Source organism: Primulina eburnea, chromosome 10, assembly GCF_022965805.1.
Source record: "Primulina eburnea isolate SZY01 chromosome 10, ASM2296580v1, whole genome shotgun sequence".
Taxonomy (NCBI): Eukaryota; Viridiplantae; Streptophyta; class Magnoliopsida; order Lamiales; family Gesneriaceae; genus Primulina; species Primulina eburnea.
The window spans coordinates 15,775,543-15,847,631 of NC_133110.1; the positions used below are offsets into that span (position 1 = coordinate 15,775,543).

The window sequence follows — 72,089 nt, forward strand, 5'->3', positions numbered from 1 at the left end:
CTACGTCACCTCTTCTTCTCTTTTGGAAGGATCCACTGGAAGACTTTGATTTATACAACTCTTTGTATAAACCCAATCCGGAAGGGTAGCACCCAACTAGAACTCCTAGCACTCAAGATTGCAGGCAGCACCTCATAATCAGCATATTATTTAATGTATCATATGCAAAGACTGCAGGAACATTGTTTTACGTCTTTGTGTGAAGACTCACTCAACTAATATTTGAAGTTCAACTCTTTTTTATATGTGTGAGTGATTGTGTGTGAGAAATTTATCCTTTACAATGTACATCTCAAATTTATCCTCACACAAGGGTTTGTGCTCTCAACTAGCTGATTTCTTCATGCTAATTGCCCATACTTTGAATCATCTTCAAAAGTTGATGTTTGATCTTCAAGATGGTGTATTTATAAGCCCCAACAATGATATATACGTTAGACACAAGAATATGACTGTTTGGAAAATTTTGTACTGTTTCTGAAATTGCAACTGTCAAATTCTCCTTGCTGGACATTTTCCCAAGTGGTCAACTCTGGTCAACTGGTTCAGTTCTGGTCAGGCTCAGTTCAATTTCAGTTGGTAAGCTGCTAGTTCAGTTCAATTTCAGCTGGTCAGCAGCTGGTTCAGTTCAGTTGGTCAGCTGCTTGTTCAGTTCAGTTTCAGCTGGTGTGCTAAAATTAGCCTAGCTGATTTTCGTTTGTGCAAAACTAGTAGCTTCATTGTCATTTATCAGCATCTTAAGCTTAGATTCAGAATTTGACTTCTGAAGATGATTTGTCGATCATCGTCTTATCTTTCCAACGCATACTGAATCGCTTCACCTCAATAATTGAGTTGAGATATATGACCAAAATACCGCAACTGCTCATACCCAACTGATTGCTATTTTCGTGCAATCAGTTCAGTAATCCAGCGATCAGTTAGACCTTGATAACATCCGAATTTTACCAACTGACATGAAATACAACTTGTTCCAAATTGAGTTTGTTGATCACTAAAGTTGGCAGATGGTCATTTGAATCATCCAGCTAAGATATATAATCAAAATACTGAAGCTCGACAGAAATTCAGTTTGTGCGGAATTCAGTTTCAGTTTGCTTCTTATTTTAATAACTCCACACTTGATTAAATATGTTAGAAACACAATAACAAGTTTTGTTAACATCAAAATCAAGATTGCGAACATCAAATGTTCCAAAACTATCAGAACTTGATCAAGCGGACAGCAGAGATAGGAGTCAAATCCAAGATAGGATGAAGACTTCTCCAAGCCGCTAGAAAAACTATGCTGATAAGTGATTAAAGGAGCTAGAGTATGCAGTAGATGACCACGTGTTTGTGAAGATAGCACATGTGAATGGTGTTATGAGATTTGGTAAGAAAGGCAAATTCAGTCCGAGGTTCATAGAACCGTTTGAGGTTTTGGAGAGGATTTAAACATTAGTTTATAGAGTGGCGCTGACAGTGTTGCTGGCTGGAGTGCATAATGTGTTCCATATCTGGATGCTGAGAAAGTACATGTCGAATCCTTTACATGTGCTGAATTATGAACCTCTGTGTTGACTCTGAATATGTCATGCGAGGAAAGGCCTACACAAATTTTGGATATGCAGAAAGAAGGATCCAGAATAAGGTCATTCATTTGGTCAAAGTCAAGTGGCTAAATCATTTGGAGAAGGAAGCTACTTGAGAAACTGAGACATAATGAAGAATCACTACCCGGAGTTATTAGGTTATTCTTAATTTCGAGGACGAAATTTCATTGAAGGAAGGGAGGAATTGTAATGTTCAAAATGCGATAACATAATCCAACTGCATGTAAATATAGGAAAATGGAAAATGCTTAATTAAATCATTTTAATGACATCAATTAAAGGTGGTAGGCATGTTTACATGTCAAAACTATGGTTTTCTATTCGAATGCATAAAAATGTGTTTTAAGGGTTATTCGACACACGACCAGGGGAACGGAGACCGGAGACTGTAAAGGGAAAATATTTTTATTAAATGATTATTTTTAATTATTTATATATGGAATATTTAATAGGTTATTTTCGAAAACGGTGTTTTTTAGATTTTTTTACATGCCGAGTTTTTTTTAAAACCGGTAATCGATTTTTGAAGAAAACATGAACTTTTTAGAGGCTTGGGTAATATTTTTCAAAATTTTCCTAAACAAGATATTTTTCCTATATTTATAATGGGCCTATTATATCAAGGTTATATGGCATAACTTTCTACCCAATTGTTAATATCAAAATATGGAGTTTCTAAACCACAAAACACTTCATATCACAAACTCAAAGCATTAGAAACCTAGGGTGTCTCTCCCCCCACACAAACCCACACCACATGTTTTTGAAGCAATTCACGTGGACTTTGAAAGAAAAACAAAGCAAGGATTCTCCATCTCTCTTGCAACGTCCCTTCGCATTTAGAATCTTTTATTCGTGCGTGAACCACGCAAATGCATTCCTTATTCCTTATTTTCTCATCATCCATACCATATTATGTGTGAATATACATGTTTGCATAAGAAATATGATACCCTCTCATTTATTTTCGTTTTTTTAAATAAAAAAAACTCATGGAAAACCTTGATGTTCTTGCATGATTCTTGATGTATATTGATGCACAAAGGGGCTACCAGGTTAGAGCTATTAGAAGGCTCGATTTTCAGAGGGTTTAGGGACCTCTTGATGCATGGTTAAGGGATGGAGAAGGAAGATGAAAGGGACTGTATGTTTTGGGGACAATATGGGCTGGGGCTTACGTTTTTTATTTAAAGAAAAACAAGAGGGCCGTGAAGGGAGCTGTTCAAGCAAGGGGCAGGGCTCGTGAGGGTCCTAACCATGAACCATGGTGGTCCAAGTGAGTATGGTGCAAGGGCTAGGAGGGCAGCACATGGTTGGTCGTGCAAGGCAAGGTCGCATACAAGGAATTGATTGAACCATGCACGTCCTCGTGCATGGGCTGTAGAGGTTTTTCCAGTAGGGTCCTAAGGATTTAGTTTCGGTCCTATGAAGGTTTCATAGGGTGTGGACTTGTTGGTTAAGGGCTAGGATCGAAGAACGTAGGATGGTTAGGGCTAGGGTTTTGTATGGAAGGGTGCAGAAATTTAGTAGCTTACTATGTGGTTTCCGAGGTTTCTAAATGGTTGGATTTGGGTTGAAAAGGGGATGGTTAGGTGTTAGTAAGTGTGGTTAAATTTTGGTAAAGTTTGGTTAAGTTTCGAGTTGATTCGAGTTAAAACCGGGAATTCGGTTCAAGTTCTAAAATGATTTGTGAAAGTTAGTCAACAAGCTTAAGTTTACGTCTACGAAATGTTCATGGGTGTATTTTAAGGTGTTATGGTAAGTTTGGATGGATTCGGGTCGAAGTTTAAGGTCAAGGGGTAAAATGGGAAAGTTAGGGTTTCAGAGGCAAAACGATCATTTTATATCTGAAATATGTTAAGAGACCTGCAGTGTCCTGAATGATATAATGAATGTTAAAATGTTTATTTTGAAAGGTTATGGAGTTTTTGATGGAAAATGATAATTGCTAAAAGACATGTTGCGTGCTTGGTTTAAAAAAATGATATTTATACATGTATTTTATTAGCCGATGGAAATGCTGAAAATGTTTTGAATGAAGTGACTTAATTGTGATGGTAAAGAAATGAGGGACTAAGCCGTAGTGGAACCTGATTGAGGGAATAAACCCTGTGAGAATACTCGAATTTTCCATAGATCGAGGCTTATTAACAGAAAAGTGGTTACTGGTGTCCTTGCTGACCATAGGCCAAGGTACAAAACAGAAAAGTGGATATTGTTGTCCCGATGTCTGGTACCATGGTTACAGCTGAGATTGATGAATCACCGAAATATGAAAAGATGATCACAATTAACGAACGGATTTCACCCAAAAGGAAATGTATATGTATATGTATATGATGAAATGGAAAGTATATGATGAAAGAAAAGATTTAAGTTTATGCATGTCATGATAAAGTTATTTTATTAAAAGTATTTTCACTATTGCATGTGGATGTACACGTATTACTTGTTGCTATGGTTAAGGCTTGCTGAGTCAATAGACTTTCTAAGTGTGTATGACGCATGTGAGAATTTTGATGTTAAGACAGGACGGTTGGATGACTGAACTGGCTGAGCGGATGGTGCGCTAAACCGGAGGACCTTTGATAGTTTTTCCGCAAAGTTATGATTTTATATTACTTTAAAGATTTTGATGACTTTTGGAAGTAAGAGTGGTTTTTGAGAAGATTATGACGTTTATGTTATTTTTGATAAATGCTAGTTTTAGGTTTTTTTTTTATGTTTACGATTTTATGATTTTCACTGCACTTTTGAGATTTTTGACTAAATAAATGTTGAGCTTATTTTTATGGTGGTTCGGCCAGAGCCTTAGTATTTTTTTTAAAAAAATTCTAGTATAGTTTAAAGAAAACGAGTTAATTGTTTATACAAAATTGTTTTCAATTACAATTTGTCATAGAGTTTAACCTCGTCATAAAGTGAACTAAAACATTTACCAACTTTTGAACAGCCAAGAAGATTATTCTCTAAATTAATAATTTAGTTTATTCAATTATCAAATGTCGTTTCTTTTACGTTCAACTTGTTCACCTTGACCTTTTCTTATTAACCATGCAGCGCCTCAGTGGAACTCCATTAATACGGATTCCTTGAATATCAATGGCATTTTTGTAAATAGACTAGTAAGTATTTCGTCTTAAAATATGATAAGATAAATAATTGTTTGTATAGTAGTGTCAAAATCCGACACGACACTGTTCAATCCGAAAAAAATCAGGTTTGGGTTTGGGGTTTTCGGGTTTGGGACAGATCGGGTTGGACCCGACAGCTGACCCGAAAAAAATGATCGGGTTGGGTTTGGTTGACCCGAAAATTTTAATTTTTTTTAAAAAAATATGATTAATAAATATTGCCTGCATTTTTATATATTGCATGTCTGAAAATATTTATTTTAAATTTATATCATAAATTTTCATAATTTAATATTTATTTTGAACATTTTTTTTAAACAATTTTTTATTTGATTTAGTAAATATACTTTATTTTTCTACAATTATACTTTCAAATTTAAGTCATATATTTGAGGGAGATTTTATTATTATGTGTTTAAATTAAAATATTGGTATTATTTTTTTTGAATTTTATTTTTAAAAAAATTTCAAAATCAGGTTATACGGGTTGATCGGGTTCAGGTTCGGGTTGAAAGTTTTCGGGTTGGCTCGGGTTCGGGTTAGGAAATTTTTGAATAGTACTATTGCTCAACCCGACCCAACCCACCCGAATTAACACCACTATGTTTGCACATGAGAAACTTCAGCGTTTTTATTAAACAAAGTGTTTTGAGTACAATATGGATTTCTTTATAAAGGGTTTGTCTGCAACTCATTTAAATCACAATTGATTATGTTCATAATATTGAAGTCTATCAAAATAGCAACTACAGGGCATCGTTACATCGTAGTTTTGATCATTTGTGTTTTTGCAATACATGTTGTAGCTGAAACGAAAGAGGATAATGGTATGTCACATCCACCACCATATCATTCACCTCCACTACTTTTTGAATATCAATCTCCACCACCATCATCATCTCCATCACTTTCACCATCTTATGAAAATCAATCTCCTCCATCACCATCATCGTCACCACCACCACCTTATGAAAATTAATCTCCATCACCACTACCATCTCAAAGACCTCCACCACCTTATGAAAACAAATCTCCACCACCACCATCTCCTTCATATCCACAGTCTTATGAAGATCAATCTCCTCATTCACCACCACCAACTCTATCACATCCACTACATTCTAAGAACGAATCTCCTCCACCATCACTTGATAAAGATCAATCTTTTTCACCACCACCACCATCTCAAACACCTCCACTATTTAATGAAAACCTATCTCCACCACCACCATATCTTTCACATCCACCATCTTATGAATATCAATCTACTCCACCACCGCTACCACCAACTCCATCACCTCCACAAACTTCTGAAAACAGTTTTCCTCCACCACCATATTATAAAAATCAATCTCCATCACCACCACTACCATCTCCTTCAACTACACCATCTTATGAAGATCAATAACTACCACTGCCATCTCCATCACATCCACCACCTTCTGAAAACAAATATCCTCTGTCACCATCGTCGTCACCGACACAACTTTATGAAGATCAATCTTCCCTACCACCACCACCATCTCAAACACCTCCATCACCTTATGAAAACCAATCTCCACCACCATCACCTTCTTCACCACCGCCACCTTATGAAAATAAATATCCCCATCCACCACCACCATATGCATCACCTTCACCACTTTATGAAAATAAATCTCCTCCACCACCATCACCGTCACCACCACCAGTTTATGAAGATCAATTTCCCTCACCACCTTCTGGAAAAAAAATATATATCCACCATTGTTATCTCCTTATCTCCACCGCCTTATGAATATCAATCTCCTCCTCCTCCTCCACCACCACATAATGAAATCCAATATCCACCACCACCACCAACTCATTCACCTCCACAGCCTTATGAAGATCAACCGCCTTCATTGCGACATCTCCATCATCTCCACCACCTTATGAAAACCAATCTCCACCACCACCATATCCTTCACCTCCACATTTTTATGAATCTCAATCCCCTCTTCCAACACCACCATCATTATCAACTCCACCACATTTTGAAAACGAATTTCCCCTACCAAAACCTTATGAAGATCAATCTCCCTCACCACCACCACTAAATGAAAACCAATCTCCATCATCACCATTTTTTCAAGTCCACCATCTTATGAAAACCAAAATCTTCCACCATTAATATATTCATTACCTCCACAATCTTATGAAAATAATTCTCTTCGTTATGAGAACAAATCTCCACCACCACCAATTCTTTCACCTTCACCACTTTATGAAGATCAATCTTCTCTTCCACCACCACCACCATCCCCATCACCTTCTAAAAACGAATCTCCTCCACCACTACCTTATGAATATCAATCTACTATTTCACCACCACTATCACAACCACCTCATAATGTAAACCAATATTCACCACTAAATCCTTCACCACCACAATCTAATGAAGATCAATATCCTCCAACACCACCTCAATCTCCATCATCTTTTGAAAACGAATCTCTACCCCCTAATGAAAACCAATATCGACCACTATCAACTCCATCACCTTATGAAAACCAATATACTCAACCACCATCTATGTCACCACCACCACGTTATGAATATCAATCTCTTACACCAACATCATCGTCACCTCCACCACCTTATGAAAATCAATCTCCACCACCACCAACTACTTCACCTCCAAAACCTTACGAAGTTCAAACTTCTACTCCACCACCATCTCATTCGCCTCCACTGTCATACGAAGATCAATATTCTCTACCGCCACCAACATCTCAATAACATCTACCACCTTCTGAAAACGAATATCCTTTGTCACAATCGTCATCACAGTCACCACCTTATGATAACCAATCTCCACTACCACCAACTCCTTCATCTTCACCACCTTATGAAGTTCAATATCCTCCGCCGCCACCACCTCAATCTCCATCACCTCCACCACCTTCTGAAAATGAATCTCTTCCACCATTAGCATCATCACCTAATGAAAACCAAGCTTCATCATCATCATCTTCATCACCTCCACTAATTATGAAAACCAATATCTTCCACCAACATCGTCGTCACCGCCACCACCTTATGGAGATCAATCTCCTTCACCAACATCGTTGTTATCTCCACAACCTTATGAAAATCAATCTCCATCTCCAACTCCTTCACCTCCACCATCTTATGAAGTTCAATATCATTCTCCACCATCACCATCCCCATCCCCATCACCTCAACCAACTTATATAAATGAAAATTTAACAACACCACCTTATGAAAATCAATCTCCTACACCACCATCATCATCATTATCTCAACCACTTTATAAAAAATCAATCCAACCACCAACAACTCGTTCACCTCCACAACTTTATGAAGATCAATATCCTCCACTACCACCACCTTCATCAACTACACCACTTTTTGAAAACGAATCTCCTCCACCACCACCTTATAAAGATCAATCTCCTTCTCCAACATCATCACCACATAATGAAAACCATTCTCCACCACCAACATCTCCTTCACCACCACCGCCTAATCAATATCAACATATTTCACCACAATTAATTTTATCACCTCCATCACTTAATGAAAACAAATCTCCTCCACCATCATCGTCATCACTGCCATCACCTTATGAAGATCAATCTCCCCCACCACCACCTTCACCACAACAACCATATCAATCCACTCCACCACTTTATGAAAACCAATCTCCACCCCCACCTTATCGATCTCATTCACCTCCATCATCTAATGAAGATCAATCTCCTCAGCCATCATCCTCATCACCTCCACCACTTTATGAAAATAAATCTCCAACACCACCATCTTCATCACCTCTACCACTTTCTGAAAATGAATCTCCACCACCAACTTATGAAGATCAGTATCTCAAACCACCACTACCTAATACAAATCAATTCCACCACCACTATCTCATTCACCTCCACTGCTTTATGAAGATCAATATCCATCACCACCACCACTTAATGAAAACCAATCTCCTTCATCACCATCGTTGTTGCCGTCATCATCACCATTATCGCCTCCATATTATGAAGATCAATATCCTTCACTACCACCACCATTTTCTTTACCCCCGTCGCCTAATGCAAATGATTCTCCTTAACCACCACCGTCTTCACCATCACCAGTTTATGAAGATCAATCTCCCTCACCACCATCACCTCTATCTCTACCACCGCTAACATCTCAACCACATAATGTAAACCAATATTATCACCATCTCATTCACCTCTATCGCCTCATGAAGATCAACCTCCTCCACCACCACCACCACCACCACCTTATGAAAACAAATCTCCTCTGCCACCATTGTCGTTATCGCCACTGCCACCACCTTATGAATGTAGATCTCATCCACTACCACCAACATCTACTTCACCTTCACTGTTTTATGAATATCAATTTTCTCCGCCACCACTACCATATTCATCACATTCATCACCTTCTGAAAACAAATCTTCTCCACTTTATACTTTACCAACAACGTCTTATGAAGATCATTCTCTACCACCACCACTTTATGAAAATAAATCTCTTCCACGAAAATCGTCACTATCACCTTATGAAGATCAACCTCCACCACCACCACAATATCACACACTTCCACCACCTTATGAAAACCAATCTCCGCCACCACCATATTTTTCATCTCCACTGCATTATGAATATCAATCTCTTCCACCACCATCTCAAACAACTCCACCACCTCATGAAAACAAATCTCCACCACCATCATATCCTTCACTTCCACTACCTTATGAAGATCATTATCATCCACCACTACCATATTTATCACCTCCACCACGTTATGAAAATCAATCTCCTCAACAACTATCGTCATCACCGCTGCTACCTTATGAAAATCAATCTCCACCACCACCACCACCTCCATCATCCCCACCACTTTCTAAAAATAGTTCTCTTCCATCAAAATCATCGTCAAAACCACCACCTTATGAAAATCAATTTCTCCCACCGCCACCACCAACACCATCTCCAAAACCTACGCCACATTATGAAATTCAATCTCCACCACCACCATCTCTTTTACCTCCAATGTCTTATGAATCTCAATCATCTCTACTACCACCAACACCAACTTCATCACCTCTACCACTTTTTGTGAATGAATCTACTTTATCACCAACTATTGAAGATAAATCCCTCCCACCACAACTATATCAAACACCTCCACCACATAATGAAAATAAATCTCCACCACCGCTTTCTCCTTCACCTCCATCACCTTATGAAGATCTATCTTCTCTACCACCACTATCTCCATCACCTCTAACACCTCATGAAAATCAATCTACTCTACCAACACTTCTAACACCGACTCCACCTTATGAAGATCAATCGCCTCCTCCACCACCACCATCTCTCCACCACCACAATTATCTCATTTACCTCTGTCACCTTACGAATGCCAATCTCCTCCACCATTACCAATATCTCCACCATCTGCACCACCTTTTCGAAACGAATCTCCTCCAACACCATCACCTTCACCACCACTACATTATGAAAATCAATATTCTCCACCACTATTGCAGTCTCTGTCACCAACTTATGTACCGTCATTACCACCAACTTATGATGATCAATCTCCCCTACCACCACAATCTCATTTACCATCACCACCACTTTCATCACCACCTCATTGTGAATACCAATATCCACGAACATCATCTCATTCACCTCCACCACCATCAATTCATGAATACCAATCTCCTCCACCACAAACACAATCACCTCCACCACTTTTTGTATATCAATCCACATGCCCACCTCCCTATGTATCCAAGCCAACACCTCTATATCGGTCACCCCCATCTCTTTATATTTACAAGTCTCCACCACCTTCATCTGCATCGCCGCCACCCCCTCATGTGTACAAATCACCCCAACGACCATTTATTTAACATCACCTTCTTATATTTCCAAGTCACCCCCACCATTTTATATCTATAAGTCTCCACCTCCTCCATTTCGATCAGCCCCGTCTCTTTTTATTTACAAGTCTCCACCACCTCCATCTAAATCACTGTCATCTCCTCATGTCCATAAATCTCTCATACCATTATCATTTCCTCCACCACATTACATCTATAAGTCTTCATCTCCATCATCTTTATGGCTCCCACCTCCTTATACTTACAAATCTCCACCACCTTCATCCACATCGCCATCGCCTCTTTACTTTTACAAATTAGCCACATATCTTTATATTTCTAAATCAACTCCACCACCTTACATCTTTAAAAATCCACCTCCTACATTTCGATCACCCCTATTTCTTTTCATTAACAAGTCCCCGCCACATCCATCTAAATTACTGTCATCCCCTTAGGTATATAAATCTCACCTACCATATTCATCGCCCCCACCACCTTACATCTATAAGTATCCATCTCTTGTATCTCGATCACCCATACCTCATTATATTTACAAGTCTCCACCACCTCTATTTGTATCGACACTAGCTCTTTACGTTTAAAAATCACTGCCACCTCTTTATATTTCCAAGTCAACCCCACCATCTTATATCCATAAGCCTTAACCTCCTCCATTTCAATCACCCTCATCTTTTTATATTTACAAGTCTTCATCATCTTTATATAAATCAAAGCCACCTCCTCTTGTTTACAACTTACCCACACAACATTTATATTCACCTCCCTCATCTTATTAATATAAATCACCACCACTACCATCGCATTCACATCCTCCACATATACAAATCGTCGTAACTAACACCTCCACCAAATTATTACTACAAATATCAACCTCCACGATTTCGTTATAAAATTTTCCCATTGTAATCTAATTTTGATTCGTCAACTTCACATATATTAATTTAGTCAATTTGTCTCATTCATATGTGTTAAACTTCTCATTGTTTTCATGTTGTCCCATGCATCTGGGTCTTATAAAGATTTGAAAAAAAATAAATTTTGGTGTCGAGATTTATCATTTTCATGTTATTATCATATATTCACATTCAATGTTATATTATTTCATTTTTCATTAATCTTTCACGTATATTGTGTAAAATATTTAATTTTGTAATAATATATATATATATATATATATATATATATATATATATATATATAAATATAAATATAAATATATATATATATATATATATATGTTAGGAAATAAATATGTACTTCTGCTTATAGTATATATTTAAAGGCGTGCATATTTATTGTGTTTATCAGTTCAATTCTTTCTTTCATTGTGTTTTTATTTAAAACTCGTGGATCTACCCTTCGTATGTGTGTGTATTATCAACTCAAAAAACTTGAATATTTTAATTATTATTTTTTTTTTGTGGATTATATTGTGAAATTTATGATTTTGTTGAGTAATTATTTTAAATTAAACACGATTTTTGATTGGTATAATGTATATTTAAATTGATTATATCAATATGACTAAATAAACTACATAAATAATAATTTCTCTACATATCTTCCTCAATATTTTTTTATTTGTTTTTCAATTCTTGAATTTTTATAGTTCATACCTTACTATGAATAATAAAAAATTGTAATTCCTATTTAAAAAACAACATGATAAAAAATAGACAATAAGTTACTTTATATCATTTGTTAGATTCATCGCTTCAAAAGTTACCAAAGGTAGTCCTGGACTAACTTGGGTTTATCGTTGACGATCCTGAGATCAAGATCTCTAAGTAATAATTGAAGTCCTTATGTCATTTTACCTCAAGCTCCTTTTTCTAAAACTTTTAATTGAAAAATAAGTTATAAGCTCATGCGCATACACACTAAAACACAAAAAAAAACGTGAAAAGCTAAGGTTTGGCCTCCAAATAGCCTCTTACACTTCTACACACATACATTAAATATTTTGAGGTGGTTTTTTCACAAGTTTTTTGGTAAGGAAAACGTCTAGAAATCGTCCTTTGTCCATCATCTACATTCCCTCGCGTCGGTATTTGTTTATTCAAACGTTTAAATACAAAGGCATGTTCTAAACCGTTTTTTATGCGTCAATATTTTTTTATATTGTTATTTTGATAAATACGCATGAAAAAAGTTTCCTTACATGAAAGATTTGAATCAAAATCGTTTATATACATGCTGAAACTTTCTGCACAAGTTTCTTCAAGTTTCCATGAGTTTTTTATGCGTAGGCTTCGTGTGGCTCGTCCGGGCTGTTGTTGATGCATATGGGAACGTATTAGGATGTGTTGTTTATCTGTCCTTGTAAGGTTGGAATTGGGCTGGTCGCGCATAGGAAGTGAGGAGCACAGCTGCTGCTGCACGCGCATTGGGGGCTACTATTTTGGTTTCGGCCGTGAGGTTCTATGCTAGGAACGGGTTGGGGCTCTTGGCTAGGGTTTGAACCAAATCTTAGGGTGTTAAGGTGTGCCTAGTCTCAGTCAGTTATGGTCTGATTGGGTAAGGTAGTCGCTGGAAGCATGAAGAGCAGCCGCGCTCTTGGAACTCACAATGGCAGTGTCACGAATGGTGCTATGGCTTTTCATGTGACCTGAGGTTGTAAGATCTGTATCAGTGGCTTGGTTAGGGTCTAAGGTTACGTTATAGGTCTTAGTTAAGGGCTGGTTCGAGCCGTGGTTTGTTTGGAGCCGTAAGGAACCCGAACATGTCAAAATTGGGCCAAATAGAGCATATAATGAGTTTCGAGTTGCATGGCTTGCGTGGGATAGTGTGGGCTGTTCCATAGGTGGTCCTAAAGGGATGGGCAGTAGGTTAGGATGTTGGTTAAGGATGAATCGAGTCTCAAGTCATTTGGTAAGTCGTAAGTCGTTTTATTTGATTCGGGAATCGTACAGGTAAGATGCGCTTGACTAATTGACCTAGTCAAGTTGACATGTTGAGTCTTCATTCAACATCATATATCATCAAACGTAATTAACAGAATTAAGAAATGGCAAAAGTTGGGATTTCGCCGTGATTATTTGATGTTATATTAAGAACCAAGAACTGGAAAAAACTATTATGCCCAACGAATAAACTCAAATAAATGAATTAACATCGAAATTAAAGACCCGATCGACCACATATCATTACAATTTCATGATTATGAACAAGATAAACACTTGAAATGAAAACGATAAAGCTTTTCTTTTGTTTAAAAATAAGGAAAAAATAATATGGCCCGTTTTGAGTTGTAAGTTTTAAGTTTGGGAAGCATATTTGGGGGTCGATCCAACGAGGTCCACGACGTTATTAAATAAATATAACGTGGAAAAATATTATTTTTTAAGGTATGTATGAAACGTCTGCTAATCTTTTTCTTAAAAAGTGCTAGAATTTTTTTAAAAAACCTCACTTAGCATCGGCCGGACCATAAAATATTTTTGACATGGTTTTAAAGATAAACATCCAACTGCCATTTACAAATACAAAGGAAAATATTTTAAAGCATAAAATCGACAAACATTTTACCAACCTAAAACATTATTTGAAAAGTATAGCACATACTATAACCTCTCAAAAATCTCTTATAACATAAATAAAAGACGTAAAATATCTTTAACATTACTTAAAATCATAAATAATAACTAGTTCAGAAAACTAGCGTCGGTCCTCGGGTTATGTGCACATTCACTCCAGTCAAGTCAACCATCAAGACCTCCAATATCATATTCATAATCAATATCACCTGCATCAATCACACCTAGTGAGTCTAAAGACTCAACACGTCATATTCTTGATAACGAGTAATACGTAATACAGTTAACATATAACAGTGAAAAATACTTGTACTTAAAATATCGTTTTCATGAAGATGCATTAACATAAACATTTTCGTAAACATTTTCATGATGCATAAAACTTTTAAATAAAAACATTTTCATATATGCATAAAAATTTTCATATAAAGATAAACATGTTCATATTCATATCATGTTCATATCAACATAATCATATTCATATTCGTATTCATGTTCGTGTATGTTGAATTCAGATCGTTGATTGTGACTTTCATATACGTGTTGGGCGATGAATTCATCTACATGTAACCACAGTACTGGGCGGCGGGGGACACCAGCAACACTCTCACCGGTCAACTGGGCCCTGGCCTTACGTATTAACATATCATCATATACATATATATATCTGTATCTAAGGAAATATGATCGTCGGGCTCCCACTGGGACCATAACCCTCACGATATCTCCAACATATCATCGTGTTAGTCACAATCCCTTCACGTCCTTCAACATGTTATCATCACTTAATAAAAACATGCATATAATATCATTTTTATTTTGAAACCAAGCATGCAACATGTCTTTTAAATGTCCATATTTAAATCATAAAAATCATATACATTTAAAATAATGTTTTAGCATATTAAATCATAAAACATTAAACATATTAACGTCTTAAAAATCCATAAAAATTTAAAATTGACATATAAACATATAAACATCCATAATCCTTGAAAATAATCATATTAGCATATAAAACAACATTTAGAGCACTGCCATGACGTTTACTAATTTTTAGGTGTAAAAAGACTGTTTTACCCTTAGACGTAAAATTTTCCATTTTTGACATTTTCTTAATTTCATTGATTCTAACATGTCCCAAATAATTATTTAAGCCTACATGAATTTTCTCATATTTTTATTTAGCGTAAAACGAGGACTTTTAAATAAATATTTAAATGTGACGTATTAATGCATTTTTTAATCTCGAATTAAACCAAACCTTAATAGAAAATTACCAACTTAAAAACTTAGACTTATAATAATTATTTAAGATTAAACTTAATTTTTCATAATTTTATAAAGCTTAAAACTAGGTGTTTCAATTAACTCGTTAATTACGTTTCGTGCGCCGATTAAATCCCGAATAATTCCAAAACTCGTTATTTTGATCCCAAATTTTTAACATAACCTTTTTATGATTTATTCTACCCTTCCAAGTTATGGGCCACACCCGTGGACCCCTGGATTCAAATTTAGTCTTATTTTTTTTTACCCTTTAACCAATCAACCCGAGCCATCTCCTATTTTAGTCGAGCAACGCCCGAGCCACCTCGAGCCAAACCCGAGCCAACCCATCTAGGAACCCTCTTGGACCATTAGAACCCATTGAACCTGAACCTAAGCTCCAAAACCGAGCTGAACTTAAGCTGCAGAAACTGCCAACAAACCCACTTAGACTACCCTTGAGCCAACTTGAATTTTCATCGAGCCATGCTCGAACCATCATGATCCAACCCCGACCCAGACCCTCTAGGCACCCCCCTGGACCCTTAAAACCAACACACTCAAACCCAAGCTTGAAAACCGCAGCCACACACTAGTAGCATGCCATGGCCGAGAGTTTCACTTGACAAAGGACTCTTCGAACTTGCTAGGATTCCAACCAATCGAGCTAGCCCCTGACCCTAACCCTACCCTCTTAGGACACTAATGACTCGACCTAGCCCAGCCCAGAAGCCCCAGGCCGAGCCATCCCTTCCCTGCACCAGCTGTTGTACGTGCGAAGCTTTCATGGGCTTCACGGGTTGGAGTCCTAGCTTGCTAGGACTCCTCCCCAGCCTCTTGTCTCGAGTCCTAGCGTGGCTAGGACTCTTCCCTTGACCTCTCACAGACCCTAGCCATGCCCTGGTCCCAACCGAACCCAAGCCCAGCCAACAATCCCATAGAACCGAACCCAAGATCACATGTGACAGCAAGTTTCTTTTCCGGTTGCTTAATGATCGTGTGTAGTGTTTAGGTGATGTTCTAGGACTCTAAATTCATGAAAAACAATGCTAAATTGTGTCCTAATCATGGCAGCCCTCTTAAACACATAATAACATGAATTGGGAATCAAAAACCTTGCTTGAAATTTCATGTGATATACAAAAACGAACATACACAAAAGTGTCACTTGTTTCCATATTTTTCATGCATAAAACATATTATGTTGTGATGATGAGTAAAAAGAGAATATGGCGTGCAGTTGCGTAAATAACGCACGGAAAATCGTTGACGATTTGCGAAGAACGGACAAGAACCTTGGCTTGATTATTTCTTAAGCTATTCACGAAAATTCATCCTTGCCTTTGACGTGTTGTTGTGTGTTTGTGTGGTGGGGAGAGTTTTAATTGATTGAAATTTCAGAAAGTGGCCGAGACTAGAATAGGGTTTGGGGTGATTTTTAACATATTATATAGAATTTAGTTCACTAATTAAGGCTTAGGCCATTAGTTTTAATTAGGATTTAATTAGAATATTAAAATAGTTTTGGTAAAAATAAGTTTGTGAATTTAATAGCGGGTTGCCAAAGAGTTCGTATTTTTGTTGAAAGACCAATACCGATAAAATTTACGTCCCGGCATATAAAATTATCTCAAAACCCTTTATTTTCAAAAATAATAAAAAGCATCACCCTTATTTTAAATAATTAAAAACAGTTAACCAATAAAAACATTTTCTATTTTTTTCAGCCTTCGGTCTCTGTTCCTCGATCGCAACTCGAATAACCTTTAAAAATACATTTTAATGCAATCATGTAGAAAAGTATATTTTAAACATGCAAATATTCACAACATAATTACTTCATTCAATTAAAACATTTAATTAAAATAAAAAAAATTAATAATTGCATGCATGTGGTTTGCATGGACCTTTAAATTTTCGGGGCGTTACAATGTAAGTTGTTGTGGCCAAATTACGCATGTACGGGTCTGGAAGCCGGAGGACGTGTCCGAGGACCTTTCAACTTATCTTATGATTGATAGTGGATATCCAGTCCAAGGGCTGTAATGATCATTGCCGGCCAAGCGCTATGGTGTTAGTTTGATCAAACGGATTATATTATGGTGTCATATTCGAATGAGCAGAACTCTACACAAAATATTTAAGTTTATGTTATGTCAAGCGAGGCATGCTTTAAGAAAATGTTTATGTAGGAAGTTACATCATATTTATTTATGCCTAGGTAATTATGTATCAAATATGTTTAAATTGCATGAATTTTTATTATGCAGTATTTGTTATTCACGGTTTATGCATGCTGAATCTTTAGACTTACTAGACTTGATTGATGCAGATGACGTTGTTGAGGAGATTGGAGGTAATGACCAGTGAGCAGGCTCGGACCATAGGCAGTGCACGATCGATGGCCTTGTAGCTAATAAGCTTTATGCATATTAAAACTAATTTAATATTTTGATTTATTTTATTGCATTTTGGTTGGGAAATAAATTTTTTCTTTGGACGTTTTAAAATATTTTATGGATGTCGACGTGAATCATTTTTTTACGCATCAAAATATTCAGAATTTGAATTGTTTATATTTTTTAAAGTTTTGAATTTTAGTTTTATTTGTTTGGAATTTTAAAAAATGATGTATAGGTTTTATTGAGTTTAAAAGTTAAGAGTTAAAAATTTAATTATATAGAAATTTTTTTATTTTTTGCATATTTTAAGCAGTAAATGAGTGTCCTTACAAAAACAATCAATCCACACACACAAAAAAAAAAAAGGAAAAAGTCAATAATTGAGATTTAAAAAAATTAGTTAAGTCACAAAATAACAAGTAATCAATATCACAAAAAAATCATAAAAGATTTCATTGTCACCGATTAAATTTTACATAAAAAAAATCACATGCTCAAACAATATTAATAAAATGAATATAAACTGAATTATAAAAATGTAAAGTATTAAAAACACATCAAATACTAGTTTTAAATTTTCAAAAAACATATTTTAATAATAAATATATTGATGTAACAATTTAAAAAAATTTAAATTTCAAATACAATGAGTCGACCCATGACCCAAACTAATTGATCTGTTTCGACTCGTCTCCAAACAAGCCACTAACAACTTAACACGATCAATTTATTTATAGTGAGCCGAGTTTACCTAGTTTTGACGACTCGGACTCGACCTCTAACTCAGATTCTTTCTTATTAGAGTGTATCTCATGTGAGACCGTCTCACGGTTCATAATATGTGAGATGGGTTAATCTTACCCATATTCACAATAAAAAGTAATAGTCTTAGCATAAAAAGTAATAGTTTTTCATGGGTGACCCAAATAAGATATATGTCTCATAAATACGAACCGTAAAACCGTCTAACACAAGTTTTTGCCTTTTTATTATTATTGGATAAATGTAACACGATGATAATAATTATATTTGGGGTAAATTCTCGGTTTAGTCCCAAATCTTAAGCGTGTTTCCCGATTTAGTCCTAGTTCATCTTTTCGACCCAATTTAGTCCCAAATCTTCCCATTATTTTACCCAATCGGTCTTACCGTTAATTCGGAGTTTGAATTAACGGAAGAGAAGAGAAATAAGTTTCTGCCTTTCTGCCTTAACAAAAACCCAAATCAATTCACTTGCCCTAATCGTTCCTTTCTCTTCCAAGCTACCTGCTGCAACAACTACAAATATCTTCCTCCACGCACCGACACACTCTCGAGGTAATCATCTGTTCTTTCTTCGGTACTTGTTCAATTTCAAGTCGTCTTTCCAGTATTTTTGAGATGGGTTCGTGAAAATCTTTGGTTAAGTTAGACAGATAAACAGAGAATTTGAGGATTAGATGATGGTAATCTTGAATTGATAAAAAGCTGATTATGGGAGGAAGTTGAGGGCTTGTTTGGACTGCAGGATGGTAATGTTGCGGCTGTGAAGTTGAAAGAGAGAGAACTGCCCAAAATCATTTTTGGATGTTGATCTTCGTCTCTAGCCTTCACAACAGCTGCTTGATTTCAATTTGATAACTATCCCCAGTGCTTTTAACAGCGAATCAAAGAAATTGAGTTAGTTCTTGTTTGGTGGTGCAAGTTTATGGAATCCAAATATGATAATATGATTCTTAAAGACCTTTCCTTGTGCTGGGCAAAGACAAGTACATTGAAGATTTCTATTACTTCCTGCCCTTCATTCTGTTGTGTATATGATCTTTTATAAAATATGAATGATGACTGTCATTTGGTAGGTTCATTTACCGACATATGAGAACTCCTTTTCCTGCTCCTAAATAGCCGAAATCTTTACATGACTAATATTTTACTTTGGCTTCTAAAAATATAATTTTGTCATTCATGTAATATCATGTTTTTTTTACCTCTCATTTCAGGAGGTCATCGAAGAAAGCTAACAAAATGGTGGTGAACCCTTTAATTTCAAGTACTGTTATATTGTAATCATACCTGTTTATAAAACATTAAAAATTGCTTTGTATTTTTTTGTATTGTCGGGGAAAACATATGTTGTCTTCGTTGTACATAAACCTGGTGTATACGAGACATGGGAAGAAGCACATAGTCAAGTCAACAAATTCAGTGGGGCTTCTCATAAATCATACTGGAATAGGGATGAAGCATCAAATGCTTTTCATGCATACCTAGAGAAACAAAATTCATCTGCTTCATTTATGTCTGACGAAGAAAGTTCGTGTGCAACTTTTAACACCGCTCCAAACAGAAGTACTGACGCTGAAAAATTATTAAAAGTGAAAGATTTGCTTTCAGATTTAGAAAATGAGAACCGCAATCATTTAAAGAAGGTTGCAGGGTTAGTGGAAGAGATTAAACAACTAGTACAATCTCTAGAAATTAGTGGCGAAGATTAGATATCTTTGTGTATCTTTGTATCTTTAACTTGGATTTGTAGTGTTCGTTCGTTGACTCAAGACTATGTATGATTTTGGTGTATTGGTAAAAAAATTTGAACTTCTTTCACACGTAGCAGCAAACTTGAATCAATTGAATGAAAAGAGTTCACAACGACGTCTTCGATATGAAAATAAGAGATGTAAACTGATCAGCAGAATTCATATATTTTATTAAGCTTTGATGTGAATTGCGTTTATATCATTTCATGATGCTTTTGGTATTATGAATTCTAATATGTTGAACCCATTTTAAATACAACTTTGCAGTCGAAAATTCCAATGAATGCTGCTGATTCAATTGTATAGTCATTGAGTTGAAGTGGTAACAACTACACGCAACTAAGTTATTTAAAAAGATGCAACTTTCTTTTAATAAAATGGCAGATCATGGCAGCAGTGTTTCCAAGAATTAAGTTGAATGAGCCTGTGCTCGTTCCAGCCAGATCATTTTCTCGCGGAATCGTAAAGATCTGTTCTAAACATTTGATTGAGGAACAACATAAAGGAATGACAATAAAACACAATAAAAGGTCCTCCTCATATGCTGTTATGTAACTATTGTGTGTTCGTAAACTAGAATGCGAGCAGAAGATCATCTAGTCAACTGGAATGCGAGCAGAAGTAATGCATCAATCATTGTTAGTATTCCATCTAATACTGAACATTGCCCAAATAATTCGATGAAAGCAGCAGCATTCAAAATATTCATATAGTAGACAACAACAACTTTCAATACTGAACATTGCCCAACTAATTCGATGAAAGCAGCAGCATTTAAAATATTCATACATTATTCCATCTAATACTGAAAGCAGCAGCATTCAAATTGTTCATACAATACAGAACAACAACTTTCAACATCATTTCACATCCATGACTAATTCAAGTCCAACAAGTTTCTTGAAGCACTGAAACAGTAGATAACAAAGAAATTGGATTCCTAAACAAAATAAATTCTTCTCGACAGAATATCACGTCCCACAAATTCATTTCTTGTTGAAAGATTCCTGAGAAGAATTAGATTTGACCCCATGAATTCGTGACGAAGATGATGACTGACCAACTCTACCTTAAACATCTGTTGAAGCTCGTAGTCATGACACTGTTGTGAAGCTCACGCCATCTTTCATAAAAGCAGGTGTATGAATGTTCACTGATTGGTTAATCTATAACAATACAAACAAATAATTATATCACATCAACCATTTCATTTAACAATATATTGAACTCGTATGAATAACATTAAATCAAAGAGATTAAAAAAACTTACATTTATCGAAGATATTGAGCATGAACTCCCTTCAATATTAACCCCAACTTGTCGTGCTCTTTTCACCTGCATGTAAGTACATACAACAACATATTTTTTAAAGTTGGGAAAAAATGCAATAAAAATTAGTTTTCATTTTCAGAACCTGTATTTTTTCTTTTCTTGTTGCACCCAAATTATTATTGGGTAAAATAGCGCTTTGCTGTGTCATGGGCTCTTTTTGGAATGCTTCTTGGTGTTGGGCATCTCCAGTCCGGTTACAAGTCCTTTTGTTATGTCCTGATCCACCGCATTGTTTGCATTTGGTAATTTTTTTTACACCTCTCAACTTATTTTCAGAAGGGGGTGGTTCATCTGGTTCTCTTCTTCGTAATTTTGCAGGCCTTCCAACTTTTTGTATGTAAACTGGGGGCAGTGGTGGCACCAAATCACATGGGGGCCACAAGTCTGGCCCATTGACAGGCATTATTCGTGCTGCATAACATCTTCTACATGTCTCTACCAAGTAATAAGGATGGACATATGCTTCTGGATCATTTTTTTTGCACCAAATGGCGCATACAGCATGCTTGCAAGGTATGCCTGTCAAGTCATATTTCCTACAACTGCAAGACCTGTTGAACAAGTCAACCAAATGCTGATCACGTCTATCATCTGATCTCATTATCTGGTAGTGCATTTCATCTGACTTCATGGGAGAATACCTAATAGCTTCCACATATATCTTTGCAAGCACATCTTTGATCTTTGAACAAATTATACCATTCCATTTGTTAGCCCTCTCTCTGTTTTTTTGAAATCTGCCCATCAAAAGATTTCGTATCATCTCATACATCTCAATTACTGGCTTCTCACTAACATCTATAATGAAGCTGTTAAACCTTTCACACATGTTGTTCAACAAGATGTCTGATTTAGGAGTGGTGCTGAAATATGCCTTAGAACACTGGTTTTCCGATTTTTTCGCCAGCCATTCATATGCCTTTGCATCGATGTCTTTTAACTCAGCCATGTGCACTTGAAACTCTTCAATTCTTGTCGATTTTGCCGCATCCCAAAAGGCAATCAAAAGGCAATCTTAACCGCTACACTCTTGAATCCATCACGTTTCATATTGCTTTCTAAGTGTCTCACACAAAATCTATGTTCACCATCAGGAAACAAAGATTCAAGTGCAGGAACCAATGTCTTCATCTAGGAGCTGAAGAAACCATGTCCAACTGACTTTTGTTTCATGCTCAACCATTGCATAACATATTGGAAAAATGTTATTCGAATCTAGCCCCACGGCCGATAACAATTGCCCACCATGTTCTACCTTTAGGAAGCATCCATCAACACCAATGACACGCCGACAAGCATTCTTAAATCCTTGTTTGCAAGCTGAAAAACAAACATACAATCTCTGAAACCTTGGACCTTCGTCATCCTCTGTCAACTTCAAAACTACAGTAGCCCCAGCGTCGGATCTTTTCAATTCAGCACAATACTTCCTTATTTGCCGAAACTGCTCATCGACAGAACCTTGCACTAATTTCAGCGCCTTTCTCTTAGCCATGTAGGCGGTCTTCCTTGAAAAATATGACTGAAGAATGTTAGAAATCTCTTCCCTAAACTCCAAGTGTTCCAATTTAGGATTTGTGCTGGATTTTTTGGCAAACTTCTTCCCCAACCACGTTGAGTTGACACACTTGTTTTTAAAATCACTAACACAATGACTGTGACATCCATCAAAATTTCTGACTTGCCAACAACTATCATTAGTCATCTTCGCAACATGGATCATCCAACAACATTTATCATCATTGCACTTAGCCCACAATCGGATGTTATCATTTTTTACAAACTTCACCGGTCTTCCTTCTCTAATGCAGTGACTTTCAATTGTGAATTTTGCTTCTTTTTTTGAGCTAAACACTAAACCAAGCTTCAACTCTTGATTTTCAATATCTTTTTTTGGGTCAAACAACAAATGATTTTTAACTTCCTCCTCATCAGAATCATGAAGACTGGTCAAACCGTCACTATCTGCAGAAATATCCACTTCACTGTCATACTCATGCATTTTATGAAGGAGATTATCTGTATTTTATCTTTCGGGGACAACACTTTTTCCTTTCATAGATCCTATATCATGGACAACAACTGCATCAACTAACTCATTATTTTCTACAAAATCATACTCGTTGTTATCAAAATTATCAACATTTTCATCTCAAACTTCGTCATTCTTACCATCTAAGTGTTCAATATATATTTCAACCTCATAATTAATTGGAATACACTTTCTAATATTCAACACATCCGAATCATTTTCCAAATATCCGCCTTCACTAGTTGTAGTTCCAACTTTGTGCCAAAATCTAAAAGAATTTTTATCTTCAAATCCAAGCTCTTCCATAAATCCCCACATTTCAATCATTCTCAGCTTATCAAGATCGACGGAATCAAAATATTCAAACCTCTCACCGATGTATTCATCGTGTTTCTCAAGCGATTTGAATCTTCCATTATAATAAATTTTAATTGTAAAATGATATGGTTCCCCAATTAATCCTAAATAAAAAAACAAAAATTACATTAAATTATCGAGAAAATGCATCAAAAAAATAAAAAGCATGACATTTACAAAAATAATGCATTACCATAATTTGGAGTGCTCTTTCTTGAGGAATTACTCCGTCTAGACATTAGGTATCCACTCAGTCACCTTAATCACATATGGAATAATAGTCAAGAATTTATCAATTGTAGGCAATTAAAAATTAAATGCAAACCAGATTAAGAATTCTCCTATAATTAAGAAAAAAATAACATTGAAAAAACCGAAGGAAAGAACATAAATGCCATTGTAGGCAATTAAAAATAAAAGAACAAACCATGGCCGTGACTGTATGAAACGTGCAGCTGTGAGTGGAATTGCAGAGCATTAAAAATTGAATGAGTAGCGAAGAAAAGAACACTTGGTTACCTCGAGCGTGCAGCGGTGTGTGGAAGAAGATAGTTCTTGCAGCAGGCAGCTATGGACTTGCTTGGAAGAGAAATGATCGATTAGGGCTGGTGAACTGATTGAGGTTTTTTGTTCAAATCAAGGCAGAAAGGCAGGCAGCTTAGTGAATAGATCGGTGCGTGGAGGAAGATAGTTGTAGTTGTTGCAGTAGGCAGCTTAGAAGAGAAAGGAACGATTAGGGCAAGTGAATTGATTTGGGTTTTTGTTAAGACAGAAAGTCAGAAACTTATTTATCTTCTCTTCTGTTAATTCAAACTCCGAATTGACGGTAAGATCGATTGGGTAAAGTAATGGGTAGATTTGGGACTAAATTGGGTCGAAAAAATGATTTGAGACTAAATCAAAAAACACACTTAAAATTTGAGACTAAACCAAAAATTTACCCTTATATTTGGTACCAAGGTTATATCGGGGTCTTGGGCGGAGCTTTCCAACCAAATGGCCTTTAATTTGTGGATTTATGTTTTCACGTGTTTCTAATTTCTCAATCCAAATTCCTAATTCCAAAATGAAAACCCTAATTTGTTGTTTTTTCGCCTTCTACAATACACCATAACTCAATTCTGAACACATTGATTTACAAAACAATGGGGAGCAGCGGGGGTAGCGATGTGGAGGCTGGGTTCGCTAAGCTACAAGGTGAAGATTTTGAGTACTATATGCAGACGTACTCCATAATCCTAGGTCGCAACTCCAAGAAGTCTTCAGTAGACGTGGACCTTTCCTCTCTCGGCGGTGGAATGAACATCAGCCGCAACCATGCTCGCATCTTCTATGATTTTCAAAGGCGTCGTTTTGCCCTAGAGGTCCTTGGCAAGAACGGATGCTTCGTCGAGGGTGTTCTGCATCTCCCTGGCCATAACCCTGTTAAACTCGACTCACAGGACCTGCTCCAAATCGGAGACAAAGAATTTTACTTTTTGCTACCGGTTAGGAGCATTCTTGGTGGGCCTATTGGTCCAAGGCACCATGTGAGTAACTATCAAATGGGGGGATCTGGGAATCAGTATCATCATGTTACTCCGAGTCAGCAGCAACACTTGGGGTTGCCGCCTCCTTCCGGGGTTGGAGGGATGGGGTATGGCAAGCAGGGGAGGGGAAGGGCTGAGTATTATGAGGAGTACAACGAGGAAGAAGGTGGTGGAGGCGCTGGTGGTGGTGTGGATGATGTGTCTTCGGGAGGCAAGAGAATGAAAAGAGGCGATGGAGTCGATGGTTCCTATAGTGGTGTTTATGGATATGGTTCTAGTGGGAAGGCTGGGAGCTCAGGGCGATTAGGTAAGTTATTTACTCGCAATTTGATCTGTTACATTAAGCCCCCGTGAAACTATGAATTTGGAAATTTGCATTGTTTGATGCTAGAATTTGAGTTTCACGTCTCTAGCTTCTACAATTTGAAATGTGTATAATTTGCAATGCATATTGCATATCATATCTTATGATTAATTTTATTTATTTGCCTCCTTGACCGTGGGCTCCTAAAATTAAAAAATCTAGAATTAAAAAATCTAGCCGTGGATAAATTTTGGTGGACTCAGGCATAATGCAGTGTTTCTGAAGGCATTAGGCACCTGATTTCATACCAAGAATTTTGGTGGAATTCTTGACTCAGAGGCCGCACATTTGAATGTTGAGTTATTTGTTCTGTTTACAGTCTATGGTGATTGGAAAGAGAGGAATCACTGAGGCCAACAAATTATATTCTTTGGTTTTGGTTGATGGACAGTGAATTTGAATTTTGCTTTTGTCATCTTTACCTGGATGTTTTGGTCTTCAGATATAATCTTAGAATTTGCCTAGAATTAGATTTCTGGTTTTAAATGATTGTTTTTCTTTTCTTTCCCTTTTGCTACCGTTGTCTGTGTTGAAGATCTTGACCTGCTAAATTTGGAGTACATTAAACCATTGTCTTATTCAATTTGTTAGGGGTATTGGATTCGAGTAGATGATTAAGAAGTATTTTGCATCTTCAGTACTCATTCAACTTATGCCACCATAGGCAGTATTTCTTTTCCTGTTTGTCAGCTCTTTTTCTGTTCAATTTAGGTCAAAACAGTTTTCAAGTGGTTTGATGTGTTCGTTGCATCTAACACACGCTGCACACCGCACATTCCACCGTGTTGAGCTTTCTCACTCTGGGAAGTATCATATTTAGGTATTCCATATTCAAGGGCGTCACTTAGAAATGGGATTTAGGCTTCCTAATTTTCATTGGTGAATATTGCTTTTTCCTACAAAAAAAAGTTTTTGTTTTTATTGGATGCATAACTTCCCTAAGACATCCTTCGTAGTAATTGTGTCTGAATTTCCATCCTGCAGGATAATTTACTTATCCCATCAACTATAATTCTATTTTTAAATTTGATCTCTTGTTGACGTGATTCATTTGACTGCTTTAAAGGCTTCAGTTATCTTTGATTGATTCATTCACTAAACTTTTGTCTCCATGCGGACTTGACAAGAGTTTGTTGCACATACCATTCCATAATGTCATAATCTATGATATCATATATTAGGAGAACTCAATCAGTATTTGTTAGATCATTTAGTTTTGGTGATAACAGGCAATAGCTTATTGTATTAGTTCTAGCTGCAGTTTGATCTATATTACAAGTACTCGACCGATTCAGAAGAATCCATTTAACCGGTCATGTAATGCTAAGCCGTTCAATCACTTCATCATCAGCAGCGTAATTGATCTACTCGACCCCTCATACGCACTAGTCTCTGGCACATGGACTACTCAACCTTTTTTTATCCAAGAACATTAATCAACAGTCAAATAAAGTTATCTTCAGATACAAGCCACATATCTTACAATGATCTCACCTACTTTATCAGAAAAGTTGGTAGACTGATCATGCACGACAAAACATGATATTAGTAGATGAGGATCGTTTTCCTTAAAAGTCTATAAGCAGAGCTAGTTACTTTTACTGTTAATGTTCGTTTCTTCTCATATTTGGTAAATGTCAAACTGGTCATTAATTAAAGTGTATGATATATAAGGAAAAGACGGCGAATGCTCATTAATTGAGCTACAGTGGAACGTTGAATGGAAAGATTCAAGAAGTACTATATATAGAGAATGCCAAGAAGACAGAACAACAACGAGGTTTGTACACACTTGAATCATTCTCTGAAAAGATTTCCGAGCACTCTTCATCCTCACAAGATATACACTGCTCAACAGTCCACTCATCAAAGAACATTAATCATATCTTTAAGGATTATTGAGGGCTTCTTCATGTAGGAGCTTGAGTCTCCGAACATCTATAAAAATATTTGTGTCATTTCCTTATCGCAATTATTTATCTTAGTAATACGCTATATTTGAGTATATAATCCTCATAAGAACCATCAGACTGTTTTCTACACAAATTTGTGGTCTGACCGTTTCTTGAAGTGTTGAGAAAATCAGGTCTTGTATAGCTAACACTATCGAAACCGGTCACATTATTTTACAGCTTTTAAATAAAATTTTAAAAAGAGTTTATTCAGCCCACTTTAAACTCCTACCTGATATTAACAAGTAGTATCAGAGCGGGTTTTTCACAACTTCTGATATTCATATACTCAAATGGCTTCTCTCGATAAGATTCAAATTTTTTCTAAAGAAGATTATGACGACTTGAAAATTCGTAAGAAGGCATACTTATCTGCACAGGATGATGACATATGACATTTTATCACTGAAGGACAATGAAGATTGTAAAGACAAATACAACCGTAGCAATATCTGAGGGTGCTCCACAGATTGTGGAGAAACATCGATTTGAATGGACCGTCGAGGATAAGAAGAAGGTCAATCTTGACAATTTTACCAGAGATATCTTTTATAAAACTTTCTATTAAAATGTGTTTAATAAAATTAAAACTTGTTCAACAACTAGAGAGGGACAAGTTGACTCAACTTTGTGAGAGGAACGACCAGACAAAGGAGAAAAAGCTAACTGCGGCCATTTAGAAGTTATCTATTGCCAAGATGAAGCCTGGAGAAACTCTTATGTATTCAACAACTTCTCAGAGATTATGGGATCCGGTCGATTGAAGCTCCCATATTTTGTGACAACAAAAGTGTTATTATCATAACATACCATCCTGTGATGCATTTCAGAACAAAACGAATTGATATTAGACATTAATTCATAGAGAATCATGTCCTAAAAAAGGAGATTCGATTGGAATACATCTCAACCGATCAGCAGGCTGCAAACATTCGCACCAAAAAAGTTACTGGACGTTAAGTTTTCTTACTTTAGAAACATTATTTGTTTGGTAGACGTATGTTCAGGGGAATAATAATTGACATTTCATCATATTATAATGAAATAAAGACATGTCAAGCATGATAAAACAATTGTCTAGCTGACACAAAAAGTTTTTCATCAAAATGGTTGAATGACTTTTGGAAACTTTGATTTTATCTGACCGCTGACATTTAAGTGTCTTCAGTATTATATTTAAATTGATTTGAGGGAAAAACGTTTCATATTAAAATTACTTACAGCTTTCACGCATGGCTTTATTTTCGCTGTTTCATATGTCCTTTTAAAATTTCAAAATTCAAATATCCACAACTGTACTGACACGCGTACTGTTGTGATTGTCTCATTAAATCAAATATATACCTCATTTTCTACCTTTGCACATGTTTACACTCACAAATATTTTTAAAAGCTTTCTGCAAATTTAGTTCTCTTAAAATTCTCTGTGCTTTCACAAAAGACTTGGTCTTACCATTGATTTTGAACCAATTCTCTCCATTAAGAACGAAACTATCTCTTCCGTTCTGGAGATGCTCGAAGCTTCCGGTCTGAGGAAGTTTTTGACCTGCAACTCCACTTTCAATCCATCTGTTGTCAAGCAGTACTTCGTCTCTGCGAGGATGGAGCATGAGAGCATCATATCCACAATCGCAGCATCAAACTATATCATCTTCCATCAAATTTTTGGAGATGCCTTGGAAATGCTGGCAACCGGTTTTGCAAAAGTTTCAGATCTCCATACAGAAACGCCGAAATATGGAGCATTGAGTTCTCTCTGGCCGGTAGCCGTATGTCTATTCCGACAGAGAAGCATGATCTGAAGATGGAAATTAGATTTCTTGCCAATATTGTGGCCAAAGCCTTTTTTAGCCAAAGAGAGGCATACGACAAGATCACCCTGGAGAAGTTCCAGTACATGGCGGTGATAACATAGAAGATCGGTGTCAACTAGTCTGATATTTTATTTCGGACTCTTTGTGAAATGACCAAAAGAAAGGTTCGGTTTGCAGATCTGTCGTCTGCTTGAAATTTTGAAGGTGACGTTTGGCATCACCGAGATGCTACATCCAAAGAAATGCCTCAATGTTGTGACCGTCACCGAATTCCTGCAGAAGAACACTTCGTCCACCGCCACTGAGCAATCACTGACAAAGGTAGGTGCTGAGCAACATGCTCAGAAAAAGAAGGCGGTGCTCCGGCTAGGGCACCGATCAAAAGGAAGATGGTCTACTCTGAGACCAATGAAGAGGATAACCAGGAGAACGTCTCTCTAAAACAAATGTTCACCAAGCCCCAAAGGCCGACCACTGCATCAAAACGTCGAACACTGATGACCCCAAGCGGTCGAAGGGTGATGAGCAGCCCAAGAAGAAGAAGAAGATCAAGTTGGTGTCCGAAGTGACTCAACGAAACTGCTCCACAAGTCCAGCCCATTCGACCGGCGGCTAACATCAGCATTTCTGAAGGTGTTGTTCTTCCTCAACATCCACTGCTCCTCCATTGGACCCTAAGGACAAGGGCAATGCAGCCGCCACTATTGAATCGAAGGATTCATTACTTTATTTCATTCGTGTTGTATTCGTGGTTAAACTACGAGTCTCAACCATTTGTGAAAATACTAGGAGTTTCAACTTATATAGTTGATAAGTCCTAAGATTGAAGTGAGTTGTTACCAACCAAAGTCTTTTATTGAAATCATTCTTAAGTGGAAGAAGGGGTGACATAGTAGCTTGAATCTCCGAACATCCATAAAAATATTTGTGTAATTTCCCCAGTTATTTATCTTATCAATCCGTTATATTTGAGTGTATAATCTTCATAAGAACTATCGGACCTTTTCCGTAGAAATTTGTGGTCCAACTGTTTCAAAGTATTGTGAAAATCAGGTCTTGTATAGCTAACACTATCGAGACCAGTCACATTATTTGACAACTGTTAAAGAAAATTCTAATCCGATTCTAGTAACATATTTTTTTGGCTGTTTGTGATTGGTTTAAATGTTCTAGTCACCACGTGGAGGCCATAAGTTCTTACGTCGTCTTCACCTTTTTTGTTCCATTTAATTTTTTAGGCATTTAACCACATTTTATTGGGTCAAGAATAAAAAAAAAATGGGAATGCAAGGTAATAAAAAACTAAATTTGACGATTTGATAGAGTGGCATCATCCCTTCCAAAAATGGGAGGAGGTCATTGGTTCAAAAACCAACAATTCCCATCCTTACTCCAAAAAAAATTTACAATTGATGAATAAGATATGTTTCCTACCTGTTATATCAATCCACTACAATTTGAGTTGAATGGAAGTTGATTGCAGATAAGAAGGCTGAAGGGAGATTACGAGTGGATAGGGAAGCTGACAACCAGCAGCTCCTTCAATTGGAAGAGAAAGATGTTGTATCATCAGTGGCCACGCTATTGTCCGATTTATGTGGTCCTGGAGAATGGATGCCTATGGAGAATCTTCATTATGAGGTTGTTTATTTGTATTAACTTTAATTTGAACTCTTAAGCCCCACTCTTCTCAGCTTGACCTATCAATAATTGTCAGGGAGTTTGAATTTATTGGAATCTTTGTTTTGACATTAGATGTGTTATATCCTGTCATTACGTTTGTAACCGCCGTTCAAATTTCCATATTTTGTGTGTTTCTGGATTATATTTTCAAATTGTATCTGTAGCTTGTTGATTGTGAGCTGTGACTTGCAGAATGAGGTTTGTTAGGTTTGATTTGAAGTCAAGTGATGAGGCTTTTAATCAGAGTCGATATCTATATCAAGCTTTTTAACATGTTAAATGGAGTTGAATAAAATATAGTGCACCAAAAAAATCGAAGCATGCATACGGAAGCTTTTCTTTCAGATTTTACTCGGAGGTATAGTTAAAAAGTGCTTTTTCCTCTGAGGAATCCGAGGCCCAAACATAGATTCGATGTCATTCTGCAAATCTTTCTTGCTCAATGATGTACATCCTATGAAGTTTACTTGTTGGCAAGTGGCAACGTGATGTGCCTTCGATAATCAGCATTTTTACTGTGCAGCTGGTGGAACAATTCGGTAATATCTGGCATCACAGTCGTGTGAGAAGATACCTGACATCTGAGGATTATTCCGGTCCAGAAGTCAAAGGAAAACCATGGTACGGGCTGCTCGTTCTAGTGAGAAAATATCCGGAGCACTTTGTTATCAACACAAGATCCAAGGGACACGTGACTCATGAGTTTGTCTCTCTAGTCTCACTGGTCTCATGAATTTGCCAAGTAAAATGTAACTAAAGCATTCATAACACATCTATTTATTTTTCCCAAGCAATATGCTGTTTTTCACATGTCGTTTATATCATGTACGGCCATCAGCCATTCACTCTTGATCCAGCCTAGTTTTATATATTTACTGTTCAATTATAACAGAACCTGCTAAGTTTATTTGTTTAGTTATGGTTTTATGGGGTAGGATGAGATGATCAATATGTAATTTTCTTTTACGTTTGATTGTGCTTGTTTATGGGTTAATTGGTCTCACACATATTGGAGTTTGTCCATGACTTTTCATTATTTTTTAAGAAAACATCAGATATCAAAGAAAATAATTTTCCTACTTTTGACCCTTAATACAATTTTTTTTGTACTCACCCTTAAAAAATCTAGTTTCTACAAGCTCTACATTGATTATTAATTAACTCGTCGAGTTGATAAATAGTAATCCTTATTTTATATAATCTTGTAGGTATGTCAGCAGAAAATTCAGTAATGACTCTTTTAGATAGATTATATTGCCAGTATAAATTATGGAATTATATTGTTTTAATTAGTGTCAGTATGATGGATATGAATAAAATTACATGCATTTATAATGCAATTTTTGTTAAAATTACGGTATCTTTAATTAATATGAAATGTATGTGTAAATATATCCATTCTAGGTAGGAGTGAGCAAGATTTCAGTTAAATCGAATTAACCGACCGAACCGAGCCAATTCGAAAATTCGGTTCGGTTATTTTGGAAATTCGGTTTTCAAATTAAAAAAATTCGGTTATATCGGTTAATTCGGTTCGATTACGGTTTTCAAAATTTTGAAATCAGATAACCGAATTAACCGATATAATACATATTATTATTTAATAAATTTTTTTATTTATCAATTTTTATAAATATTTTAATTTTTAATTTTAAAATCGATATAATATGTATTAATTGTGTTCAAATAAAACTTATATATTTGTGATGTGTGTGATTTTATGTTTTTATGCATTTGTGTAAAATGTGGTATTAAAAAAAATTATATATATAATTAAAGTTAAATCACAATTTTTTTTAAACTAATCGGTTAATTCGATTACCAATTAGTCATAACCGAACCGAACCGAAATATTTAGCCATAACCGAACCAACCGAATTAATTTTCATAACCAATGAAAATCGAACCGAATTAAAATCGATTATTTCGGTCGATAATTCGTTCTATGTATGTATAATATTGTTGTACCTATATGTGTGCACGTGTTAGGGACTCAAATATTGCTATAGGCTCTAATGTCTCGGGCCTAGATCAAATCAAACCCAAGAGTTAAAAGCCTCAGAAGAATCTAGACGTCGTGAAGTTTATAGGAGGTGGAGAGTGGATTGTTAGAATGATTTGGTTATTTTGCTCGAGTGTCCACTAATTTGTGCTAGGCGTACTGACTAGCTTTTGACCAAGGTACAATGACTATCTCTGGGTCAGTTTAGTTCATCTACAATTATTATACATAAATCGTGGTTGCAACGTCGTCTTGGTCGTACCCTGTCCTAACTTATCCGTATCATTGTTATTCTTGAGAGAGAGAAACGAAAGCATAAACACAGTTTTCATACATGTCCGAGATAACTGTGGGGTAAAGAAATGAGCCGAATCCTAGTAAGTAAGAAGATCAAGAAGATTCACATCTAGAAGTAAGACAGACAGCTAATAAAGAGGAACTAATAGATATATCAGGATTCTTCTTTGTTCAGATTATGGACAGTTCTATATATGTCTTGTTCCCGAGCACGTTTTGCAGCAACTGCTTCATCGTCAAGTACCTGTATGGGTGACCACTCGGGCAACTTGAACCAACCGCCACTTTTATCCCTGAATTCGCTTATGACAGGTCTTAATTTTATCGTAGCATAATCAACAGCCGTCCCAACAGCAGCAAAAATAACCGAATATCGAACAGCACCAGCTTGACCAGCTAATGAAACATAACCAAGAGAGGTGACTGATTGTTCAATTAACAAGAATCAAATATGCAGAACATAAAGAAAATTCAAATGAATCCAAAAGGTTCAGACGTTCACAAGAAAGGCTGGTAATTATTCTGCTAAAGGTTAAATGTACTCTCATTCAAGAGCTATACACATAAATGTATATCATGCCATATACCGGAGATACTACAAAAGTTATGATAGAATCTGTCAACTTTACACTTATCTCTCCAGCTCAAGTTTTGTTATCAAACGTCTAATAGTCACAAACCAATCTCTTTCTATGAATAATATCGCTTCTTTGTACCACAGATTCATAGAAAAGCAGACAAAGAAGACACAAATAAAAGATTTCCCCAAGGATGAACAGAATAGGAGGATTTATGAATAGTTAGTGCATTGCGAGTGATAATGCTTTCCAGGTATTCTCATCAGAGAGAGTTGATGTATGAGACAGCAAGATCAAATATGAATATCCATGAACGAAATCTTGAGCAGAAGCTAGAATAAATAATGAGGAGGGACCCTAAATTTTGCATTCATGCAAGGGGAGAATAGTAAAGTGAGAAACCACTAAATATACGAAAGTTGGAAGTAAATGCAAAACCAATCTAAGTTGATCTTAATGCAATCATGCATAATACAATGCTATGCAACTATTTGGGTTCGATAAAGAACCTTGCTTAGGTTTTTAAGATATCACATGCGTGAAGCACCGGGGGCTAGCATTTTTTAACTAAAATTATAGTTGATGATATTGTACAACATCCCAAACCTCAAATTTTGATAGTCATGACATAAAAGCAGTGACACATGACACTAAGGCCTATTGTTTCTACTCAACAAGGCATATATCATATATATTTGTTATGAACTATATATAAGTGTTCTTTTTGAACCCAACCTAGGAATTTCAGTAAATCAATCCCTATCAAGACTTCGCTCATTAGAAACACAAACCACAAACAAACAAAATCAAGCATGTCTTTAATTTTTTTAGAATAGAGTGTTCATAAAATGCAAAACATGCATAAGTACCACAATAATTTGTTTGCAAGTTTTGCATTCAACCAAGTGTGCAATTTAAAAGGCTGGAGATTAAGAGCTACTTCAGATAAAGAAGCACTTGGCTTTAAAAAGTGCTTTGTTAAGCATTGTTTCTATTTAAAAACAAAAAAAGGAAAGGCAGTAAATTTTTTTTTCTTTTTGGATAGAGTAGAGATTTTTGGCTTCAAGAGAAAAACAGAAGTAAAAAGTAGGTCCTGGATTTTTTTTGTTTGTAAAGGCCATCCAAAAGCCATAAATCACTTGATACAGACAGGAATTTTAATGCTTAATTTTCAGATTCTGACCTTGAAGGCGTCCAAGAATAGCTCCGCTGCCAAGGCCTCCAACAACTGAATTCAGCAAATCATCTGGTTTTCCCGTTCTACTCACCCTGACAAATTCACGTGAACCTGTGATTTAAAGAACTATGATGAGTAGTTTGTAGAATGAGCTGACCAATAATACATTCATTTGCTTGGTGTACAGATTAAACATTCCTTATTTCTATTAATCTGTTCATAGAGACATTACAGAAACAATTTTAGTGATAAATAAAATTCTTTTGGGATCTCAACCCTTGTGGTCTTCAGTCCAGTGTTTTATGGATAATGATAAAACTTTTGGACAACAGTTATAACTCTCATCTATATATATATATATATATATGCACGATAACAAATGATGTACTTGGTTGGCCATCCAAGAACCAAATTCAAAGGAGCTTATCTTGGTCTTCTCAACAAGAGTTTATTGTGCCTGAAATCAGTTATACATGGAGAGACACTTCACCTTTGTACTCCAAAAAATAATGCAATTCGACATAATAATATTGTAAAATTTAGTTATAATCTGGATTATTGGACTGACCAAAAAGGAGATAGCTTATGGATATTTAGAACAATGAATAAATTGGCATTGCTCCGAAGAACAAATTTATTAAATAAATACATATCTCAGAATTCATCCCTGGTTTATTCAACTCAACACTACAATGAGAATCCCGTTTTTCAAAATATTATGTGATTTTTAAGTTTTAACAAGAAAATTACTGCATAAACGCATCCACGCGCAAAGCTGAAAGCTAAAATGATGCACATATTAAGGTACATTTCCAAGGCATATCCTAATATCAAAACCATTTTTCTTCAAACTATTAGATTACAATTGGAATGATGAATTCGATACAAATGAATTATTTGATTTGGGGATGAATTTCAATTGACACTCTTGGGTATATTTGAATGGACCGTATTTCAAATGACATATATCTTGAGTGTATTCGAAATCAATCATAATTACCATTGAAATTATATGACTTGATATATAGTGACATCCACTTAAAATTTGTTCATTCGAACAAGTCAAATAATTTTAAATCCAAGTCTCAAAACCATCAATCCAAGCAATAACCTTAGGTAAATGCATTGCAAGAAACGTAACTGAAAGGCAGGTAGACCAACATTAATTAAGAGTACAACAGTTCAAATACCAAGAATAAAAGGTTGAAAAAACAAAAACAAATTTACCGCAATAACAACCGGTGACAATGGAAAAATTAGATGCATAAGCTGCGGCTGTTTTAGAAAGGCCAAGAACTTTTCCATGCTTTGATATTAGGCCAACTCCTGCTCCAGAAACTCCTGATTTATACGGGAAACAAATAATAGATCATTTCTTAGCACAAACGGGTGAGCTTTCCAATCACAAAGGCAGACTGAAAAACATAGTTTTGACTTTTTATGTCAAATAAGTGGTGGAACAGTCAAGAACAAACGTATCAAAGAAACACTGATTGAGCAAAATTAATCGATGATTTGAAATTAAGTGATGAATACAAGAAGAAGATACCTGCTAGTAAAGTAGGGATGAGAATTCGTTGTGTCCACCGGTCTAATGAGTTCACACTCGAAGGAGAAGGGATATTCTGATCAGGGTTGTCGTCAATTGCTCCCATTTCTTATCGGACGGTGAAAGTTGCGAGGTTGCGCAAGGCGGCGATATGTATTTAAGCTCCGACGCCGAGCGTATGGTAGCAACGAAGCCGGGGAAACGAGGAATACGGGAGTCACGAAAGAGTTTATTAAGAAAAAGAGGGAGTCTCATGTGTGACCGTCTCACGGATTATAATCTGTGAGACGGGTCAACTCTATCCATATTCATAATAAAAAGTAATACTCTTAGCATAAAAAGTGATACTTTTTCATGGGTGACCCAAATAAGAGATCCGTCTCACAAATAATACCCGTGAGACCGTCTCGCACAAATTTTTGCCTAAAAAAAAAGGAGTTAATGTAATTTATTTTTTTATCTTTGTTTAAAATTTGTTTATAAACTAAATTTTTCATTAGTGTATTTTAATTTTATATATAATAAAATTTATAATTTAATAAAATAAAAGAATTTATTCGACTTAATTTAATCATTTTTTCCGACTCAATCCTATATCTCATTTCATTCTTTATCTTTACAATTTATAAAAAATCATTTTCTTTTCAACCTTCCATCCTCTCATTTTTTGGCTAACAATTAACCATGAGTCTACAAGTTATTCCTTTGTGACAAATCCAACAAGAAATCACGTATAGGTAAAAAAATTATTTTGACATATGAAATTTATTGGATCTCGTCAGTGTTCACGACCCAGGGTGAAGAGCTTCACCCTGGGTCGTGAAGCCAAGGGTCCTCAAGCACGGCTTTCACGACCCATGGGTCGTGAAGACTTGTGCTTCATGAACCAACTTTGGGTTGTGAAGCACAAGACCCAGGGTCGTGACTTAGTGACCCACCAGAGGTCGTGACGTGAAGACTTCACGATCCATTAATTTTAAATTTTTACAATTAATAACCTTTGTTTTGTTTTAAATTTATACAACTAATAATCTTTTTGTTTGTTTTTTTTTTAAAACGTTTATTTTCCCGCTAAACTTGGAAGGAATCAATTTTTTGAATGCAAGTTAACTTTAGGATCAAGATACGTTGAAATCTGTAAGAAGATTGTATCATTTTTAAATGAGAAAAAGATAGAATATTTGGTGCAGTACACTCAATTTGGTAATTTAATTTTATATGATAAGGATTATAACAATTCCAATCAAAACTAGGTCGAGAGTTATGACTCGTCACAAAATTGGGTCAAGATTATACCCGACCCACGCGACCCAATTTTGGTGGGTCGCATGGGTCGAGAAGCATAATTTTGGCTTCTCGACCCATAAAGCTAGCTATATATAATCTATTATTATAAAATTTGTTAAGAATTTTAGTAGAATTATAAAATTTGTTAATGTTTATATACAATAAACATTAATTTCATATGCTTCGATATACATTCATTAAAATGAATATATAATGAAATTTGTTATGATTTTTTTAGTCCTATTATTATAAAATTTGCTATGAATTTTAGTGGAATTATAAAATTTATTAAGATTTTTAGTCGAGTATAAATTCAACCCATTTTGTTAGAATAAGAGATACATTCTTTTACTTGTTATGAATTTTTTAACTAACATACTTAAATTATAACATATAACTAATGTTTACACAAACAAATTTTTTATATATATTTACATTCTAATCATTATATAAAGTGAATTATATATTATAAAATGATGAAAACTCAAAAATATCAAAAATTTCCTACCCACTCGACCTAAACTCGACCCAAACCCTAAACACTAAACAAAACCCTAAACCAAACCTCTAACATTATCACTCGACCCACTCGTCCCAAAATTGAAACAATTTACCACCTGCGCGACCCAAATTTAAAAATCTACTACACACATTACAATCTTGTCCACTCGACCCATACCAAAATAAAAAATTCACCACAAACACATTACCTATTAATAAAATCAAATCGATTGTCTTTAAATTCAAACAAATTATATATCATTCAATCTTATCTTCTACCAAATTCTTCTACAAATGGAAATCTGTTTTGTTTTTTTCCTTCCACTTCTTCTCTTGATCACATATGGCATAAGATTATTATATTATAGACAACAGTATGAATTTTAAAAAAATATGCTATATTATAAATATGCTATTATATAGACGTATTTTGTGGGGTTGGTGCACATGCTGTGGGTCGAGGTGTGCACTATTGTCTTGAGTGGGTCGAGGGTGGGTCGAAGTGCAGCTGTGGGTCGAGGTGTGCATGTGTGCACACCTCGACCCACAGCTGCACTTCGACCCACCCTCGACCCACTCAAGACAATAGTCAGAACTATCACTCTCTACTCACACTCCACTATCCAGACCTAGCACATACGATCATACTCGAATCACGCTCCATCCACTTTCTCGACCCACACAATAAACACGTTCCTCGACTCTAAATACTCACACTAACTCCACTCACAAAAATTCTAAAAAATAACAATCAGAATTAAACTGAAACAAATCTAGAAATACAGAGCATTCGAGTATATTCTTACTTCTCTACAAATCTTCAAATTTTCAAATGATTTTTGATTATTTTGTCCTGAAGAACACAAAAATAACGAGAATTAATGAAAACTCAAATCGAGGAGGGATATATCAATAAAAAAATATTTTTTAAAAAAGTAAAATCTAACTAACTAATTAATGACCTAATAAATGAACTCACCTAATTAACAGTAGTCAACTCTCTTTTTTCGATTTAAAAAAGTCAAAATTCCTTTTATTTAATTAAATTTAAAATGAGTCGTATATTTTTTATTGTCCCCAACGAAGCCTATATTTTGCACCATTTTTAATCCATAATATAATTATTAAATATTATTATTTATTATTGTTATTTCTATACATCTATATATATATACAATATTATTAAACATGAGGTGTCATGATCTATTTTAATAATTATATATATTAATAGAGTGTTAAAATTTTAAAATAGGTCTCGTAGTTTCAATTTCTATTAGAGTCTTTTTTCCTTTTCTTACTTATTTTTAATCGAAATTGTACTCTTGTCGTTCACTATTTCTTATAATTACATTTCAATTTTCATTTAAATATAAATCAAATCAGTTATAAAAAATATTGTACGCGTTCATCGATGTAATAGTTATTAATGTGATAATAAAAATACTCTGCACTCTTGTTTTTAGTAGATTAGAGCAGAGATGAAGCAAAGCAGATTAGCGTAGCAGTACAAACCTAAGCAGTGCATCATATCATTTGAAATAATGTAAAGCTTCAGAAGCAAAGCAACAATGAAGTGCTAGAATTTTCTCAAAAATCATGTTTTCACGTATATATAAACATGATATAATATGCGGAAGCGGACCGAGAATTACCTCCGGCCATTGAATTTTTTTTTATTTCTCTGCTTTTCCTCTCGGTTGAAGCTTTCTAAGCACTCCACCCTCTCAATAGATTGTGTATATTTCTTATGAGGTGTGTATGCTTAGGGACCTCAATCGTCTCTATGTATAGGCATCTCATACCATCAACGAGAAAAATCGGGAGTCTGAATGTCAATAGAAGAAACGTGTACGCATCTCAATTTTCTAAAGTTGAGGTTGCGTACGCAAGTTTCGTCAAAATATGTAGGAAATGACTGTCGCCAATTCCTACACGATATTTCTTTTAACATGTGTCGTATTTCTTACATTCTCTCACTTGACACATATATCTCATTTACCATAGGAGAAAATAAAATACATGAATCATGGCGATAGGTCATTTAAAAACGATTATTATCTTCCATGTATCACAATGATTATATCTCTCAAACAACTTAATGAATAAACCTTATGTTTATTCGATGTCCAACTTTATTGATATTTCTCAAATCAATAAATGTGTGCACAACAAATATGAGAAAATATCACACCAGAGTTTCATTAACTTTGTTCTTACAACAAAATTACATAAAGGAACCAAGTCCCATCCTTTCTGTATGATCCTTAAATTTCAATTGTGGCATGCCCTTAGTCAAAGGATCCACAATCATCAATTCAATGCTAATGTGCTCGATAAGTAACTTCTTATCTTTAACACGTTCTCGTATGGCTAAATACTTAATGTCGATGTGCTTGCTTCGACTAACACTTTTGTTATTTTTAGCCATAAAAACAGCAGCTGAATTATCACAATATATTCTTAATGGCCTAGATATAGAATCCATAATTCTAAGCCCTGAAATGAAACTCTTCAACCATACACCATGTGAGGTTGCCTCAAAAAAAGATACAAACTTAGCTTCCATAGTGGAAGTAGCAGTCAATGTCTGCTTTGCACTTCTCCAAGATACAACTCCACCAGCTAGCATAAAAATATATCCCGAAGTGGATTTTCTTGAATCAATGCAGCCAACGTAGTTTGAATCAGAGTAGCCAATTACTTCCAAATTCTCAGTTCGTCTGAACATAAGCATATAATCTTTGGTCTCTTGAAGGTACCTCATGACTTTCTTTGCTGCTTTCCAATGGTCTAAACCTGGATTACTCTGATATCTTCCCAACATCCCAACAATAAATGTAATGTCAGGTCTAGTGCAAACCTGAGCATACATCAAGCTTCCGACAGCAGAAGCATAAGGAATGTTTTTCATTTGTTCCCGCTCTAGATCATTCTTTGGGAATTGGCTCAAATTGAATTTATCGCTTTCACAACGGGAGCTATACTTGGTGAACAATCTTTCATTCGATATCTCTCTAAAACTTTGTTGATATAGGTTTCTTGAGACAAACCTATAATACATCGAATTCTGTCTCTATGTATCTTAATGCCAATGACATAAGATGCATCGCCCCTATCCTTCATATCAAAGTTTTTAGAGAGAAATTGTTTCACATCATATACCAAACCCTTATCATTGGTTGCAATTAATATATCATCCACATATAGAATAAGGAAACAAATCTTGCTCCCACTGACCTTCTGGGATATACATTGATCCATGGGGTTCTCAACGAATCCAAATGAAGAGATAACATCATGAAATTTTAAATACCATTGACGGGAAGATTGTTTCAATCCATATATAGATTTCTTAAGATTACAAACCAATTGCTCACCATTACTAGAGAAGAATCCTTCAGGTTGTTTCATATAAACCTCTTATTCTACTTCTCCATTAAGAAAAGCTGTTTTCACATCCATTTGTTGTAAATAAAAGTCAAAATGTGCAACTAATGCTAGAATGATACGAAGAGAATCTTTCTTAGATACAGGAGAAAAAGTCTCCTTGTAGTCGATTCCTTCCTGCTGAGTGAATCCTTTAGTTACGATTCTTGCTTTATACCTTTCAATGTTGCCTAATGAGTCTTTCTTTGTTTTGAAGACCCATTTACATCTAATGGCTTTTACACCATTAGGAAACTGAACAAGATCTCAGACTCCATTAACTGTCATAGAATTCATCTCTTCTTTCATTGCATTAAACCATAGTTTTGACTCATTACAACTCATGGCATGTGAAAATGTTTCAGGATCATTTTCGGCTCCAATGTTAAAGTCCGATTCTTGTAAATACACAACATAATCACTAGATATTGTTGATCTCTTTATTCTAGTAGATCTCCTTAGGTTGTTTGGTTGATCAACAATTTCTTGTTGTTCTTCACTAACAAGTTGATCTACTGGATTTTCATCAGCAATTTGTGGAACTTCAGTAACTGGTTGTCTAACACCCATTTGGTCTTGAGGGTCGTGAATAACAACCAATCTGTCATTTGAATAAGAAGGTTGTGCATTAATGTGATCATTCTCAAGAATTATGTCATTTGAATGATCACTCTCACTAATCAAATCATTCTCAAGAAATTTTGCATTTCTTGATTCCACAATTCTAGTGTTGTGAGATGGACAATAGAATCTGTACACTTTGGATTTTTCGACATACCCAATGAAATATCCACTTATATTCTTGGGTCCAGTTTCTTTTTATGTGGGTTGTAAACTCTTATTTTTGAAGGACAAACCCAAACGCGTATATGTTGCAAACTCGGTTTGCAACCTTTTAACAACTCAAATGGCGTCTTTGGGACAGCCTTAGTTGGAACTCAATTTGATATATACACAGCTGTCTTGAGAGCTTCATTCCACAAGGATTTAGGATGTTTGGAGCTACTAAACATGCTCCTCACCATGTCCAATAATGTTCGGTTTCTCCTCTCAGCTACGCCATTCTGGTCAGGAGAACCAGGCATAGTATATTGGACAACAATCCCATGTTCCTGGAGAAACTTCGCAAACGGACCAGGTGCCTGTCCATTCTCAGTGTGTCTACCGTAATATTCTCCACCTCTATCAGTTCTCACAATCTTAATATGTTTTCCACATTGCTTCTCCACTTCAGCCTTAAAAACCTTAAAGGCTTCAAGTGCTTCATTTTTGTTATGAAGCATGTAGATATACATGTATCGTGAGTAATCATCGATGAAAGAGATGAAGTATTTCGGACTTTGCATGTCCATATCTAGACAAAAAATATCTGAATCTATGATTTATAATATTTTTGTACTTTTCTTGGCACCCTTTTTAGACTTATTGGTCTGCTTTCCCTTAATACAGTCCACACAAGTTTCAAAATTAGTAAAATCTAAAGTACTGAGTACTCCATCATTTACTAATCTTTTAATTCTCTCTATGGAGATGTGTCCCAATCTCCTGTACCAGAATATAGAGGAATCTTCATTTATAACACATCTTTTAATACCTCATTGAACATGCATAGTGGTGTTATTATTTTGTAAAGAAATAGAGAAAAGACCATCAACCATTGTATCATTTCCAATAAGATTTGATTTATAAAACAAGTTTATTGATTTATCCAAAAACTGAAATGAATAACCAAGGGGTACAAGTTTTGAAACTGAAATTAAATTCCTAGAAAAACTAAGAACATAAAAGGTCTTTTCCAATTGTAAAATATAACCACTATTCAACACTATGTAGCAAGTCCCAATAGCCTCCACATGCGAAGACATCTTGTTTCCTGAATAGATGCTCCACTCATTTTCTATTGGTTTCCTTAGTTTTGCATACCCTGCAAGGTATTTGTTACATGGATTGTAGAACCAGAATCAATCCACATGTGTTATAAATCATATCAACCATATTAGATTCATAACAGACAAATGAAGTAGAAATACCTTTCTTTTCAAGCCAATCCTTAAATTTATCGCAATCCTTCTTAATGTTTCCCGTCTTTTTACAGAAAAAACACTTGGATTCTTTCTTGATGTTAGGTTGGGGTGGAATTATTCCTTTCCCTTTTCCCTTGACTTTGGCTTGCTTCTTATACTTTCCTTGTGTAGTCATTAATACATTATCACTCGTTTCCATCAACAGCCTCCCTTCCTCTTGAACACACATGGTCATTAATTCATTAATTGACCATTTATCCTTATGTGTATTGTAGGAAATTTTTAAGGGCCCATATTGCTCTGGAAGAGTGCATAAAATGTAGTGCACAAGAAAAGTCTCAGACATTTCCACTTCAAGTGTCTTGAACCGAGCCGCTATGTCCCGCATTTTCATGATGTGTTCTCGCACAACTCTCACACCAGTGAGCCTTAATGAAGAGAATTCCATAATTAGGGTACTAGCAAGTGCTTTATCTGAAAACTGAAATTGTTCATCAATAGCCTTCAGTAATTCTCTGACATTATTGTGCTGATCGACAGAGCCACGCATACTAGCAGAGATTTTGGTCTTTATGAATATTACGCAGAGTCGATTAGATCACTCTCATTTTTCATAAAGTTCAACATCATCTGGAATGCTGTTTTCAGTAATAGCAGCTGGTTCGTCTTTCTGTATAGCTTAATCAATATCCATCCACCCCAATTGAAGAAGAATTATTTCTTTCCATATTTTATGGTTATCACCTTTTAGTTCGGGAATATCACATTTCATATCAGAAAAACTCGCAGGCATAACTGCACAAAATATCATATGCTTAAAATTTTGAGACAATATCATGTTTTACCAATGTAATACATGTTTTAAAAATCTAGTGACATAAAATTTACCTGTGGGCTAAAATTTTAACTCAATAAGATTTTTCTGTAACTTTATGATAAAACTATCAAAATGTATTTTCCTTAACTCCTGTGGGTAAATTAAGAAAAATATAATTTGATATTTTAACCTAATTAGTTATATAAATATAATAAAAATCCCCGTGGAGTAAAATTTATTGTGTTTATATAATTAATTAAAGTTGATGTCCATTATATGATCCAAATCCACTTAATGCATAATTTTTCATAATTAAGGATGCTCTGGCTATTCCTCAATTATTTAAAATTATACAGTTTATCGGACAAAATTTTGGCTTTACTTAATACTTTATATAATAATTATTTCGCAATCAAAATTTTCCAAGAATGCTCCCAGGAAAGATAGGTAGTGCTAAGGCCCTTTAAATACCTAACTCCTAAACAGAGCAACGTTCCTCAGGGAGACCAGTGGCTAGTCAAGGCAGTTTAAACGGATCTATGAAGAACTCCCTCGGATCATGTTTTCTTACGTCACCTTATAATTATTATTCAACTTAATTATCCATATTTATGTGAATCTTTATAAGCCAAAATTTTTCATTACATAACTTTATATTCACATTTTTACTTAATATGAACAAATAAGTTCTCCATCAGTTTTTCTCTTCAATCAGATTAGTGATAAAGTGAGGATCACATTTACGTGAAAATGTGGGCTCCTCATCAGTTTTTCTCTTTTATCAGAGTTGTGATAAAGTGAGGGTTATTTGTTCATTTGTGAACATCTGAAATATTTTATAATATTATATTCACATCTTACTTGATATGTTCATCTCAATATAATTTAATATGAATATAAGAATATTGATTTTTCAAAATATTTTTTAATACATTTTGCATTTAAAAAACTTCAAAAATAAATGCAAGTATAATATTAAATTTTTATGTACACATCAAACACTTATTCATAATATTTGACATTTTATTTAGCATGTAAAAATAATTTCTAAACATGTATTAAAAATTACATCGAACTTAGAATTATTTTAATGTGTACAAATTATTTAACCAAATGTTATATGTATACTAAATTATACATATAACTTAATTACACATTATTTATTTATTTATTTATTTATTTTAAAAACAATAATAATAATAATAAAACTAAATTATCACAAACATGTGGGTCCCATAAAAAAATTTAATAACAGACACATTCAATTTCAATTGTAAGCAAATGTTAAATTGTGTGGGTCCCATATTTTTTTATTTTTTATTTTTTAAAAAATAAAATAAAAATAAAAAAAATAAAAACTTGCATATCATTTCACGTGAATGATACCAAATGATAAATTCTGAAAAACTTTCAACGAAAACTTCTATCACATAGGCCATGCTCATTTAAATTAAGTTATCAGAAGGAATTCCTTCGAAATGCATTATTACTTCGTCTTCTTCCTCTCAGCAATTTCTTATTCATCTCTTCCGAAGATTTCAGAAAACAAAATCTCCAATTTTTAAAATTTCAAGGAAGAAGTTTAAGGTACAACCGAGAACAAAATTCTCAGGTAAGTTTCTTAATATCATTTTATCTAATTTTCAACTTCAAGTTTTTACGTAAAACTTTCCCGATATCGAATTTTCAGAAAATGAAAACAAAATTTTCAAGGCTGAGGTATCACTGCTCTCATACCAAATGTTAGGATTTTCTCAAAAATCATGTTTTCACGTATATATAAACATGATATAATATGCGGAAGCGAATCGAGAATTACCTCCGGACATTGAAAATTTTTGATTTCTCTGTTTTTTCTCTCGGTTGAAGCCTTCTAAGAAATCCACCCTCTCGATAAATGGTGTATATTTCTTATTAGGTGTGTGTGCTTAGAGACCTCAATCGTCTCTATTTATGTGCATCTCATACCATCAACGAGAAAAATCAGGAGTCTGAATGTCAACAGAAGAAACGTGTACGCATATCAATTTTCTGAAGTTGAGGTTGCGTACGCAACTTTCGTCAAAATATGTAGGCAATGGCCGTCACCAATTCCTACACGATATTTCTTTTAACATGTGTCGTATTCCTTACAAGAAGCTCAAATTAGAATTTTCAGAGAAGACATTATCTATCAGAACAAATCAGAAAATAAGAATAAATTAGATAAGTATCTCAGAGAAGCAAATGATTTGATCCAAACTGGAGCTGATACATCTCAACACTGAATTTTTCTTAATCCTAAATCTTTGGATCAACAAAAAAAAATCTGATAGTCTTTCGAACCTGATCAACAGTGGCTTTCAATCTTAACAGCTATCAGATCAAGCATATCGTTTTAAATACAACAATATTTGGTGGCAAAACAATAGTACGATAAAAAAGAAAGTTTGTAAAAAGATTATTTTGTGATAAATTTGGTGGATGAGTTTGTATTAGATTTGAATTTAAGATTTCCGATCGTTGGAGTCTCAAACACTATAAATACTCAATCTTTGGTCATTCATCTGTGGGTGATTTTTGAAGTGGATCCGTAAGTTGCAAAATAAGAGATGACAACGAGCAAGGAGTCACAGCTTTAAATATCAAATAAGAAAACACAAGGCTCCTTAGCTGATCCGATAATAAACTCAAAACATAGATTATTCTGAGAGAGTATAATTTGTATGAGCAAGCCAAATTGTTGTAACACCTTTTGTCACCTCGCTGAAGCCTCACTCGAAAATCATCCTATTGTGCGATCTAGACGTTGAGTTGAATTGTGCTGAGAGCCATGTCATCTTATTTTGTGATTTGGACATTGTGCATCGCTGAATATCTAAGAAAATAGTGGTTTGGATGAACTGCTACTATTTCTAAAACTTGATCCAAAAATTGTAAAGAAAAATTATATTTTGTAATGATATCATTCAATGTACTATAATGAATATACATATGCCAACTAGAAGGGATACGACTTGTTATCAATTCACCTTTGTCATTTTTTTTGTCATTGTAATGCCATATTTTTCTTGGAACTATTTGTGTTGGGCTTACCAACTTACTATCAGAAATATGGTAGATAACTCAAACATCAAGTATTTGGGAACTTCAGTTTCACAACATATTTTATATTACGTGGATTTAGTCTTCTTTGTGGTTGTTATGACGTTTTATCATTTTCTTATAAATAAAAATTTTGTGAGTGCATTTAGGCGGATTAATACTTTTTAGTGTTCAATCAATAACATTTTTATGTCTTTTAAGTATATCGATTAATTTATCTTCTTGATCACTAGAAAATTTAGAAAAAATTACCACCAGATATGTTTCATCTTCTATAAGACATACATAATTCAATTCTTTTGGCAGATGCTCTAACTCCAATATGGGTGGTTCATCTTTGTTATCATATATTGCCTCCACTTCTTTCTCTGATCATAGAAAAGAGTGATACATGTTAAAATCATCAAAAATAATTTCAGTATTTTGTTTAAGCGTAACAACCGAACAAATATTCAATATGAGTACTCTCTTTTTCTATGTTTTCTTCCACAATGATTTCATCTTCTTTGTCATGTACCACTTACAAAGTTAAAACATTAAGCTCCAAAGTCATGTTCTAAATAGTAACTTCATTATTTCATTCCTGCAATTTATCAAAACATTAGAAGTTGCTAAAAATTGGCGAGCCAATATGACAAGAATTGCATTACAAGCTTCGACAGGTTGTATATCCAAAACAATGAAATCAAAAAGATATAAAAGTTTATCAACTTGGACCAACACATATTCTACCATACATTGTGGCACTTCAACTTATCTATCAACAAGTAAAAGCGGCGCTCTCCTAAATTGAGTTCTTGATAAACTAAATGTGAAAATAAATTCACACTAACTCCAAGATCAAGTAAGACTTTTTTTAATCTTTCTTTCTCCAATAGTACATGAAATAGTAGGACAATCAGGGTCATTATATTTCAAAGCATTATTAGTTTGAATGATTGCAATTACTTGTTCAACTAAAAAAGCTTTATTCTTCACATTAAATTTTCAATTCACAGTGCACAAGTCTTTCAAAATTTTATCATAAGATGGTACATTTTTATTGTTAGAGTAGGTGAATGTCGAGCCAAGTGTTGGCCGAGGGTTCATGTTGAAACTCTATGTATAAACAATCTTTATTTTAATAATATTTGAAATGATTGTTTTGGCACATCTTTATCTATATACCCATGCTTGTTGCATAGATAAAGTCTTTGAATATACAAATAGTAGAAAGAATATGAGATGCTCATATGATGAGTATCATGAAACTCATATTTGCAATACTGTATATTCTAAACAATTCTTAGTCGATTCAGCCTTCGCTAAGAAGGATATAGGCCGCTCGAGTTCGAGACTAGTATCTGCGATGTGAGTACCATGTTTCATTGGTAGGGGACATTGTGATGTCCGAACATGCAGATAGGTACTGCTTGTACAGTGCACTGAACAACCTTCCATAAAGGACTTTCCAAGTGGTTTTCACTTATCGAGTGGAAACATCCTAGTTTATGGTTGTACACCATTAGTCCTTATGACCCGGAACAACATTGAGACTCTATATGCTAGCATTGTACTTTGACTTGTTTACCGACTCTCATGGGGTCATCAGGTGGCAAGGTTGGGTGTTTTGTCGAAACATATAAGAGTCGATGCATTGTATTCGGGGATTCACCGCTTACCTTCGGGTATGGATATCCTATGTGATCACATGTATATGTAACTTGAAATCTCTGATCAGAGTATGGTGGTAATTATGAAAGGGTTTCATAGATTACACCATCGATGCAACTACAACATGACACATAGTATCGATTCTTTGACAGCTCTCGATATACCAATAATTGTCGAATCGGTCGGGAATATGACATAAAGGGACCGTACTGTACGCTAACCATAATAGAATGGTTCTTGCAGGCACTATCATTTGATACCTAGGGAAAGCGATGCTGTTAGGCGTTTAACATGATTGGTTGGGTACTATCAGACTTGAGTTCTGACGTTCTTATTATCAATGAGTTGATAAATAAGAATGGAGCAATTGGGGTATGCTCATATAAGGACGTGTTTAGTCCCGAATCACATGGAGATGTGAACTCACGGCTAGTTGTATCAATGAACCATTTAGGGCCACACAAGTGCTAACGTTTTAGATCTCGTTGAGAAGTAAGCATAAATAAAAATAGAAGTATGACTTCTATAAGGAGAATGTAACTTTTAATTTGAGGAAGTGTTCCTAAATTAAAAGTTGGCCAGACGAGTAATGTATTTGAAAATTGTGATTTTCATAAACATTATTATGAAATAAATTAAATTAATTCAAGTGTTGATTAATTTAACACTAGTGGACCTAGTAGAGTCCAAATAATTAAATTAATTCAAGTGTTGAATTAATTAAACAACAATGGGCCTTGTAGAGCCCAATTAGAAATAATTATTAAACTAGTGGTTTTGAGTAAATCAAGTAAAGTTTAAATGGTCTCAAATGTGTTTGAGACATTTAAATAAAATTCAATGTGCCTTGTAATTGTTACAAGCCCAAATATAATTGCGTGCTTGGGAGGTGAATGGTTGGAGGCAACTTTTGAGTTAATGGAATGGCACGCACATGCAACTTTTTGCTTCAACTTTTGTACAACCAAGACAACTCATCCTACTTTCCTCCTCAACTCACTTGGCCAAAATATTGAGCTTATTTTCTCCCCAATTTTTTTCTTCAATTTGTTGAGGAAATCACAAACATCTCAAAGAAAAATACCTTACCTTTTCTAGTGCAAGTGTAAGGTGGATCTTCCTTGTTGGTGGTGAGCTTGATTTTGAGAAATGAGTGCTCAAGGGGAAGCTTGTAGATCAATCTTGCCATTGAAGAGTTTAGTTATTTGACAACTAAGTTGAAGCCATAATCAATATTTTAAGATTGATATGTAATTTTCTAAAACACCCTATATATGACATTTCGTGTTTTATTGTATTTGCTACACATTGTACTTGAGGGTGCTCGATTTTTCTTGTATGAAAAATAATTTTGAAACTTCTGTTGCGCATTCGGACACCTTAAACGATCTCCTTTCATTTATTGCATCTAATAATGAAATATTGAATTTTACCTGTTTAAAAATCTCATATGTATCAGAATTCAATTTTTTTTCTTCAGTGGATGAGGAAATGGTGGTGACATTTTCTATTGAACTTCCTCTTCGCAAGATATGAGTTCCAATTTCTTACTTTTGGACTAGACTTATCATCGTTAACTTCAAAAATTTCAGGAATATATTTTTTAACTATCTTACCACTGCGAAAAGTAATTACAGATTTTTACCTGATCCATCGATTGAGTTCCAGAAGTTCTAGTTTGTGAATGATGATCCTTAGGATTAGGTTGTAGTTGTGAAGGAAATTTATATATCAGTCATTGTAACAGACATAAAGATTCTTTCTTTTCAGAAGTTTAGTATATAGTTTTTGTCAAGTTGGTACTAAGAGTTTCAGTAGGCAGTGTGTATGGCCTACTAAAATTGGTGATTACATAATTATCACCAGATATGTTTCATCTTCTCCAATAAATACATGATTCCATTCGATTGGTTTTAACTCCAATATGGGTTATTGATCTTTGTTCTCGTATTTTGCTTCCACTTCTTTCTCTAATCATAGAAAAGAGTAATACCTGTTAAAATAATCAAAAATAATTTTAGTATATTTTTTAAGAGTATCAATTGAACAAATATTCAATTGGTCATGAGTACTCTCTTTCTCTATGTTTTCTTCCACAAGGATTTCATCATCTTTGTCATGTACCGCTTACAAAGATTAAAACATTAAGCTCCAAAGTCATGTTCCAAATCACAACTTCATTATTTTGTTCCTGTAATTTATCGAAACATTAGAAGTTGCTAAAAATTGACGAGCCAAAATGACAAGAATTTCATTACAAGCTTCGACAAGTTGTGTATCCAAAACTATGAAATCAACAAGGTATAAAAATTTATCAACTTGGACCAACACATATTCTACCATACATTGTGGCACTTTAACATATCTATCAACAAGTAAAAGCGACAATGAAGTAAGTTTTAACTCTCTTAAATTGAGTTCTTGATAAACTGAATTTGAAAGTAAATTCACACTAGCTCCAAGATCATTTAAGAATTTTTTTAATCTTTCTTTTTCCAATAATACATGAAATAATAGGACAATCATGGTCTTTATATTTCAAAGCATTACTACTTTGAATGATTGCACTTACTTGTTCATCTAAAAATGCTTTATTCTTTACGTCAATTTTCTTTTCACAGTGCACAAGTCTTTCGAAATTTTAGCATAAGATGGTACATTTTTATTGCATCTAATAATGAAATATTGACTTTTACATGTTTAAAAATATCAAATATATAAGAATTCAATTTTTTTTCAATGGATGAGGAAATGGTGGTGACACTGTCTATTTAACTTCCTCTTCACAAGATTTGAGTTCCATTTTCTTACTTTTGGATTAGATTTATCATCGTTAACTTCACAAATTTCAGGAATATATTTTTTAACAACCTTACCACTGCGAAGAGTAATTACAGATTTTTACCTAATCCATCGATTGCGTTCTAGAAATTCCAGTTTGCTAATGATAGTACTTAGTATTAGGTTGTAATTTTGAAGTAAATTTATATATGAGTCATTGTAACTGATAGAAAGAATATTTCTTTTCAGAAGTTTAGTATATTGTTTTTGTGAAGTTGGTGCTAAGAGTTTCAGAAAGCAGTGTCAATGGCCTACTAAATTTTGTGTTTACAGAATTACCACCAGATATGTTTCTTCTCCTCCAAGAAATACATAATTCAATTCTTTTGGCAGATGCTTTAACTCCAATATGGTGATTCATCTTTTTTCTCATATCTTGCCTCCACTTCTTTCTCTGATCATAGAAAAAAGTGTGTTGGAACATTTCTTGTTCGCAATCTTGATTTTGGTGTTAAAAAAATTTGTTATTTTGTTTCTAATGAATTTACCTAAGTGCGCAGAAACTAGAACTTCTCAGGATTCGAACTGATAAGTTATCGAGCCAAAATTGAATCTATTGAGATGCAAACTGAAAGCGCCAACTGATCGGATTATTAGTTACTCGTTGGATTTATTCGGAACATTTTCCACTAAGTGATTTATATGATCCGTATTTGGCGGAGTGGGTGAACGTACTCGTGAAGGAAACGATCTTTACATGGAAATGAAAGAATCTGAACACCTGTTCCACTTTTGGAAGCCCCTGGGTTATATCACCAGATCTCGATTTTTCATATATAAATGTAATCACTACTTTTATTTCTATTCAAATTTAAAAGAAGTCATTTACTTGGTATAAACCAAGGTAGCTAGTGGTTATGATCGATTCGATAAAAAGGCATCTTGAAAGTGTATCCTATTCCATGAATATGATATCTATCTAGTGTGATGTATGGAATATATGACAAAGGTGGAGTATTTCTATTGATCGGTCATATAGGCCCGAGTTGGACATCCAATTGCTTCGATTTGAATTATCCGGAGAATGCAATGCCTTATGTATATAGCAAATATCAAAAAGATGGCCAATCAAACCTATTTTATTTCTCGATTCAATAGAAGCTCAACGAGGTGAATAGGGTCCCCAAAATAACAAGAGATATGGAAAAAGCAGGTCAAGGTTTTCGTATTATTGATTCCTAAATGTAGTGTTTCTTCCCTTATGCTGTCTATTGGTACTAGTGGAGTAGGGTTGACCCCCATAATACAGAACCTCTAGGTGTAACCTTTCGCTCAATACTAGAATCGAAAATTGAAACATAGCATCTGAGGTTGCATTAATCGAGGATACACGACAGAAGGAACCCAAAATGAATAAGTTCAACCGATATATCAAAAACCAGTTCAACTGATATATCAAAGACCAGTTGAACTGATTGACTAGCTGATAGGTGGTTCAATAGAAGACCTTCAGAAGCTCGGCCAGCTGATGAAGATCTCAACTGATGAAGAACCTAGCTAACCAGTTCAACTGAATCAGTGAAATCAATTTAGCTGACGAGCCAACTGATTTCATCACACCAGTTCAAGACCAGTTCAATTGACCAGTTCAGAACATAAGTTAGGAATCAATCAGTTTGCAGAAGATGACAAGCTTATTCTATGGAATCCAGCTGTGCGCACTGAGGAAAAGCTTTTGTCCAGTAAAAGGAAAATAATAGACGTTGCAGCAGTGCTTAAAGCCAAAACGTTCTAGAATGGCCGTCGAAAAGTACACACACATTTCGAGTAATGAATTCAAACTGCAACATTAATATTTGACGAGTCTTTGTGTACGATCACATTGCCTCAATAAATACCAGACCAAGATCATCAATATACAAGAGTGTGGAAAAATACACAAGTGTGTGGAGATCAGAAGAAGAGAAAAATAGGGCATGCCAACTGCTTAGACTAGAAGCAAAAATTCTCAGTGTGTGAGAACAATTTCTTGTTGTATTCATATTTCAGTTCTCATACATGCACACATGCAATCACTCACATATACAGAGAGTTGAGCTTATCGAATAGCTGAGTGAGTCTTACACAAAGATGATAAACTTGTTTATGTAGTCTTTAACACATAGTCGTTAAACAAGGGTTGGCTGGAAGATATTGCCTTCAGTCTAGGCTAAGAGTTCAGTTAAGCAGTATGGTCCTAAGCTGAGTGGGTTTGTACAAGGTGTTGTATAAATCAAAGTCTTCTAGTAGAACCTACCCGAGGTGGTAGAAAGGGTGATGATGTAGGAGCAGTTGAACTCTCCGAACAACCATAAACATATTTTATGTACTTAACTGTTTAACATTTGTTTTCAAACTGATTTGATCAGTTCGAGCTGTTATCAGTTCAGTTCTCACCATAATTGAACTGATATATGCAAGAGTTGATCCGTCTTATATCAGTTAATAGTTTACACAAGTTAAAAGTTTTAAACTGATTAGCTTTCTTAACAAAAAATTATTTTGAATATTTTCCGCTTTGTTTAAAACCAAACTCGATCTAATTCATCGGTGTTAACATTCTTAAAACACGATCTATTGTATCTCATTGAGAATATTTTGTTTGAAGCACCTTCAAAGGTACCCGAACCGATCCATCATGCTCATATGGATCAATTAGCTATCGATTATTGATCATCTTTTATTATTTATAATGTATGTGATATACTCTAAAATCTGTATGTACATTATTATTAATATAATAACAAGAGTTGCATGAATCTGACAAGCATACAAACAAACATGACAAGAGATTTTTAAATTAATGATGAGACAAATTTTTAAAATAAAATCTCTCATTTTGTATAAGAAAAAAAATTTAAATAAATCACATTAAAGAAAAATAAAAAGAAAGTTTAATTTTTCATTATCTTCCACCAACTGTGGTTGCATGATAAACGCTACCTGCGGTCAGTGTATGAATCAAATTATTAGAGAGACCTACACCCCGGAAAGCCGTGACTTCCACTTACATATTTGATGTGAAGTATGTGGAACTACCATGACTTCGGCTCATGTTGTTGGGGATCTCATATCGACCGTACACTAAGGTTCGACATTGATGGGTCCATGACTTCGGCTCATATTATTGGGGACCTCATGGTGACCATCCACTAAGATTCAACATTGATGGGTCAGGCTCGACACATGACAAGAATGAGATCATATTATTGGACCTTCCTGAAACATGAGACAAAATTACATCAGGGTTGCAAGTAGTTGCAGTCGGGTTCTACCTTTTAGAAATTGTGATTGACTGATATTATTCAGGATCATGATATTGCAATTGGGCCTTGCGACCTTACTAAAGAAATAGAATTTCGACTTTTCTCATCATATGGTAGTGAAAATGTTAGAATAGTGTGAGACAATTCATAAAATAAAAAAAAATAGATTTTATGCTTTACAAAATATTTCAAATAGTCAGTAATGTTTATTTGTTTTTATTCAGTATATTCGCAATGTCATATCGAAATCCATCTTTTATTCTCGATCAAAACAGGTTAACCGGGCCTAACTATCACGACTGGCCAAGGAATTAAAAATTGTTTTAAATTCCGTGTGCTCAAGAAAGTTTCTTAAAAAGAGACAGCTCCCAATGCCCCTGTTGAGAAATTGGTCAAGCTTGATAAATGGTGGGATCATGATCTTCATGCTAAGAGCTATATACTAACTTCTATGTCAAACAAGTCCACTGAGGAAGATGTGAATGCTGCTGACATTTACGGCCACCTAGAAGAGTTGTATGGTGAACAAACACATCCACTGAGGCACGCTACTATCAAAGAGATCATTAAATCATGCTTGAGAGAAGGGGCCTTTGTCCATGAGCATGGCGTGAGGATGATTGGGCTCAATGAAAATTTAGTGGGTCTGGACCTTGTTATACCCGATAAATTGTCCACGAACATTCTACTAATGTCATTGCCATTTTCGTTTGATGGGTTTGTGGTGAACTTCAATATGAACATATTGGAGGCAAGCCTTGAAGAATTGGTCAACATGCTGATTATTAATGAAGCCACTCAAGAAGGAAAAACTTGTTTTACTTGTGGGATCTTTGTTTGGGACAAAGAAAGGGTCAAAAGAGAAGGGAAAGAAACGTTCTTCTCCTTCCATGGAATCGGTAAGAAACAAACTACAAACGCCTCTAAAGGGCCCGAAAAGCCTAGAAATGTAGAAAAAGTTTGCTTCCACTGCAAGAAACCTAGAGACTGGAAGCACAATTGCAAGAATTATGTTTCCTAGAAGGGTTCTGTCAATGATATTGTAAGGTCCAAAATTATGACGACGTAATCCAATTGCATACAAATCTAGGAAATATGAAAAATAAGTAATTAATTGATTTTAATTGCAAATTGATTATGTGACATACATGTTTTTCTGTTAAATAGGATTTTATTATCATCATGCATAAAATTATATTTTTAAGGAATATTCAAGTTGCGATCGAGGAACGGAGACCGATGGCTGAAAAATGTAAAATGTTTTTATTAAATAATTATTTTTAATTGTTTAAAATATGGTTGACGGGTTTTCAGATTTTTGAAAATAAGGGGTTTTAAGGTGATTTATACGCCGGGACATAATTTTTATCGGTGTTGGTTTTTCAACTAAAATACGAACTTTTTGGCAACTCGTCTAATGAATTCACAAATTTATTTAAACAAAAACATTGTTAATATTTTATTAAATCCTAATTAAGAATAATGGGCTTAGTTGAAAGGCTTAATAGGCCTAAAGCCTAGTTAGTAAGTTAATTAGTGTATTTAATATATTTAAAAACCTAAAACCCTACCCATGCAAGACCATTCACGGCCGCACACTCCCAATTTCAGAAAAGAAAAACTCTCCCCCTCAACCCTAAAACCCTACGGCACACACACTTCACAAGTGGAAGGGCTGTTCTAAAGGTTCAAGCAAGAACAAACCAAGGTTTCGATCTGTTCTTCGTCGTCAATGTTTATTCGAGCGTATAAAAGAAAAGGCATGTCATACATCTCCTTTTCTCATTCATCATATCATATTATTGTTTTAAATGTTGTGTGCATGAAGGAAATGATTTATTTTCAGTATTTTCGGATTATTTCATGCATACTTGAGAAAACATGCTTTTTTGACGCAAATTCTTAAGGTTTTTATGAAAAAGTGGGCTACCATGAACTTAGCTTGGAACCAGTGGTATCTATACATGAATTAAGGCCCTAACTTACGCACCATAATCACCAAAGTCGAAGCAAGAACAAGAAACTCACTAAGGAAGCCGATTCTGCTGTCAAAAGCTGGGGGCGATCGAGTTCCTTGGTGTGAGGGTAGGGGAGCCACGGCTTGGGGTCCAGGGATTGGTTAAGTCCGGGGAAGGGTCCTAACCACGTAAAGGTTCGAGTCTAGAGGGCTGGGAGGAGTCCTAACCCACTAGGACTCTTACCCGAGAAGTTGCACAATTCTGTGTAGACTTCGTGAGACCGGTAAGTGTAAGGCCCGAGAATTTGATTACCGTAATCTGAAATGATTTGGTGTTGATTGAGGTGATTATAGACGGAAAAGATTAGACCAAAAAGACGGAAGAAAACACAGAGTATGTGCGAGGACAGAACACCTCGCGCATATGCGCGACAAGAGCCGCGCATATGCGTGACAGTGGCAGAAGACCTCGCGCATATGCACGAGAAGTGGTCGTGCATATGCGCGAGCTGTGCATAAGGTGAGTATCGAGTCCAGAGAGTTGGGCGCACATGCGCGGCGTGGAGGCGCACATATGCGCGAGGGGTTGTGCATCGAGATAGTAGGTCTCGCGCATATGCGCGGTGATGGTGCGCACATATGCGTGAGCTGCCGAGAAAATAAGTGCTGGACAGAACTTCCGGCGCATATGCGCGGACCTAGGGCGCGCATATGCGCGCAGCATGCAAAACGAAAACAAGCCACTGCCCCTTACATGAAACATGTATATTTTTATATATATATATATGTTTGTATATATATATATATATATATATATATATATATATATATATATATATATATATATATATATAAACCTTCATTCCTTGAATTCGGCAGCAAAGAAGAGAAAGCTCCAGAGAATATTCCAAGTTCCGTGAATTTTAGAATTCGATTTGCGAAAGATCCGTCAATCTAATTTTGAATCTTACTACAGTACTGAGTTCCTATCGACGAGAGCTTCAACTGGGCGTAAGTTTTATTACGTTTAAACATTCTTTGAAATTATGATATTGGGGGAATTATGATTTGACTGATATATTGTGTTCTGGGTATACTGATCAATATATAATTGAAGTCAGATCGAAGAACGGACTGATTATATAATTGTTATGATTTTTTAGAGTTGATATGATCGAGATTATACAGATTTGAGATTGTTATCTATTATTACTGAAGATTATGATTCGTATTGATATCGATTATGAGTTGTGATATTATATCTGTGGTGTTGAGATTGACGGGGTTATTAAAACCGTATTGTTATGCCGTCGAAACATCAGTAGATTGATTTTGATCAGATTCAGTATTGATTGAGATTGTATCATGATATCGTTGATATGGATCAAATTATGTTTGAGTTGAATATTGATCAGAACATGGCTTGAATTGAGTTATACATTGATACATTGTATTCGATATTGTTATTGCCAGATTGATTTGACATGCAGTGAGTTCGAGCCTTCGACGGAGTCAGATCGACAGAACGAAACGAAAGGTATAAATTGATGTTGATGCGGGATTGCACAACTCGAGTTTGATTTGACTTGAGTTTCCCAAAATCACATACTTTATCTTATTTCATTGATATTTGCTATTGAATGAGATTGATATCTTTGGTCTATTGATTTATGTAATGAGTCATAGGCGGATGCGCCTAGTCGTAGACGATTGATCTCGTGACAGGGGTGCCTGATAGTGATGGAATCGTCACTGGTCCCATTGCACATTGTCACAGAGGTTTGGCAGTATATGCCAGGGCTGATATGCCTAGATGATTGGCCGATATGCCAGGGCGAATGTGCCTAGTCTGTGGCTGATTCGCCAAGACGCCAGATGTTTGGCTATATCGAAGTGGATAAAATTGAAGTTTCTTCTATTACTGATATTCGATATGGAAAGATCCAAAGTCCGTGAATAAGAACGTACCACCACCCCGATCGGGAGTGTAGGTAGGTGTATGTTCTTGTTAAGATCGGGATCCCTAGATTAGGATGAGTCGAGTCAGAGTTTAGGAATCACGGAGTATGATTTAGAGTTTGTATTGATTCATGTTTCTGATTTTGATACATGTTATAAATATCTATTTCATGTTTTTATATATTTTTTATATGAAATGCATGTATACATGATTTGTACTGGGAATGTAATTCTCACCGGAGTTATCCGGCTGTTGTCTTGTTTGTATGTGGGCATCACAACAGGTGAGACAGGATCAGGATCAGGATGAGAGATTGTTGTTAGCGTGGAGATCCGGGCCCAGAAGTTGAATAGGATTCAGCACTTGATGTCTAGATGTTGAACCTAGTTGAGATAGAGACATGTATTACATGACTTGTATTTTTATATTGACATGTATATCAGATAGATTACATTACATTTCCGCATTTATATTTTACAAAAAGAAAAAAAATTTAGTCCCACTTTTCTTAATTGTTATATTTGACATTAATAATGATTACGACATGAATTAGCGTCCGGGTCCCCACGGTAAGGGAGTAGGGGCTCGGTCCAGGGCTTAGGGTCTGGGCTAAGACAAGTCTTTAGAGTCTTAGGAAGGTGTGAGGGCAAGTGGTTCGGGGCCTGGGCTCGCTGGCTAGGTCCTTGAAGCAAAAGGGAGAGTACTTTCTCTAATGAAACTCTCGGTCAGTTTTGGGGGTTGAGTTGAGGTTTTGTTTTTGGCTTTGGGAAGGGTTTCTAAGTGATCTCAGGGTTCAAGAGGATAATTTAGGATGTTGGTCAAGTTTTGGATCAACATGGCTCGGGGGTGACTCGTGAAAATCGAAAGTTGGCTTGGGGTCGAAGTTTGGGTGTCAAAATAGGGTTTTTAACTAAGAAGAATTGAAAAATGGTTCACGGGGGTCGAGTCATGGTTCACAAGGGCTAAAATAATAGAAAAAAGAGTAAATTTTGAATTTAATATTAAAGTTTGAGATTTTTCGAGATTAAAACACCGTTAAAACGATTAATTAAAGATTAATTTAAAAGCCTAGTTTTTAAGCTAAATAAAATTATGGAAATTTTAATTTGGGACATATTAGAGTCAATTAATTCAAGAAAAAGTTAAAGTCGAGAAATTTTACGTTTAGGGGTAAAACGGTCTTTTTACACCTAAAACTAGTAAAGGTCATGGCAGTACTTTAAATGCTGTTTTTATGCTATTATGATTATTTTTAAAGGTCTATGATATTTTACATGTTGAGTTATGATTTAAATGTCCAGGGAAGTTTATGATTAAAGGTTGACATTTAAAATACATGATGCATGCTTGGTTTCAAAAGAAAATGATATTTATGCAAGATTTTATAAAGTGATGAAAACATGAAAACATTGATGAAAGTGAAGTAATTGTGACTATGAATATACGAGGATATGAGGATACAATTGAGGATAGGCCAATGCTCAGTTGACGATCTTGTGTCGCTGATATCCCCGCGCCCAGTACTGTGGTTTCATGTAGATGGTGCCATCGACTTTTGAGGATTGAGAAAAGTCACAATTAACGATCTGAATTCAATAAAGGAAAGGATAATGTTTATGATCATGAAAAAGGTTTTATGTCATGTTATGATTGAGGAAAAAAGTTAAGGTTTACGTTATGCATATCATGAAAATGTTATTTTTATGTAAAGATATTTTCATTGTTGCATGTGATTTTTATACGTATATTTATTATCAAGATTATGATGTGTTGAGTCTTTAGACTCACTAGGTGTGTTGGATGCAGGTGAGGTTGAGGGAGGTCTTGAGACTTGATCTGGCCGGACTGACGGTGCACACAACCCGAGGGCCAGCGCTTCTACTATTTCCGTACTTATGATTTTGATTACGATTTTACGTTAAAAGATTTTTAAGACCATTTATTTATGCTTTAGAGTCGTTTTTGAGAGGATGGTATATGTCACGTTTATTGCTTTTTAGGCTTGGTAAAACATTTGGATATTTTACTTGATTTTAAAAATGCTAGTTGGTGGATGTTTTATTTTAAAGGGGGTAAAATATTTTATGAAAATATTTTCATGAGGTTTTGCATATGGACGAAAATGGGATGCTTTGAAAAAAAAAATTCTAGTGCTTTTTAAAACATTAAGAAAGGCAGACGTTTCAGTTGGTATCAGAGCCAAGGGTCATGTAAAGGGTTGTGCCACCATCAGCACGAGAAATATCAGTCGTCAAGCCTCAAATTTGTAAGTTTTTACATGCTTTATATGATTCATTATGATATTACCTGCTTGATGACATGAATAATATGTTGACGTTACATGTTTACTAGCTTTTTAAGTATATATGCCTTGCATCCTTAAATTGCTAAAATGATTAAGGAAATGTCACATGATTAGAAAACGCAGATTTAAATGCATGTTGGTTACGTTAGAATTTGGAAAATATTCAGATAAAATGCCTCCTAGATGTGCCCCTGTTATTGAGAATCAGGAAGAGAACATCGTGAATCGTCAAGGGAATAACCAAGAGAATGCACCACCACCACCTCCAGATGCTGCTACTCGTGCTCTTGAGAAGATGGCTCGTCTACTCGAGCAACACTTACAGCAGCAGTTACATTTACAGTTGCAGTAGTTACAACAACAGTTACAACAGGCGCCTAGGCCAGCCCAAGATATCTATGATTAGTTTTGGAGGATAGGGCCAAAGGAATTTTCTGGCACCACCGATCCATTTGCTGCTGAGAGCTGGATTTGTTCACTTGAGGTACACTTCCGTTATCTGAATATGGGGGATGCTGACCGTGTGAGGTGTACAACTTATCTACTTAGGGATGATGCTTCATTGTGGTGGGAAGGAGTCGAGCATGGTGTTAACCTTTCTACTATCACTTGGCCTCAATTCAAAGATTTTCTATGAGAAATATTTCACTGGGGATGTTAGAGATCGACTAAAGAGGGAGTTTATGAGCCTCCGTCAGGGAGACTTGTCTGTTGCCGACTATGTAAAGAAATTTGATAGGGGTTGTCACTTTGTACCCCTTATTGCAAGAGAGCCTGCGGAGAAACTCAGACACTTCATGGATGGTCTACGTCCTACTCTGCGCAACAATGTTATGATGATGCACCCATTGGATTATTCTACTGCTACTACATGTGCATTCAAGTCCGAGCAAGCTTTGAGGGATATTGAGTTTGAAATTCAGCGCAAGAGGCAACAACACCATAATAACAATGAGCCAAACAAGAAGCAGTATACAGGTCCTCCTAGACCTCAAGGGCCCCAAAAGCCCCAAGGTCAAAACAAGAAACAAGGACATCAATGGCTACAAAATCCAAGAGCACCACAGCCTGCTGAGAGGAAACTATGCAAGGAGTGCAATCGCCCACATCTTGGCAAGTGTGAATGGGGGACATACAAGTGTTTCTACTGCAAGGAGAATGGGCACAAAGCTGCTAATTTCCCGAAGAGGAAAGCACCTACTGTAGGACGAGCTTATGTAATGAATTCTTAAGAAGCGGAGGAGAAAGCAGACACTACGCTTATCACGGGTAACCTAGTCATTTAACATTTTTCTATCGCTTGTTATTTCATGAAATGTTAAATTGGTTATTAGAATTGATTTGGGAGCGAGATTTAACCTAGTGAAAATTAGGTTGCATGTTCTACTTAGTTGGATTTAAGTTATGATTTTAGAAACCATAGAAAATTATATGAATTTTGTGCCTTATTTTATGTGAAGGATGAAATAATTCCAAATAAAAAGTTTTAGGGCCAAAATTAAAGAAAATCATAACTAAGGGATTTCTAGGGTTTTCGAAAATTTTGAGGAACAAAAGTGCAATTTCGAAAATATGAGGTCTAAATGTGATTTTCGATAATTAAGGGACCAAAAGCAATTACCGAACTCTTAAGGACCATGAATGAAATTTTCGAAAACTTTGGGGACTAAAATGAAAATTTGTGAAAATAGAAGGGCCAAATTTCAATTATACAAATTTGGGGACTAGAATGCAAAAAGTTCGAAAATGTAAGGGCTAAATACAATTTTCATGAAATTCTTAAGTTCAACACTCATTCTTCATACAACTTGGGAAAATTAATGATAATAACTCCTTAAGTTCAACACGAAAAGATTTAAAAGACATTTTTCGCCGCATGGAGGATTATCATTCTCGGTGTAGCTACCTATGCATTGATAGATTCAGGAGCTACAGATTCTTTCATATCAGAAACCTTCATCAAAAGACTGAAAATTACTCCTCAAGATATAGGTTTGGGTTTCAAAGTTTCTATTCCATCCAGTGATCAAATGCTCACGTCTAAGATTGTTAAGAATATGGAGCTTCGGTTATTCAAAGATATTGTTCGGGCAGATCTTATTGTTCTTCCTATGACCGAATTTGATATTATACTTGGTATGGATTGGTTATCAACGAATGGAGCTTCGATTGATTTTTGTCAGCGATCGGTATCTATTAGGCCACCTAGTGGTAAATTTTGTCTTCGAGGCGGCAAGAAACAAGCAAATGTCGCACATTATCTCTTGTCTATGTGCGAGGAAGCTTATTAAGCGTGGATGCCAAGCTTATCTGGCATGTGTCATTACTACACATGAATTCATCATTCAGAAGTTAGAAGATGTTGATATTGTGAGAGATTTTCCTAGCGTCTTTTCCGAGGACGTTTCTGGCATTCCGCCCGACCGTGAAGTGGAATTCTCTATTGATCTAATGCCGAGCACAGTTTGACACGTCTGCTATTTCAAAAATAAACATTTTAAAGCATAAAACCGTCAAACATTTCACAGTTTGACACGTCTGCTATTTCAAACATAAAACCGAGCACAGTTTGACACAGATTTTTTCTCTCCTTATTCTCCATAATTAAAAATATACATATATATAAATACTTTTAAATATCTTGTCACCATTTTAAAAATAAACATCCAACTGCCATTTAAAAAATCCAAAGGAAAATATTTTAAAGCATAAAACCGTCAAACATTTCACCAACCTAAAAACATTATTTGAAATGTGTAGCACATACTATAAACTCTAATCTCTCAAAATATAAAAAGTCGTAAAATATTTTTAGCATAACTTAAGATCATAAATCATAACTAGTGCGGAAAACTAGCTTCAGTCCTCGGGTTATGTTCACCTTCAGTCCCGCAAAGTCAACCATCAAGACCTCCATTATTATCATAATCAATATCACCTGCATCAATCATACCTAGTGAGTCTAAAGACTCAACACGTCATATTCTTGATAAAGAGTAATACGTAATACAGTTAACATATAACAGTGAAAAATACTTGTACTTCAAATACCGTTTTCATGAAGATGCATAAACTTTAAACATAAAAATTTTCATATCATCTTCAACATATTCATATATATATTATCATCAACATATACATATTCCTTTTTCTTTTTCGTTGAATTCAGATCGTTAATTGTGAATTTCGTGTTCATCTACGTCTACGTGTTGGGCGATGGATCCATCTACATATAACCACAGTACTGGGTGAAGGGAGACACCAGCAATACTCTCGCCGGTCAACTGGACCCTGACCTTATGTATTAACATGTCATCGTATACATCTACATATCTGTATCCAAGGAAACACGATCGTCGGGCTCCCACTGGGACCATAACCCTCACGAAATTTCCAACATATCATCGTATTAGTCACAATTACTTCACTTCCTTCAACGTTTCATATATTCTCATCACTTTAAAAATTTAAACACGCATATAACATTTTTTTTTAAACCAAGCATGCAACATATCTTTTAATGTCCATATTTAAACCATAAAAATCTATGAACATTTAAAAATCATAATTTAAAATATAAAAATTCATAAACATCCATAAACATTGAAAATAATCATATTAGCATATAAAATAGCATTTAAGACAGTGCCATGACGTTTATAAATTTCTAGGTGTAAAAAGATCGTTTTACCCTGGACGTAGAATTTCTTATTTTTAACTTTTTCTTAATTTCATTGACTCTTACGTGTCCCAAATAATTATTTAAGCGTACATTAATTTTCTCACATTTTTATTTGGCTTAAATTGTTGATTTTTAATTTATTCTTTAAATATGACATATTAATGCGTTTTAATCCCGAATTAAACCAAACCTTAATATAAAATTCCCAAATTAAAAACTTAGACTTATAAGAATTATTTAAGCTTAAACCTAAATTTTCATAATTTTATAAAGCTTAAAACTAGGCTATTCAATTAATTCGTTAATTAGCGTTTCGTGCGGCGATTAAATCCTGATTAAATCCAAAACTCGTTATTTTGATCCCAAATTTTAAACATAACATTTTCAGTATTCATTCTACCCTTACAAGTCATGAGCCACCCCCGTGGACCCATGGATTCATTTTTAGCACTTTAATTTTCATTTTTGACACATCGACGAACACGCCGAGCCATCTTCCAATTTACTCGAGCCACGCCCGAGCCACCTTGAGACAAAACCTAGCCAACCAACCTAGGGACCCTCTTGAGCAAGCCCAGCCCAATAAACAGCCATGGCCCGCAAAAAACTTCCTGGACTTGACCCATGTTTCTGCATGTGTGTGTGAGTGTGCTTCCTTGTATGTCTAGGACTCCTAACCCAACTAGGACTCTCCCAGCCGAGCCGCCACCAAGCCAACCTATCCCTAACCTTCCCTGGACCACGCCCAGGCTATAGCCAGACCTGCAAAACCCCTAGAACCCAGCAGCGAAGCCACTGAACCTTGACAGCAACCTCACGCTCAACTTGCTGCCAAATTCTTCTCCCTCACGTTTTCTGTGTTTGGCTCAAGCCCCATCGAGCCACCCTACACCAACTCATGACCAGACCCTCTAGGCACCCTCCTGGACCCTTATAACCCATAGGACTCGAGCCCTAGTTGCAAACCTAAGCCATACATCCCAGCAACACAAATTGGACGAGAAAACCCACCTAGACTAGGACTCCATGTTTTCTTGCTTAGCCACTTGACCCCCAAACCAGACCTTGAACAAGCCCCTTGCGCACCTTCTTAGGACCCTAAGGACCTATCCCAGCCCAGCCAAATCCCCTGACCGAGCCCCTTAATCATCTGCACGCTGCTGCACCCCCAGCCTGCACTTATGCTAAATTCTCGGGTGGAGTCCTTGTTGACAAGGTCTCCTCCCAGCCCCTGATTTTCGAGTCCTTGCATGTCAACATTTTCTAATGATACACCGGCACTCCAATGAAACAAGACTACACATTAATAAAAATAAATTAAAATTTACGTAAATAAGACCAAATTTTGACAGTTTTCCGACAAAAAATTGACGATTGTAGACAGCTTAATTTGTAAGGTGTTTGTCACAACAAAACCCTTGCAAGATCTAAATTGACAATTGAAAATAGTTATATAACGATCTGCTCTTGGGGTTTGAATATCTACACTAACAATATAAAAACCTGTTTATGTTTTTATATTACAATACAATTGGGTCGAATCTCTCATCTTTCCCCTTCAGTGAGGAGATCAATGTCCTATGGCATTTTCGGAAAATATTTGTTGCAATGTATTTTAGAAGTTAAAATGGGGAATATAATGTATAATTGGTTATATTTCTTGAATGAGATATTTTTATTGTCGATATTACAAAAAATTTCAGGCTATTTAATTTTAATGGAAAATGGGTAAATTTATTTAGCTTTTTTAATCATCTCTGTTACAGTTACCCCTCATTGCGAAATGTTTACATAATTATTAATAGGTTTATGTATGTAATATCATAGTAAAATTCAGTAACTGTTCACTTATCATCATGTGTGTACGTAAGAAAAAAATACACTAAAAAATAATGGTTAGATTATAAACTTCGATATATGAGTGCCCTTAAATATATCGAACTCATATATTCAATAATCTTGTAGATTAGGTCGCTTAGGAACGTTTGGTAGGCGAAAACTTATGTGAGACGGTCTTACATTTCGTATTTTGTGAGACAAATATCTTATTTGGGTAATCCATGAAAAGGTATAACTTTTTATGCTAAGAATATTACTTTTTATTATGAATATTGATAGGATTGACCCGTCTGAAAGATAAATATCCGTGAGACCGTATCAAAAGAGACCTATTCCGTTTGGTATATACTCCATTAAAAGTGTTGCTCGATGTGCATTTTACATAAGATGTTCTTGTGAATATCTATTATTGTTTGTTTAGAATCCAGATATTCACGCGAACATGCATCTTGCATCTCGATGTAGCATAGAATTGAGAATCGGAGAAAAAGATACCAGTTATGTATCCACAAATGTTCATCTCAGATGACAAAAAGACATTAAAAAAATTCCCAAGATTCCCATTTTCCTAGTTCCTACAAATGTAATACTAAAAATGAAAGTTTGAAGTAAACTAAAGTGTCTCTACGACAGATCAACGACCTGCAGATGAAAGTTTGAAGTAAGCTAAAGTGTCTCTACCACAGATCAACGACCTGCAGTTGGCCTGTGGACTACCCTCCTTCTAAACAGTATAACGTAATAGTAATCAGCAGCGATTCTAGGGTCCAAATTCTTGTAAAAGCATATGGAATCACCTTGTCTCAAACCGTGAGTCCGAACGAACCTCCTCCAGTCCCCAGCAAGTGTATATAATATCTGATTATCATAGTTGTAGCCTGTTAACACCATTCTCCACTGTGTATCTTGTTTATCAAACACCATAAGGGTCGATTTTCTAAATGATTCTCTTGTATCTTCGGTCATTTGCGGGCAGGACGGTATCGTTGATGCCTCCTGTTGTGTGAGATTTAACCTTCCATCTTGTGCGGACACCGCGGTTGAGTTTAAATTCTTATGAAAGCAATATGCCTCTGGTGGTAATCTCCTGCATGCAAGTATTCGTCCGGTGCTGTGATCAGTGCATGCGGGGGAGCCCAAAAATTTGACTTAACAGGGGGCTTATCAAGAAAACTAAATCATATTTTACCGTAGCGTTTGTTGGAATTACATTTAATTTTAGAATTTTCTCGGAGGAATAATATTCCTTCAAATCAAAAACCCATATAATTAGAAATATTCACATCTTTTTTGGTGGCTTCATTTCTTATGTACATACGCACAAAAGGTCGAAAAAGAACGTATTATAATTAAAGAAACAACTGGAGAAAAATTTATAAAACTCGATACCTGGAACCTGGTCCCGGCATCTGCTCGTCTACAGGATTCTGATTAGCCATCTCCACAGACATCGGTCCTTCATCAGGCTTATAGCGTTTCTTGATCGGTAGAACATCTAGAGAAAGATCAGACCGCTCCGATTCTTGAGAAACAGGTTCTGTTTGATGGTTCGACACAGATTCCGTCTTTCGATTTGGATTGTCTCTAAATCTAGTGGAAATTCTTTTGCTTCTCCTACCAGTTATACCACGTCGTGTGCTCTCTTGAGATCTATTCGCTGTTTCACTATAAGAAATATTCATGTCTGCAGGGATGAGAGTACGCTCACTATCTTGGCCTGGATGAATATTTCTTCCATCCGCCATTGTAGATATTCTTATGGTTTCTGGATATGAGATTCTTGATTATATATTGAATATTTCAGGGAGAGGCATTGATGAAGTGTTGCAGTGCAGTTTAAATTTTCCAGCGGGAGGAAGTTTTGTACTGTTTTTTCCGCTGCTGGCCGTTGGGAAAAGAACAATGTGTATATTATTGGGGGCTGCTTTCGGGCACGGGTACTTGATTTTAAGTTAGTTGGGTTCGGGTAATTCTATATGTTGGGTCAGTGATCGGGCAGGAAAAGTCCTACCCGACGTCCTATTGGTTTTTAAATCAGTTCCTGCAATATTAAATAAAAATTTGAAAACTGTACATTATTAGTCTCCATATTATCAAATTTTAATTTTTCATATTTTCTGATTTTGCAGCAATATTTTGTTGATATTGCTAATGTGTCACTAAAAAATTCAGTATCGTATCAACACTGCATTGATGACATGTCTTTGTCAAGTAAAAAAAAAAGACTAATTTTTTTAAAATAAACAAAGTTGGCTGTAAAAATTAAATTTGATAATATATATGGTTAAAATCGCAAATAAGCAAACATATTGGATCACAAAAACAATTTTTCTTAAAAATTAATTTTACCCAATGAATTAAATATTTTTCTATGTTTATCCAAGTTACTTATAATTTTTTTTTGAATTGACAAATTTTGTTATGTCGTACAATATAAATATAATAGACTAATTTTTAATATATATTTCGAATTTCCAATCCTGATATTTAACGAACAACAGTAATTTGTGATTATTGTCTTTATTCTTATTTTTATTTATGAGATGATTTTGTAAGGTCCAGTAAATTCGAACTACGTAAAAAGACTGCATACAATTTAGGGTTTTATTTAAAATATGTGTTTAGTGATTTTTATGTATTTAATGCATGATTATTGCATGACTAGATTTATTTCAAGATTTTTTAAGTTTCATGCATAAGAGATTTAAGTTGCATTTCCCGCTCGATTGAGTAACGGAGACCGGGGTTAATAAGAAAAAAATATTTTTATTGAATAATTAATTTTAATTATTTAATATGAGATGTTTTTAAGTATGATTTTTGAAAATGGGCATTGGTTGGGTATTTTTTACTTGTCGGGTTATAATTTTATCCGTACGCAAATTTTGACGATTCAGAGGACTTTTTGGAAGGTTCGGGCAATATTTTCTAAAACATATCAAAATGAAATATTTTTCGAGAGTGTTATTGAGCTTGATGTGTTTGCTTTAATGCTTAATGTGCTCAAAACCCTTTTTATCCATTTAAAATTTAGTGCAGGACTTATTAGTAGGTTATCATATTACTTAACCTAGCTTAATTTACACTAAACCTACTACCAAACCTACGGTCGCCCCTCCCCTCCCCTCCATCAGCAGCTGTTTGGAAACCTTCTTCAGCAACCATCTTGATTTCCTCCATCCCCGCTTTTCCGGTGCTAGTCTTACGCACGTATCTTCGAGTTTTCAAGCGTAAAAAAACGTTAAGGCATGCTTTTTATCATTATTTTCTCATCATTCATGCTACGAAATGATGTATATATAAATGCACGATAATTTACTAATCTATCTTGAGGTTTCGTTTTTATGCAAAGATTTGACATGAAAGTGCATCCTTTTGTTTCATTATCATGTTTTCTTGATTATGGTGCAAGGGGCTGCAAGAATTAGGACCTTAAGGAGCTACACACGTCGAGGATCAAGGTGTGATAGGTGCTGGAGTCTCGGGTTGTCGAGCTTGAGAGGGAATCGTCCTGATCGAGAGCTTTGTTCAAGGTGTCGGGTAGATCGGATGATAGGAGTGAAAGCCGACGGTGCGAGGACGGCTCCATGCCTTGGACCAGACTCTGGTGGGTCTGTGTCATGGCCTGGAATGGCTTGAACACCGCTGTTCTTGACCTTAGGGCCGCAAGAGGGAAACCAGTGAAGGGAGTGTCACGGTTGTGCATTTTGAGTGGCTAGCGAATGGTTGCGAGTTGCAGCATGCATGGGGCTTTGATGTAACGTACCGTATTTTTAAACTACTTTAAAATTTGCGGAAAAATTTAAATTTTTTTTAAATACAAAATAAACTTTCAAATTTGCATTAAAATAACTTGCTCGTCCAAAAACATTTGCAAAAAAAACAGCTACAACCAAGTTTGCAAAAAATAATAATCGTTTAAACATCATAAACCACTTTATAAAAATCAGAGTATTAAAAATTTTCATGCATCAAATCTTAAAATATTGGCGGTCCTCGGGTTTAGCCTCATGCGCAGCCCAAGCCAGTTCATTGGTCCTCACCCATCGTCTCCTCAAAATCATCTTCACCTGCATCGATCAAGTGTAGTGAGTCTAAAGACTCAACATGTACAAACTGAAAATAAAATGTAATACGTAATAAAACTACATGCATCTTTAAAATAGAGCATACATGTGAAGGCCTAAAACTTCTTGCTTTAAAATTTGCGGAAAATTAAAAATTTTCTTTTTAAAAGAACTTAAATGGCCTCATTCATAATTAAACTGATAAACAAATGTTTGATATTCAAAATTTGCAGCGGAAGAAAATATTTATTTGTTGCAAAAGTAACAAGTTAAAAATATCCAACAACTGATAAAAATATTGTTTGAGAAATAAAATAGCAACTGCTGCACTGAGGTCCTCGGGTGCCACTACTGCCGACCC

At 35.3% G+C, this 72,089-nt stretch overlaps 4 protein-coding genes across 4 annotated transcripts; 1 reads left to right on the plus strand and 3 right to left on the minus strand.

Annotated features, from left to right (window-relative positions):
- Window positions 1–21,262: 21,262 nt before the first annotated feature.
- On the minus strand, window positions 21,263–22,519 carry LOC140803818 (uncharacterized). Its single transcript, XM_073159690.1, has 3 exons — window positions 21,789–22,519; window positions 21,644–21,709; window positions 21,263–21,539 (listed from the first exon to the last, which is right to left on the minus strand). The coding sequence occupies exons 1-3, from the start codon at window positions 22,476–22,478 to the stop codon at window positions 21,468–21,470; spliced, it is 828 nt and encodes a 275-aa protein (XP_073015791.1). The 5' UTR covers window positions 22,479–22,519; the 3' UTR covers window positions 21,263–21,467.
- Window positions 22,520–22,811: 292 nt separating this feature from the next.
- Window positions 22,812–23,708, minus strand: LOC140842936 (uncharacterized). Its single transcript, XM_073211142.1, has one exon. It carries the CDS (start codon window positions 23,706–23,708, stop codon window positions 22,812–22,814), a length of 897 nt encoding a protein of 298 aa, XP_073067243.1.
- A 1,355-nt stretch (window positions 23,709–25,063) lies between these two features.
- LOC140803150 (FHA domain-containing protein FHA2) lies at window positions 25,064–32,444 on the plus strand. Its single transcript, XM_073158860.1, has 3 exons — window positions 25,064–25,931; window positions 31,238–31,395; window positions 31,961–32,444. The coding sequence occupies exons 1-3, from the start codon at window positions 25,241–25,243 to the stop codon at window positions 32,168–32,170; spliced, it is 1,059 nt and encodes a 352-aa protein (XP_073014961.1). The 5' UTR covers window positions 25,064–25,240; the 3' UTR covers window positions 32,171–32,444.
- Window positions 32,445–33,744: 1,300 nt separating this feature from the next.
- LOC140803152 (uncharacterized) lies at window positions 33,745–37,256 on the minus strand. Its single transcript, XM_073158861.1, has 4 exons — window positions 37,041–37,256; window positions 36,719–36,832; window positions 35,498–35,602; window positions 33,745–34,132 (listed from the first exon to the last, which is right to left on the minus strand). Exons 1-4 carry the CDS (start codon window positions 37,144–37,146, stop codon window positions 33,891–33,893), a joined length of 567 nt encoding a protein of 188 aa, XP_073014962.1. The 5' UTR covers window positions 37,147–37,256; the 3' UTR covers window positions 33,745–33,890.
- Window positions 37,257–72,089: the final 34,833 nt, after the last annotated feature.

Bases quoted from the DNA above. Each gene is read 5' to 3' on its own strand.
- LOC140803818 (XM_073159690.1), bottom strand. From the start codon at position 22,478: ATGTATGAGATGATACGAAATCTTTTGATGGGCAGATTTCAAAAAAAC. The intron at 21,710-21,788 runs GTTCTGAAAATG...ACTTACATGCAG, and splicing joins CAAGAAAAGAAAAAATACAG to GTGAAAAGAGCACGACAAGT. The intron at 21,540-21,643 runs GTAAGTTTTTTT...GTATTGTTATAG, and splicing joins GCTCAATATCTTCGATAAAT to ATTAACCAATCAGTGAACAT.
- LOC140842936 (XM_073211142.1), bottom strand. From the start codon at position 23,708: ATGCATGAGTATGACAGTGAAGTGGATATTTCTGCAGATAGTGACGGT.
- LOC140803150 (XM_073158860.1), top strand. From the start codon at position 25,241: ATGGGGAGCAGCGGGGGTAGCGATGTGGAGGCTGGGTTCGCTAAGCTA. The intron at 25,932-31,237 runs GTAAGTTATTTA...AGTTGATTGCAG, and splicing joins TGGGAGCTCAGGGCGATTAG to ATAAGAAGGCTGAAGGGAGA. The intron at 31,396-31,960 runs GTTGTTTATTTG...TTTACTGTGCAG, and splicing joins TGGAGAATCTTCATTATGAG to CTGGTGGAACAATTCGGTAA.
- LOC140803152 (XM_073158861.1), bottom strand. From the start codon at position 37,146: ATGGGAGCAATTGACGACAACCCTGATCAGAATATCCCTTCTCCTTCG. The intron at 35,603-36,718 runs GTAAATTTGTTT...TTTAAATCACAG, and splicing joins TGTCACCGGTTGTTATTGCG to GTTCACGTGAATTTGTCAGG. The intron at 34,133-35,497 runs GTCAGAATCTGA...ATGTTTCATTAG, and splicing joins TATTCTTGGACGCCTTCAAG to CTGGTCAAGCTGGTGCTGTT.